This window comes from Fringilla coelebs (assembly GCF_963513975.1).
Source record: "Fringilla coelebs genome assembly, chromosome: 21".
NCBI classification, from domain to species: Eukaryota; Metazoa; Chordata; class Aves; order Passeriformes; family Fringillidae; genus Fringilla; species Fringilla coelebs.
Window position 1 is genome coordinate 5,717,599 of NC_140047.1, and position 72,089 is coordinate 5,789,687.

Sequence of the window (72,089 nt, forward strand, 5' to 3'; positions counted from 1 at the left end):
TCTTTGCATGAGAGCCCCTTAATTTCAAAATTATAACAGTTCAGAGAGAAGGGGGTCATATTTTCCATTCTAAGGGAGGCTCCTGCCTTCCTTAGCAGACATCTGTCATTCAAACCATGACAGCAGGCAAATCCAAGGGATGTGGAGAGGAATGGACACATAAACAAGGAATGATATGACATATGGGAGAGAAAATAGCAATATAGAGGTAGGAAAATGAAAAGGATCTGTGTATGGGAAAGAAAAATGTATCAGACAAGAATCAGACCTACAGCCCAATCAGCCTGATTGGAAAATGCTGATTTCATCACTGGACATGTGGTCTCAACATCTGAAAGCACATCTTTCATGTCTAAAATAGAGATAATTGTGTGTTTTATATTAGACATGAAGGGAAAACATTTGACAGTAAAGGACAGTTAAGGGCTGGAATGGATTGCTGTGAGATTGGAACCACCAGAGGTTTTTAAGAGCAGGTTAAAGCAACATCTGTCAGGAAAGGTTTAGAAGCAGCTGGTGGAGAATTGAGGCAGGGCTGGACTGGGTGACCTCCTGAGGTCACTTATTTTCAAGCTTGATTTTGGTTACTTTATGTAATTCCAGTCCCCTTGTAGTGCAGCTCATCTCCAGAGCATCAGAAATGGTCTCGGTGAGTCAAGGCCTTCATGTAGGATGAAATCTGAATTAATCACACATGCACAGAGTCATGATTCAGTCCAGGGAATTTCTTTTCATTTCCATTGGGAGAAAAAGGATTTAAAAGACATTTCAATTTTTCAGTGGGATAATTATGAAGTCCAGAATTTCCTTCTTCATACAATAATGCTTTTTCCTTATTGGCATTTTACCTGGGCACACAAGGCTACAGCTGCTTCCAGTCTGTAAGAGGCCCTGCTGTTTTTCTGGAAAGCTTGAACAATTAAATGGGTGGATAAATAGAGCTGCACTTAAAACTAAATGAAAGAACAGAAACACTTCCTATCTATCAAGTCCTAGGGATTAGGATCCTGATGTAACACACTTAATTTTATCTCTGGAGCCATCATATGGGGGTTTTTTTCCAGTGCTACAGTCAAATTCTTTTTCTTTTCATTTTTCTGCCTTTGAGCCTTCCAAGAGGTCATTGGTTGTCCTCAACAAGACTGCCAAGACTCACATACTTCCCTCTTCACACCCCCAGCATCTCTCACGCTCACAGGCTTGGGAAGAGAGCCCAGAACTGTGCTGTGTTCTAGACCATGCATTTTAGCAGGGCCACACATGAGATGAAGCCTTGGTGGAAAGCACAGGCTCTGCCTGGCAGCTCAGAGTGAGAATTTCTCCCCCATGTGTGAAAAGAGGGGTTGTAGGAAACCATTTCCACACTTGTGACACATCAGTGTTCCATCACACCAGAAATGCACACAGGAGAGATGTCCTTGGCATCAGCAGCCAGGGTGAATTGTGACTTCTCAGAGCAGCAGTTGAGGTTTTTTTTTCATTCCTAAAGTTTTGCAACCAGGATTTTTTAATATGGATCTTTCTCTTCTTGAAGAGCAAGTGAACCTCTTCCCTTTTTAAAGTGGGTTACTGCTTTCCTGGGCCCCTTCCTTACACAGAGTGTGCATGGCAGAGAGAATGCAGGAAGCAAAGGCAAATATTTCTCCTGAGAAACTCCTGGTGCTGCAAAGCCAGCTCAGGAGGGGACTGGGAAAGCTGTCAGCACAGCTGCACGAGGAAGATAAAGAGACAGGAGCCACTGCCTGAGCATATCTACAACACATCAAACATCACCAAGTCAATCAAAGCACCATTAATCCATTGGACTCTGACCCTTCCTCTCGGATGCTGCCAGATCCATCAGCTGGGGATCAGAGGGAGAAAAGCAGCAGCATGGCAGGTCCTGGTCACCAGGAGAACAAAACAAGAACCCCCTCCAGCTCCCTGCTCTGCCTGGGGATCTGGACAGCAAGCTCAGGGCGTGCAGGCCACCAAAAGCCTTGCCTAAATGGGATTTTAAGGAATGATGGCTTTGCCACTGGCACAAAAAGTGCTGTGTTGGTACAAAAGGCTGCAGCACTGCCTTCCCTTCTCCTGCCCTCTCCATCCCAGCCATGTTCCACGGTTAGGAATGTGATCTCTGGGGAAAAAAAAACACCAAGTGACCAACAAAACAAAAGAAAACAGACTCAATTACTTGAAATTGGAGAGAAGCAATCAAGACTCAGACATGCAAGTCCTAAAGAAACGAGGAAATATCTATGAGTTTTCTCTGCAGCCTCTCCCTTGGGATCACTTTCTTTAATAACTTCAGCTGAGAGCTGTGATCTGTGCACGCCAGGAGAAAGGCTGCCCGTGCCTCAGAGAGCTGGATTCCAGCCCTTGCTGAGGCAGTAAAAATGCCAATTTCCAAGAGAAGATGTGGGATGTGTCACATGCAGTGATGACTGGATCATCATCATCATCACCACTCAGTGCTTACATGGGGAAGGGATTTGTAAACAAAATGCTCTTCGACTGAAGGGAAAACATTCCAGCAAAGCCCAATGGATGCAAACTTCAAAGATGTGCTCAAACTCTGATGGAGATGTGACTCTAAATAGCAGCAGTAATTGATGCCTGCAACAGCTGAATGCTGTGAGCTCCCTGCCACTTAGAGCCCTGCAAAAGACACCCCTGCTTGATTTAAAGAGGTGTTACATGCAAATGGGAAGAAAGGGATTGATATAAATTAGTGGGTGAGAGACAAGGCCTTGGATTAAATGAGAAGTTCTAGACAGCAATACCTCCATCAATGGTGATGTGAAATCTGCTTCCAAAAGGCCACAGGAGCGTTTCCAGGACAGTGCAATTCCACCCCCTGCACATGGACAGGTTGCAACTCAGAGCCAGAACATACTACATCAAAATAGCCACTGATGGTGACAAGTAAAATAAGTTTAGAAATAGACAAATTTATTCATTAGCATCATTTTTGTCATCATCCTCATCTTCATTATCAACGTCCCTTCAGCCATTAAAATTTCTTAATCACCTTAACTGCAGTTTAGCCAATTAATTGCCTGGATATTATCCAGCCCAGTAATCTTGATCACTTGAAGACATGTCATAGAGACAGCTAAAAGGAAAAGGAGGGAAAAAGAAGAAAAAATATTCAAACCCACAAAAAGATTTAATCTAAAAAAGGAAACCTCCTGATTGTCTGAAGGATTTTATGATACTGGTGGAGGCTTATTCTGGGGACCAGGTCTGGGCAGGGGAAGACCCAAATCTCCTGTTCTATATTTTGATATAAGGGAAGAATTTTTCTTTTTGAAAAGAGGAAACAATCCTATCCATTTTCTGCCTTTTAAAAATGGTAGAAGCTGATGAAAACACATGTTCTACCCAGCCTATCTTTCGCTGGATTTTGCCACTCTTTTTCTTTCTTATATTTATGACAGAATTTCTTTTTAATACAGGGGCAAATTTCATTAAAAAGTCTTGTAGAGGAGAAGTTTTGACAACGATTAAAACATTATTTGGGTTGTTGTTGATGTTGCTGTTAATGCTGTTGTTGTTGTTGTGGCTGCTGCTGCTGTTGGGAACATATTTTAAATTGACCTTATCCATAAAAGTGACATTTACATGGCATGATTCTCTGCTAAGGAGAGATACCCTATCTTACTGAATACATGAGGCCACAGAGTTATTTGGCACATAACTCTGAGCTGATGTACCCTTTATTTAACTCACACAAGATTGGTGCTGATCTGTAGGAATAAGTTGCTCTCATTCATTGTCGCCCATGACAGCATTCAGACGGTTGGTGTGAGGTGATGATGCCCTCCAAGTTCAGCCCATCACTTCCTGCAGCAACTTTTGTCCCTCTAAACACATCTTTAAAACTGGTGGAGCCCCTCAGATGGAGAATAATTCCTGCAACAGCTCCCAGGCTCTGCCACAGCGTTGCCACATTTTCAGCCTTTGCCTCTGGACAGAATTCTTTTATCTTCTTCTGCAAACATTCCTCAATTTATAAACTGGGAATAATAATTCCTTATTTCTCTGTAAGAGCTCTGTGAGGCTTCATGCAGCCAATGTTAGTAAAGTACTTGGAGATCTCTGGATGAAAGCTGCTGCATAAATGCATAGTTTTATTGCTGGACTAGCAAATGTTATTACTCTTCTAAAAAAAAAGGCATGTAGGTAGAAAATAGCCAATCTCAATATTTATAAAATTTCTGCTTCCTCATAAATACTGGAGTTCCATAATCCTCACTGAAGCTGTTGCTTATTTATCTGCATTTGAATTTTAATGAATAAAAATGCCGTTTTTTTGGGTCCCAATTCTTTCAGACTGGCCTCTCTGCAAAATTCTGCTTTCCATTTCAAAGAGTTTATGTTTTGTTGACTTTTTAACACTTTGACCAGATTGACTGACAACCACATACCTGAAAATCCCACTGATTTTGCCCCACAAACTGAAGCAGCGAAACAGAGTGGTCCTTCCCACCCCACCACAGTGCTGGAAAGGGGCCACCAAGGATGGGTCCACAGCTCAGCCCAGCTGAGACCAAACAGAGCTGTGCCTTTGGGTGAGGATGGTAATTTCTGGTAGGATGGAATTCCTTAACTCCTGGCAGAATGTTGGGATTGCCAGGGTTCAGCTCCTGGTTCTCACAGGGACTGCCCTGTCCACTCTCCTGGCACTTCCAGCCCCATCCAGGTGTTCTGCTGCATGTCTTCCCTGTCCCCCCTGCAGTTCTGAGAGGGCAAAGCCCTGGGCAGGAGCTGCCTGTGCCCACCAGACACACGAGATCAGCTCCACCAAAGCCAGGCAGGGATTTTGGGGAAGGCTTTGCTGTGGGCAGGAGCTTCAGCTGCTGTGTGAGTGTGAGAGCAAAGCCCCCGATGTTCCTGTGCCATGTGTGCCCTCCCTGCTCATCCAACTGCAGCACACAACTCCAGGGACAACCCCTGCACTCAGCCATCTGTAAAGAGAAGGATTGACACTTTCTACAGCAGGAGATATTATCTATTACAGCCCTGGCAGGGCACTTCCCCATCACCAGGGGATGCGTGAGTAGCTCCACAGACAACACAAAGGGTAGTAAACACCCATAAAAAAAATAATTGTGGGTGTTACTGTCCCTGGCTTCCAGCTATTCTCTTCAGATGAAGATTTGGGATGCACATTCCTGACTTCTGGAATGTGCTCCTTTCTCTCATGTCACCACCCATGAGAGAAAGTGGGAGCAACAGGTATTTTTAGGCAGACATTTACAGCTAGGAGACAGGTATAAATAATACTCCCATATTATCTTTTCTCTGGGGTAAATAGCAACACTAGGGGAAACATGGCCAAAAATTAGCCCTGTGCAGGTTGATGTGCAACCTTAATCCTTGAAGTCTAATCTGTCACTGGAGTGGAGAGATAAAATGTCTTTGAAGTCAGAGGGCTCCAGCAAGGCTTAATGGCCACCACTCAAAAGTGAAATTCACTTTTGCTTCCATTATCTCTTCTCGTAATACTCTGGAGTTACAAAGAGCAACAATAATTCCAGCAGATGAAGCTGTGCAGTGTCCTGGTACATACAATGAGTATTGTCCTCAGCCTGCAGAGGACAGAAGCACAGGGAGATTAAATGACTTGCTGCAGAGTGCACGGGGAGTCATTGTTCAGGTTGGTTTAAACACTGTGTTCCCTGATAGCTCATTCTGTGTTTCAATAACCAAAGCACTCTCCTGGCTCTGCAGCATAAACTGTGTGACATGGGTGAGATTGGAAGTGATGTCCCTGAGATGTGGGCTCTGGAATTATCCATTCCTGGTGAGATCCAGCACTTGTGTTCTCCCCAAGCCCCGTGTGGTATTCACATGCCCTCTGAACACAGAGAAACATCATTCTCCCTCTCTCTCTCTCTCTCTCTCTCTCTCTCTCTCTCTCAGGTTTTTTCCTGGAGAAGCATAGAGGGAAAACAGTTTTTATCTCTGCTTTCTGCTCCTGGTGTGGAATGTGTTGGGAAGGTTGTTTGCCTGAAGGAATTTGGTAATTGGATTCTGCTGGAGATTGCTGATGTTAATTTTTCTATCAGGTCCAAGCTGTGTGGACTGCCAGTCTGCAGACAGTCACAAGTTTTTAGTTAGTAGTAAGTATTCTTTAGTATTCTTTGTAGTACAGTTATAGTACAGTATAATGTAATATAATATAGTTTTAATAAAGTGAGTGTTCAGCATTCCAAAACCTTGGAGTCAGATGCCAATCATTTCCTGCCTCGAGGCTCACCTGATTTTACTGTAGCCCAGTGCTGCAGAATGCACTTTTTTCAAACCCAGGGTCTGTTCCTGGTATTTCAGAAATCCTTTTCCCAAGGATTTCTGCTTCATTTTCCTTTTTAGAGTCTTTACATGCTCAGTGCTAAACTGCTCTTCCTTCTCTTGTTGCTCGTGCTCAAGGGAGGAGGAAGTTTCCCCAGCAAAGCTACAGGTGTGTTAGAAAATCAGGCATCAAACTGAGGGTGAAACTGAGAAAGAAAATTGCTGCTTTTGAGTTTTGCTGGTGATTGAAAGCAGTTTTAATGTGTGACAGTTCCACCTACACAGCAGGACAAAATTCTTGGCAATTCATTTCTTTTTCCAAATAGACAATCACCATCTAAAAGGGGAGAAAATATCGTGGTGATTTGTGTTACTGGTGTGGAAAGTCAATCAGATTTAACCCTTCAAGCTGTGGTGTCACTGAAAACTGATCTTCAGACCAGAGTAGAGGTACAAAGCACAGGTTGGTGCAACTTATTGCCTGTTCCTTCCTTCCATGCATGTGGAAGTGCTGCTGTTTGGAAATGCTCCATGGATTGTGAGTACAAACAGCTGTACGTGATGGTTACTGTCTGATGGCACCAGGTGTTGTACAAATCCAAAAACAACCCTCTGTCTGTAAGACAGGAGCTATTTGACCCTTTTTTTAGAAATAGCCATCCCACTCTCAGAATCCACAATAAGAAATGCACAGGGATTGCATTGGTTGGGGCCATAAAACACCACTTGAGGTCTTTTTCTGTCACCCTGCCTGTGTTCACAAAGCTCCCTGTCCCCATTTGCCAAGTGTGGTCACTTTGACCAACAGGATCCAAAGTTTGGAGGGGGGAGCAATTCAAATGCATGAAACTGGAAATCCTACTGAAAAATTAGAAAGGAAAAGATCAATCTAATTTTCATTCCGATTTGAATGAACTTGAATCCTTTTTTGTTTTGCGCCTGAGACAGAGTTTTTATTCGTCCAGCAAGTTTGCAACTCCATCCTAGCCACCAGTGGGGATGTATCTGAGCAGATTTGGACTCCAGTCACAGGTGCTGTGTGACCCAATGTGGGGAGGGTTGGAGAGTGGCTCTGAACACTGGGGTGCTCCTGAGCTGTGCCACTGACATGAGGCCCTACAGAAGGGATGTTCTTTTGTCTCTTCTTTGCCTGCATTTGGTGCATTTTCTTCTCTGTCCAGAAGCTAAAACAAGGCTCAGGCCAGGCTCCTAAGGGCTCTGACATCATTAACACAAACAGCAGAAAGTGACTTTGAGCATGAAGGACTTCCCGAGCTTTGCAGCAGCCTTTGCATCCAGACTTGCAGGAATCTGTGATGAATAGCAGATGATTGCTCTTTTGGAAGGGCTGGGCTTGCTTCAAGTTTAATCAGTAAACAGCTCCTGATGGTTTTTTTTTTCCTGTTCTGTAAATATCCCTCAGTGTTTTTGAGGTGACCGTGGCCTGGTGCCTCTGTCACACCCCGAATCTGGCCAAATGTGTGACACCTCCTCCACTTGTGCACGCCCCCTGAATTACTGGGAGAAATAAACGCAGCAAACACTGCCCTGCAATTCAGAGCTGTCATCCCAGGGTGACCAACGGCTCCCGGAGTTTGTTGGACAGAGAGGAGGGTTTTGTCCTTCAGAGACAGCGACCTTTCCTTCCCATGTAAATAATTTCCCATCAAGCTGCCACGTAGAGCTATTGCAAGCAGATGGACACATGCAGACAGATTTTACATGCCCTGAGAGTCTCCCTCACTCTCTCACAATAAAGAGGATTAAATTGAATTGTTATCTGGCTATTTGGGGTATTTTGACAAAGCAGCACAGAGTCAGATATTGCTTCATGCCGTCACAGTTCTGGATGTGACAATTTTTTCACACCCCAAAACAGGGCTGAATTTACATTATCCTGTTTGGGAAAAATTCTTGATAAATCTTTTTTTCTATGAGACAGTTTTTACATTCCAGCTGTTAGCACTCAGGCTGATATGGTCATGCATGTGTCTGGCTCCAAGAGTAACACACAGAATATAAAATCCCAAATGGGATTCAATAGAAGAGAAGGAACCCCACCAGGCAGTGGCCTGGGATAGGTATCCACCTCCCCCACCATGTGCTACTGGAAATTCAAGTGGTCATGCTGAGAGAATAAATATCTAATAAGAAGCCATAAAACACCAAAGTCTCAGTGTCTGAACCTCAGGGTCTTGTGCTGCATAAATGATGCCTGGGATTTTGCCCAAAAGGAAGCCTAAGGGCAGGTTCACTGTATAGTGAGGCTGTAGAATTTTTAAGTAATTTGAGATATATTCTGGCCCTATTTTCTCTGTCATTCATAGAGGAAGAATTCGAGTTCAGGATGTGGATTTCCTGGTAATCCACAGTGCCAGCTTTTCAAGATACCCCCTCTCAGCAACACCTTGGCAGGAATTTGAGCCATGGCTGAGTCCCCTCTGCCCAGCAGTGGCAGCAGCCTGCTGGAGGAGCCCTGCTTCTGCAGCCTGCTGGAGGCAGTTTGATTTAATGTCTGATTGCATTTAATTTGTGGCAGCAGCCCAGATGCTATGGCCATAGGTGCCTAGAAAATCATTAAGCAAATGCAGTAAGACACATGGAAACCTAAATCAGAGCCCAAGGACGCCTGCATCCTGAGATATTGTCTCATAGCTCCAGGACATTTGACCTTAGCCTTTATTCCATGGTCATGAGCTTTTAGCAAGTGGTTGGAGAGGGACCAAAACTTTGCAGGAGGAATGTTTTCTGCAGAAAATGGACTGACCTATTTTTTTATGCTAACAGTGAGCTTGTGCCTCGAGTCAGAGCTTGAGCTGTGGGTTTTCACAAAGCTGTGAGGTGACAGCCTTTACTCCTCAGGTAAAACCGAACAATGGCAGAATTGTATTTTTTGGCTCGTAGAGGTGGAATTGACCTAGAGGTGAAAGGCAAGGTCTTTACACACGTTGAGCAGCATTTTGCCCCACTGGATAATATTTTAGAAGGCCTGAAGGCAGAAAAGCACAGCTCAGTGTGAACAGACCAGGGCCTGAAAGAAAGAGCTGTTCTCACTGCTAAGATCTGGGAAATATGGTTGCAAAAGGCTCCACTGGAAAGAAGTGGACAAACTAAAATTAGTTTCAAGCAAGCAAATAGAAACAGTCCATCCTGAAAAGGTAAGAAAAGCTGCACATTTCAGGTGTGAAACATTTCTTTCATGCCAGTTTGTTTCAAACTCAGCCACAAAGCAGAGTAGCAAGACATTTTTAAAACTTGCTTTTATTGCCCATTTTTATTTTTTTTCCCCAAAAGTGCCACCTGGCTGGAGCTAGAATGCCTGTATCTCAGGAATGTGAGGCTAGATTTGAACACTGAAAATTCTGAAAAATTGACAGATATGCTTTATTTGAACAGTCTGGACCTTCATATCACCACCTGTGATGTGAAATTGTGCAGAACAATGCACAGAAGCGGGAAGAGAGTGTACAAATTCTGTTTTCTTAGATTAATCAGACAGCTGGGGTCTGCCACAGGGGTTTGGAGGTGCTCCTGAGGATTGTGCTAATTATTGTATCGATTCCTTTCTGCTTTTAATTTGTTTGCTGCAAATCAAAAACTCAAGTGAAGTTACCTCACATTCAGTTTTCAGCCTTCCTCAATACCAAATAAATTTTTTTTCCAATGGAAATTAAAACTGCCAGGGCTTCTTCCTTGTTCCAAACAGTTTTCCCATTTCCAGAAACAAAATCTTGGGTGGTTCTCAGTCAGAGGTGAGGAGTTCTTGAGGGAGAGCAGGTTTTGGGGTGTGTGCCTTCCATTCTGCACCTCAGCATCTCACCCAAGCAAAGAATTGTGGTGGCCTTGAAGGACTTGTGCCCTGAATCAGTTCTGGACAGAGCAAAATTCTTCTTAGGCTGGAGAAATGAGTATTCATGTGGATGAACAGGAGGGGGAACCTGTTTGAGGGGTGTTGTCACAGCATGTGGATGTTTCTGGCTCTCTTGGCAAAGCCCATTGAGGCACAAACCCAGGAGTGACCCAGGCACACTCTGAAGGTCAAACCCAACATCTAAAACTAAAAACATAATTCCAGTGCATGTAACTTGGGCTGTATTGGGGCACAGCTGAAGATGTAAGGGTATTTTTTGTGTATCTGGAAGAAGGGGATCAAGCTGAGCAGGGAGCTGCCCTTCTTTTCCAAGGCAGGAATCCCACCAGGAGCCCACAAGCAGATGAGACCTCCCAGGCAGACCAGAAGGAATCAGAGGCAAAGATGTGAAGCAGCTCTGAAAGGCTCCACATCACCTGTCAAGGCATCTTTCCTGAGGTCTCACCTGCAGAAATTTGGGATATTTCCAGGGACTGAGCAGAGCTGGCCCCAGCAGACACCAGGGGCATGGAAAGCTTTCTGCTGGGAGGTTGGATCCCTCGGGAAAGGATTCACCCCAGGGACAGCAAAACAGCTGCTGCAGCTGCTCCCCCTCCTCTTTAATGTAACCAGAGACTTAAACAGCACCGAGTTAATCTTTGAGGAAAACAGAAAATACTGTAACAATAGAGGCTGTAACATGGTTACAAATGAGAGCTACTGCTCCCCTCTGCATTTGGAATTCCTGGGATAATTCTGCGGAGCTTCATTACCGGAGTATAATTGTGTTACAGAACTCTAAATCACCCCGCTACACTTAACTGGCAATAACATTAAGATAGTGCAGATATTCATTTTAATTAAAACATAGCCTCAAACTATTTCCCTGCTCTAAGACGCAAAACTTTTTCCTCCTTTTTATTTTTTCCCCCCAACTCCAAAAACTTTCATTTGTTCCCAGTGTGTCTCTGTTCACCAGAGGGTCCAGAACAAAATTGCAATTAATGAACACCTTTCTGCCAACCATCTCTTCCCTGTGAGCACTTTCCTCTTCATGTGGATGACTCTACTGCAGGGAGGGGGATGGCTTTGGCTGGTTCTCAGTGTGACCTGCATCTGCCTCATTCCACCAGGGTACCGATGATCCAAACCCAGTGTTTCATCTGATTCAGGCTGTTCCATTCAGAGCAGACCACCTGGCCAGCCCCTGAAGCCCACAGAGACCAGCACAAGTGGAAAATTCCAGTTGAAGAGAAGGCAGGATATGTTGGAATTAATAAATTCTGTTCTCCATGTCAGTGCAGCCTATCAAGATGCAGTCCAAGGCCACCCAGTGACTCTTTAGACCAAACCAGCCCAGAGTGATCTGCACATCAGGAGCTAGAGATCTGTATTTTTGGAGGAGTCTTTTGGAAGAGTATACAGGCAGCCATGAGATGAATAAATAAGATGCAAGTGAGCTGAAATACCTGTTGATATCAGGTGTCAAGATCCCCAAAAAAAAAATCTGAAAAACATATGTGTAGTTGACATGTACCTGCCTTCCCAAACTGTCCAAATCCCTCTCAGATGTGCAGCAGTTCTCTTGCCAGTTCTCATTGCATATAAACCCCAGCACAGCTCCTCTGACTCTGGGAGTGGAAGAACTTGGTCATGAGGGAGTTCCTGCTGAAGGCTGTTTCAACCTAAACTCTTCCAGTCCAACATAACTGTCTTGGTTAGAAAAGACAGGTGTTTGCTAAGGAAGGCAGGAACCTTCCTTGAAATGGAAAATATGAACCTCCTCCCTCTAAATTATTATAATTTGGAAATTAAGGGGCTCTCAGGCAAAGATATGGGAGCAGGAATAACAGTTCTCTACTAGGAAAATTAAAAATACAAATTCAATAGTACAAAAAAAAAAAAAAAAAAAAAGAAAACAAACCACTGCCAGAGTCAGAGCAGTCCCTGTCCCCCTGTGTGTCAGGGTGGGGGCACAGCCCCATCCCAGGGGGGCTCAGCCCTCCTGCAGTGCCAGCTGTGGCTCTGCTGCAGCAGGATCCTGCACAAGGGGGGAGTTTTCCTCTGCAGCTCCAGGGCTGCTGGAGATGGGCCTGCTCTCCCTCTGGGAATGCAGGGCAGGAGAAAGCTGCTCCTCTGGGAATGCAGGGGGCAAAGGCTGCTGTGCTGTTCCAGGGCAGATTGTATCCAGGTAGGAATGCTTGGCTCCTGCCCTGGGTGCAGCATCTCCCCATGGGATGGTGGAATTTGATCAGCCCTGCAGGGACACTCATTGTCTGGAGACAGACAAAGGCACCTTTTCTATCAGTGGGGGAAAAAAAATCATATTGAATTCATGAAAAGGTCTCAAAATTTGGTTTGAAATGTACAGAAAACAACAGCTGACAAGTCTTGGGAGAACCAAGACTCTTTCTATTGCAGAATTAATGATATTAGAGATGAGAAACAACAATCTTGTGATGCCTCAAGGTTTCCATGCAGGGTTTTCAAACATTTTTAATTTCTTCAATTTAACTTAATTTTAATTTTACTTAGAGGTAATTGGGATGAATTAATATAGTTACAATTATACAGAAATCAATCCATTAATATCTGGGAAATCTTGTTAATATGGTAGCAATTTCATGGATACAAACAAAATTCTACCTACTAAAAATAATCTGCATAGTTCAATTTTAGATAATAACAATAAAAAACTTCTAAGTTTTTTTTTTTTTTAATTACCTAATAATTGTTCTGGCTGATTAACTTTGTTGTTGCAGCCATGGTGCCTAACAAACACCACTAATCATTTTAGCTCAGGGTCATCCCTTTCATGTTTTCTTGTATCACCTCAGACTGTGATGTTCAGGTGTTGGACTCCAAATTGTTCCTGCTGCACAGATAAATTAACCACAAAATCACTTAACATCCAGTGGGCTGCAGTGCTATTTAATAATATTGGTAAATATTATATCAGCGGTATATTATTACCATATTGCAATTAAATAATTTATTTTGAAGATTATTAGAATCAGTAAAGAGTAGAAATCATGGAATAAATGGAATAATTCTGTTAAAAAGAGCTTTCATTTAGCCTGAGATTCTCTCTTTGATGTGTCTTCCCACTCAAATTTCCATTCTTCCCAGGCAGCTTCTGGCAAGGTTTGTGGAGAAATAATCCATAGGGAGAAAGTTATTGTGCTGATTGGTGAGAAAACTGCAAAATGGAAAGAATATATAGGAAATTTACCTTATGGACTGGAAATGATTGGATATTGTCTGGTTATGAGGGACCCATTTTTATGGAGATAAAAATTCGGTTGATTGCTCAAGAGTAAAGACGCTGCAACGTGTTAAAAAATATTAATGAGACTCTCAGAGTGTATGTTGTGTCCAATTAGGTTAATAATGCATGGAATTTATCAGGAATTCAAGCCTTAACTAGAGGGCTTCCATGTAAAAAAATGTGGGTCCAAAGAAATTTATAAAAAGCTGCTCAAAACTGCACCTTGGTCTTCTTTGAAGTGCCCATCACCTGGGCTTGAGTGACAGGCAGTCAGGGTTTGTGAAATGCCAAATATCTCAGGCTAAATGATGCCTGGCATGTTTCAGACTTGATAAGAAATAATAGGCAAACCTGATAAGCTTCACGTTGGGTGACTGTCTAAAACTTTTCCAGACTATCTGAACACCTTGTGTTGGAAAGAGAGGGCGAGGACTGAACATCTTTTTAGTGCAGCATCTCTTGGGTGGTTGTGGTCAGAGCACAGGAAGGAGCTGGAGATGCCTGAGAGAGCCCAGAGGGATCAGAGGGATGGAGAAGCTCTGCTGGGAGAGCTGGGGTTGTTCACCTGGAGAGGAGAAGCTTTGGGGTGAGCTCAGTGTGGCAGGGCCTGAAGGAGCTGCAAGATGGAGAGAGAAAACTGACAAGAGATGGAGGGACAGGACACAGGGAATGGCTTCAAATAACCAGATTGGGTTTGGATTTGACATTAGGGAGAAATTCTTCCCTGTGAGGGTGGGCAGAGCAGCTGTGGCTGCCCCTGGATCCCTGGCAGTGCCCAAGGCCAGGCTGGACAGGGCTGGGAGCCCCTGGGACAGTGGGAGGTGTCCCTGCCATGGCAGGGGTGGCATGGGATGAGCTTTAATATCCCTTCCAACCCATTCTGGGATTCTGTAATTCCAAACCTCAGTTAAAGCTTCCAGAGCTGTTTAATATCAGCTGTCGAGACTGTTTCCCAAATCAACACACAAGAGAAGAATTTCATTAGAGAGCCTGAAAAATCCGAATTTCAGTTCCAGCAAAATTATTCCATTCTTTAAAACAAAACCCTGCACAGACAAAACCAATCTATTTAGTTTGCCACAATAAGCAGATTTTTTTCCCCACAGAAGCAAAAACACAAATAGATGGTATTTTATTTGTTTCAAAGCAATTGAGCTGAGGGAATAATCAGCTGAGGATGAAATACAAGAGTAATGATTCTGAGGCAATTGTAATGGAGGAACAATATTATAACTGTGCCATTTGTTGGGCCAGACTCCTCCTAGAGCTGAATTTTCAGGGAAATATTTTTTTTTTCCCCTTTTTTTTTTCAGACATGCTGGTTTCAGGAAGTAGATATTTATGTGGAAATAGCCACTATATTTTGGAAAACTTCTGATCAACTCAGCCCACAAATGAATGCTGGCTGGAAATGACCTCAGAGTGAAATGGAACCTAAACTGCACTTGGAATTTTTTTTTTTTTTTTTTTTGTATTCTGACAAATGGCACTTCTATGGAAGGAAGGAGATTACAAAATGAGTTATGGTTTTATGGTTTTAAACAAACAAATTTGCAGCACTGTGGTAAGCCAGTCAGTTCACAATGTTAACAAAATCCTTTCTGGTTAGCGTGACTCCAAGTACTGTTTCACTGTTCCCTTTTCTTTCTCCCCTGCATCATTTTCCTTTCTCTCAGCTGAGAGACTGAGGGATTCTGGAGGCTGGCTGGAACAAAAGTGCAGACACATCTCTTGACCTGTCTGGGTGACCATGGAAATCATCCTGGTGGGAGCAGACCAGCACACACGGGCTGCTTGTGCTCCTGTTCCCTCTGACAGCCCTCCTTTGGCCCCTAATAACACTTGATATGGCTGTTATTTCCTGGCTCTATTCACAGAGCAGGGGCCTTTCAGCCACTTTTAGGAGCCCTCTGTTCTTGTTTTAGCTGTGCCTCGCAGCCTGGGAGATGACAAACTCGCTGTGACTCACAGCAGGGCTTGTTCAGCTGGGTTTTGTAAAGGTTCTTCCAGAAGGAGCTGCTCTCTTCAGCTGGGAGAGGGCACAGCGAGATGAGATCAGCCCAGGTGTTTACAGTGATCAACAACTTTTTCCATGTGCAAGACCCCTGTGAAGATGAAATGAATAAAATGAGTGTTTCTGAGCATAGAAGTAAAGACATACATGACCTCAGGATCTCAAATGTTTTCCATATTTCAATAACCTCTTTCATGAAGAAATATGAACATTAGAATCCTTTTTTTAATCTTTTTTTTTTTTTAATGAACAATATGGCTGTCTGGAAGCAATATTAATCAATAACTAATTTCATAGTTGGACAACGGTTTTTAATGACTTTGTACTTTTGATGCATTGTTACGAAAGGCTTCAGATCATTCCCATAAGAACTTGTCAAGCAAAGGGCAAATTCATTTACTTGTCATCATGAGAGAGCCAAAAGGCTCATTAGGCTAATTAGGAAGAGAATCATTTGGGTTTTTGCTCACTCAAACACAGCAAAAGCCTCTTGTTCCCGAGGCAGTGGAAGGGATTTGCTGCACCTGTGGACACAAGGTGGGAGCAGGCACAGGACAGGTGAAAGCTGTCGCAGGTTGGGTTCTGCAGCAAGATGAAATCCCTCATTCCTCATGTCCCAGGTGACACCTGCCACCTGTCAGGCTTTGGCAAGGGTTACCTGGCCTGCTGCCAGGAGTTGATTTTGTACCAAATCTCCCAGCTTTGGAGCTGTAGGGTTTTTTGCCATCCCCTCTCTTTTCTCTCTCCATCCTTCCTGCACAGCTTTGTTTCTTTGTTGTATTTAAGTAGTGGTGGCAGCCCTGGCACTGCTTTTGTTCTGCTTTGCCAAAAATGTTTTCTTCAGCCCTCATCTCAACTCACCAGCCCTCAGTTTATTTTTTCCCTCTCCTTTGCCCAGCTGAGTAAGAGAAGGTGAGCAAATGGTTTTTGTGAGTTCCTGAGGTTTGGCCAGTGTCAAACCACAGGATCGAGGGAAGAGATGAAGGCAGTATTCCTTGTGAAAATATCTAATTCACCAAAATATGGAGTCTGGGGGAAGTGATTAGCAGAACTATTCAGTTACACACACAGCGTGTGAAGAATTTCATCTAGGACAAAAATACAAAGTTAAAATTAAGAAAGAAAAAGAGAGGTCAAAACATTTTCCCACATTTCTTTTTCCTAACAGAACGCTTCCACTTTTCCTTCTGAAATAACACTTCCTTTTTAAACTGACACTTCTCTTGCTTGGGGAAAAAAAACAACAACAACAACAACAACCCAAAAAAGATGACACAAATAAATGCCTTAAATAAAAAAAAGCAAACTTTCAGTTTTGGGTCAAAACCTCTTGTTGAATAACCTTGAAACAGTACTTTACTTCATGCCTTTCCTTCAGTTTGACCAGTGAACCAAGTGAGTCATTCCTTGCAGGGCTGGAGCTGCTGCTGAGTGCTGACACTGCTGACTGTGGCAGGGATGCGAGCGCGGCACCCCGGATCCATCAGATTCAAATAAAATGCACTCCGTGTATTTTTCATCCCCACCCCCTTCCCACTGCTTAAATGAATGAAATTAACTCCCTAGCTTTATTGTCTGAAGCCAGGAAAAGTTAATGGAACCGCAAGAAGCGAGACTGATGAATGTCCTTGGGATGCTCTGCGGGGAAATCCAGCAGCAGGGGCAGCTCCAGGGCAGGGCTGGGCTCAGCAGGAGCCCCTCAGCCCCTTGGGTGCCCCAACAGGGCCCTGGCTGGCTCTGCCTCAATCAGCAAACCCTCCTTTATCCCTGGATTTATTGCCGTGCCTGCCTGGTGAGGGTGGTTCCAGAGGTGAAGAAGCAAATTGGGTGGAGCTCAGATGATGGAAGAGGGGAGCACCACCCTCTCCAAAATTATATCCCCATTTCATTTATGTTCCTAGCCAAGGCCACGGCATACAATAATATTTGGCCATGGAAATGAAATTGTTTTCAGCCCAGAAGCCTCTGAGGAAAGTGGTGATTACTCTCATCACCTGTGTAGTGTGTAGAGAAACCCAGCCCTAAAGACTCCCAGCCAGTTCTTTCCTTTTCCTTTCCTTTTAACCTCAGCAAAACCCTCAGCCACTCCTTTTCATATGCAAATTTATCATCCTCACCCCGTTTTCCCTTTCTCTCCTGGTACTTTATTTCCCTAAAAAAACTTGAACATGGGCAAGTAAAAAAAACCCCAAAAACTAAAACCAAAAACCAGCAAGTAAACAACAAAAAAACCCCTTCTCTGAAGGCTTTAAAACAGGGTGATGAGAAATAAATTCCTGCTGCTAAAATTTAGGCCCAGCATATCTGTGTGGAAATAAAAGCAGCATTTACTCCTCATGTGCATCTGCACTCTCCAGTCACTTTCTCTCCCTTGCTTCCTTCTGCTCTTGTTTTACATAAACTTTTTATTGGTGATGGACTGAACAATAAAGCTGGTAACAAAGCAATCAATACCCATTACTCAGCATGAGTTAGACACAGTATTGGAGACTCCACAGCCAAGAAAGGCAGGGAATAATCTTGTCTCTTATCCTTTTAGTAGGGAAAAGGAAAAGCAGAACTGGATTTTACATCAATTCCCACCTTTCTCTTTGCTTGCTGCAGTGACTGTTTATACTCTGCCACCTCTCTGTGCAGGATCAGAGTGTGTTAGGGTGAGATGAGACCCATCAAAGGACTTTTCAACCCTCTATTAAAATATCTGTCATATTCAGAGTGGTTTTAGGTATCTGGGTAACTGTGCTGTGTTGGTTTTTAGGGGATTTTTAAAATAAAACTGGGTCATTGAAAGGAGTTGTGTTGTTTATTTGCATCAGCTGTGACAACTGTACTAAGAATATGAAATTTCCTCTTAGTTTAGGACTTCCTCAGATTAAAATAAAGGCTGAACATATATTGCTGTGCATGCCTTGGTTTTGATTAGCAACAATCAAATTCCAGCTTCCATTCAGAGGAAAGAAACACCGTCTCTAAATCCAGAAATTGTGAGGAATACCATGAAAATCTGGTGATGTCTGGAGCCTGCAGAGAGCACAGAGCAAGGGCTGGGAGGCAGCTGAGGTTTGTTACCCCTGGGACCGAGTCCTTGGAGTGTCCCAGCCAGCCTTGGGATGCAGACTGCCAGGAAATCCACAAGGGCTGCTCCTCTGCTGTTGGAGGGAGGAGAACTCTCCCTCTTGACATTTGCTCAGACACAGAAATCTGTTTTGGTGAGCTTGGAGCAGCTCTGGCTCCAAAAAGCACAGAACACAATGAGTTTCCTTCCCATCTTTTCCTGTCCTGGTCTTCTGTGCCACAGCCCTTTGGCACAGCAGCAGTCTCCAGCTGGGTATTTGTGCAGCATTTCACCCAGTGGGGTGTTTCAGGAGAAAATGTCCTGGAATGACCATTTCTTCTAAAGAGGAAAGGGCTTCAGTAACTCCCTGTTCTTTTGTCAGTGAGAGAAATTGATACCAGCAGGTGAAAGTGGGAAAAACAAAAAAAAAGAAGGAGGGAAGAGGAGGTGCCCACAATGCACAAAAAAGGATTGAAGAAGTGCTAGATATGAATTCCAAGAAACTTACCCTCCATCCACACACACCCACACGCACAGCAGAACAAAAAAAAATAAAATCTCAAAAAAATCCTGGGGAAATAAAATACACGGGGTGACCACATGGCCTGGAAAGCAAAATGATGACTGGTCCTTTTGTCTCTGGGATGGGGAGAGGAGTTCACAAAGCAGCCTGGAGCAGAACAGATGGGAAACTTGTTGAATTTCAGGTGTGGTTCTCCTCCTCACAGCAGCCAGAATTGGAGGATTTTAATGTCCTTCCTCGTGTTGGTTCAGCTCCTCCGAGCTCTCAGGTTTGGGGTGGCCCTGCTGACTCCTGGATGTGCTGAAAAGAAAAACAAGCCAAGCCAAGAACAGTTCAAGGGAACAAAAAAAACCAAAAAACAACTGAGAAGATTCCTGGTACAGCCTCCATGCTAGGGGAAGGGAAGGAATTAAAACTTCTTGCTTTGAGCTAGCAAAAAAAAAAACCAATCCAACAAAAGGACCAATGCAGCATCCCTGGTCTGCACTGTCCAGAGCCCACTGGAGAGGGAGATTGAACAGAGCCCATGCCTGGTGTTCCCAGACTCCAACCCTACCCCTGGTTCATCCTAAAGCTTCCACAGACATCTCTGGGCATAAAGCAGATGATTAGGGAATAAAGTATCATCATAAAATCAGCCCAAGACATGGGGAATGTAGGACTGAGGGAAAATTGAAGTCCCTCAGACTTCACTAATCAAGCTGGTGCAGACAGAGCCATTTGGACATGGCTGAATCCCAAGAAAAGGCAGATATTCCCAGAATATTCATTGCTCTGAGCAGGACTAGCAGGGGGAGTGTGTGTGTATGTGGGGAGGATGTTGCTGCCAATGTGAAATAACTGTGTCAACAGCATTTCCAAAGGATATTTTTAGCTTTCAGATTTGGTGTCTTTTGTGGGCTACAGTCAGACTGACACAATAGACTCTTAATGACTTCTTGGGGACTTCATTGTCTCTTTCTATACACAGCTTATTAATGTGCCCTCTGTGCTACTCAGGGATGCAAGAGCCAATAATGACTTCAAAGAGGTCATTGTGGTCCAGAGCATCTGTACATAGGAATAAAAAATAAGCTGAATAAATACTCACCCACTAATCCATGGCACAATAGATTGTAATCAGTCTATCAAGGTAAAGATTTTATTTTTTTTTTAACAGCATCTTTTCATCCAAGGCATTTTCAGAAGATCTTTTCATACTGGCACTCTGTAGACATTATAAATTGATCATCTTAAGTCCTTTGGCAGAGCAGAGAGGAGCAGAAGTGCCTTTAGTGGTTAGAAGCTGGGACTAGCTTGTGGCAAGCAGAAAAGCAGATAAAAGGTCTGATTTGTCTTTTCCCCAGGAGGTTCTGTAACAATCCCAGAAAAAGCAGTTTTCCCCAGGTGCTTGAGAGAGTGGACACATTCCTAAGAAAACCACTTGTAAGAGGGACAGTGCCCTGAGCAGCAGGCAGGGAACATCTCTGGCACCTTTCAGAGCAGCCCCTTGATCCACATGGGGCACAGGGATGAACCCAAATTACAGGCAGAAATTACATTTGCTGCAATTGCATCATTTTCTCCGTGACTTGGGGTTCCTGCAGACAGAGGAGTTTTGATCTGCTGGAATCCCCCTGTCTCCTTCTAATGCCTGATTATCACCCTGGTGACAAAAGTCAGTGGTCCCCAAAAGTGGTGCAAAAGTGTGGGTTTGACACCTCCCTTCCAAATTTATCTGCTCCTGCACAGGGTGGGCTGTATTTAATCTGGGAAGAAGGAATTTAAGGCTACAGAAGGAATTATTTGCTGCTGCTCAGCCATGTACATATCTTTTGGACTTTATGTTATAGGATTAATGAAATATTGGAATGACAAATCCTTCCTGAGTAAATGACCAGAAAAGGTTATTATTCAGTGAGTATATAAAAGATTAAGGTGGGGAGGAGTAGGCTCCCCTTAAGGTGGAGAAGGAAAGGGGACACAGAGAGTCTATCACTGCCTGCAACAGGAGAAAGGAAATTTGCAGGGGGCAGCTTAAAAAAAAATGACAGAAATAATTATAATATGTGAACAGAGCAGAAAGTCCAACAAAGGAACTGCAGAAATCTTCGATTCCTGAAGCTCCTGTGCCCACTGCTGTAGAAACAGGGCCAGACACTCCGAGCTCTGGATTTCCTGGGAAGGCAAAGCTTCCCAAATGCCAGGCCATGGCAAGAAAGGGTCACCACTATGAGCACTAGGAACACCCCTCCTGCTCCTGTGGGGCTGCAGCTTCTTCCACAGTGCCCCACTGGAGGGATCCTGCAGAACAACCAGCAAGTGTTGGGCAATAGGGAACCAGTCAGAACAAGGCACTTATTTGTTTTCCATTTTTATAAACTTTCCAGCCTAGCCTTGATCTCTGATGTGATTGGATGAAGCAGTTTTTATCCATCCATAACTTTGTGTCTAGGCTTGAGGTTCTGCAGGGATCTGTCTCACAGAGGGCATCCAATTCCCATTGGAGGTGTTGAAATTGGGCATCAAGCTCCTTGATTTTTAAGAAGGAAAAATTACTTAGGTCTAAATATACAATAGATGTTCCCTTAGGAAGTTATGTCGGAAAAGAGCAAGTTCTTAAGTGTTGCTGCAACCCTGTCCTTGTTGCACCCTGAGTTTGGATACACCAGTGCCACTCACTCCTTCCAGGAAAGGATTTCTCATGGCATGTAACATTGGGAAGTCACCACGTGTACCTCACCATGGGCACCTTTATGAACTCTGTAGGTGAATTTCTGGAAAGCTCCCAAGCACTGATTTCAGTTTGATTCTCCCTGAGAAGTTCCACTTGCTGCTGACAGAATTCTTTGCACAAAATGGTCAATTTGACTATTATCTTGATCGTTCTGACTATTGCTGTTCCTCCTGCAGCAGCAGCTGATCTGAATTCCTTCATATTGCAGCCCAGGGAAATGGCTCTGCTCTGAAATTCCTGGGATGGGATTCCAGCAAGCCCTGTGTGCTGCAAGGAGGGTTTGATTCCTTTGGCTGCCCAGCTTTGTTGCTGAAATTATCCTGGTCTGAATTTTTTTAAAAGCTGAAATACCCAACCTCTGCTGTATTTCTGCTCCACAGAGAGCAGGGCAGATTCAAACCCTACTGAAAAAAGGAGATTTGCTGTTGGCTTTGGGACTTTTATGTTCTCACTCCAATTTACAGTTTGTCCAACAGAGTGATTGCACAAAGGGCTCAAGTGTATTAGGAAAATCTTCCCATCTTCCTGGTCTAATCCTACCCCCTGATATTGCCTTGGCATTGTCCCTACCCACAATCAAGGATGTATTTATCCCTCCCATTGTGCCATTATCCACCAGGTAGATGAACCTCAGCAGATCCTCCAGCCTCACCTGACTCCTTTTAAAACTACCTTTCCTTGGGGAAAAAAACAAACAAAGAAACTACAACAAGAAAAAAAAATATTTAAAAAAACATGCTAAAATCTAATCCAAGGCAAAAGTGTAAGGAGGGAGCAGCATTCAAAAGCCTGGAGCATCCTGCCCTCCCTTCCTTCACCCATTGCCTGAACCACAGCTCAACTTGCAGGATTGAGCAGTGTCCAAACTACCTTTGTAAAAATAGAAGACAATTTCATAAAAATAGAGCAGACTTCACCCCTGCTGGGTGCATCAGAAGAGACCACATCACAAAAAAAAAGTCAATGTTTTTGCTTTAGCAATGGTTTTCTCCGGGCTACTGTGTTGCAGAAGAGCACAGCAGTATCCTCCAGCTCTTGTCTTAAATACCGTTGCAAATCAATTACTTTTCAGGCCATAAACTTCACTTAAAGAGACAGAGCACGAGGAGACAGCTCCTGGTAACACAATTATATTGATACCTGAGCATCTCAAGTCTCTCCTGTGTGAGTGTGTGGAGAGCCTTGTGATGGAGGGGGCCACAGGGGGAAGAAGGAAGTTGTCTAAACTGCATGGTTTATAAACAAAGCTAAAAAAAATATTGATAGCAAAGTAAATCTCCAGGGCACAGGCAGCCAGGAACTGTGGGAGAATAGTCTGAAGGGCTATTGCTGCTGCCTGGCAAGGAGAAATTCCACCACCAAGCCAGGAGTGAAACACCAGTTACCCCCAGGCACCACCCCTTGGAAACCAGACACTTTCAATTCATAAAAAACAAACACAAATCATTGAACTCATTCCCTCATGTGAGTTAATATTTAATGCCCAAATAATGAATCTTTCCATAAATATTTAATGCCCAGACATCAACACATATGACAGCAGAGACCAGGGCCTCTAATAATTTAAAGCAATTGAGTATGTACAGAGGTGGCTGGTCAGGAGACCTGAAAATGCAGATTGGGCTGTGGCAGGAAGGAAAGGACCTTGTCACAGTGGGGGATTTTGGAGGTTTGCAAGCTGTTTGCAGGGCAAGCAGGAGGGGTTTCTGTGGATAAAAAGCCTAACATAACTTTGAGCACCTTTGTGCTGTTTTGTCTTCTGCTGGAGAGCTGCTGATGCTGCTGCTGCTGCAGGGGGGTTGCTGGCCAGGAGCACATCTGTCATGTTCCAGCAGCAGGGCTGAGCAGGAACACCTCGGGAAGCATCTGTCCATGGACAGAGGCACTGGGAGGTTTAACCCTGCCCTCTCTGCATCCAGCTTCCCAAATCCTTAAAGAGGCTTTGCCCTGGATCAACCTCTGCATTCCCACTGCTGTGATTCCACATCCTCTCTGCAATCTCTCCAGTGCAAGCAAGTTCCTTTTCTTCTCATGAATAGAGCATCCAGATGTTCCAGCTGCTCCTCTGGAAACCAGGACTGTGCTCCACAAGTTTTCCTGGATGCTCCACGAACCTTGGGTGAGCTCCTCCAGCCCAGCAGTGCACTCTGATGGCTGGGTTGGATATGGGTGCTGACACAGCACAGCTACCTCAGGGCACCTGGAAAATGGGGAAATACAGGTGATTCTCCAGGTTTTAGTAAAGGAGATCAATTTTCACTCTGAACAGGCTATGCTGGAACTCCTGACTGGATTCCTTAAAATCACCACATAAGATATTTCTAAATTGCTCAATGTTTCTCGCTGAGGGGGATCTTGAGTGTGAAAATAGCCCTTGAAAATGTAATTTTTTGGAAGAAATTTCATCTTGGACAGAATGCAGCAAACTACCCTCTCCTCAGAGTTGAGTGAGGTATCACCTAAGGTGATGCCATCTGAAGAGAAACCCTCTTGCAGCCTCATTTGGAAAGTGATCTGTGTTAGAAGCAGCAGGCACCTGGAAGACAAAGAGCTGCCACCAAGCTTTGTTCACCTCCTTTCCCAAGGTGGATCTTCTAAGAGATCCACAGATTTAAAAGCTGCATGTGTCGGTGCTGTCAAACCTCCAGTCAAACACCAAATCCCCCTAATGAGCTGCTTTTGGCTCAGAACAACTGCTTTGGGGTCAGAACACCTGGTCTGGGGTCAGAACACCTGCTTTGAGGTCAGAACAACTGCTTTGGGGTCAGAACACCTGCTTTGGGGTCAGAACAAGCCCTCACATCTCAATGGCAGATCAAGACAGACACACAGACTTATCCAGCAATCCATGGTTGGCACTTCCTTGCAGCAATCTCAGTTTTCTGTGCACTTGAGGAAGTTTCAGTTCCTTGAACACAGCACCACACATCCTGAACAGTGGGGTGCAGCTGACACCTGCCCCCCTTTCTGTGAGAGTCCTCATTTTTCTGCTAATGCATCTCCACTCACTCCCTCCACCGCCTCCTTCCCCGTGGGGAATTTACTGGCTCTCCAGGCAAGGTGGTTTCCTCAGCATCTCATTGTGTAATGCTCCAGCTGGTGAAGAAACACCTTGTCCTGATGGAGTCCCCAGCTGCTGGAGTGGGAGTGTTGAATTCCCTGAGGGCTCTCTGGGACTCGCCAGGCAGATTTTGCTGGCAGGGCAGTTTGTGTTCCCCCAAGAACATTCCAGTCTCAGCAGAAAGACGAGCGAGGGGCCAGGCTATTTTTGGGGAGGCCCTGCTGGTGAGAGCAGAAAGGATAAATGCTGCATTGGGATGCTGGTTTAGATTTCTTCCCTGGTGCCCACAGTGTGCAATTAAACATGAAATTGTGCACCAGGCACCACGCATTACGAGCGATCGCTTTACAGCTGTGGCTCCACGCCTGATGTCACAGAGGCTCCTGCACTCTGGCAGATAGAAGGGGATTCAGCCCAGTTTATCCTCTAATACAGAGGCTGTGTGCATTTCCAGTGGGCTCTCAAGTCCCACAGAGAGCCAACGTGACAACTTAACAGCCACAACTTCACCCTCTAGCTGGGTCGCTCTGTCTTTCCACCTGGGGAAGAAACACAAATCGAAAAATAAAATCCAGAGTTGCCTGGGAAGCCAAAGGGCAAAGCTCACTGAGCAGCTGTGATGGATGATTGTGAGCTGGGCAGGGAAGTCCTGAAATGCTCAGTTCTGCCTTAACCCTCAGAAGAAACTCCTTGCCATGATCATCTGCACACCTGATGCTCTTTGACTCAAACTCTTCTGCAGACCAAAGGTCTCCATCCCTCACCCAGGAGAGTCAGATAGAAAAACAGAGAAAGAGCAAACTTCTGGGGCTGACTTTCCCCCGGTCCACATTGCAGGAAATTTGGGCATCCACGACCTCAGCACTGGAGCTGGCAGCACTGGGATATTGGGGAGCACCCATGGAACTGTCAGACATAACCAAAACTGGCAACAGTGGGGCTGGCTAAGATAAGGAAATAGGCTCATTGGGGAAAATCAACTTATGTCCTCTGTCTGAGGGGATGAACTGGAACAGGCTAAAAAAAAACTGAGTGGAATTTGCTGCCTGAATACCGGGAAGCTTTTTGCAGCCATTTGGAAATTAACTGCAGCAAGCCAGCTCATTGTAGAGCTTCAGGGAAGCAAGGAAAGCATGTGCAAGGCTCCTCCTTGACTAAGGGTCCAGTGGAGATCAATTAAACCAATTCCCTGCTTTCCAATGGGGGCCATTTATTCCCTATAGCAGACAAATGACGGCCTGGCAGCAGGTACCTGAGTGGATTTAGTGCATGCTCTCCCTCCTGATCCATTCACCAGCCCTGCACTATCCCTTCACTGTGGACAAACAGTTTCAATCTTCTGTACCATCAGCTCATCCCCCCTTTATTAGGCTGTATCAAACTGTTTCATATTTCCTTGTCCATTAGGAGAAGCAGGGATTTCAGTGCTCTCACGGAGCTGTGGTGCTCCCACTCCTTCCCTTTTAGCCAGGGCTGTTCTTCTGACCTTTCCAACTATGGAGAGCCTCTCCAGCTATGCCTTGGGAAGAGTCCTCAATACCCAGTCAAAGCACTAGGGAAGCAGGTATTTTCAGATGTAAATTGGTGTTAGAGTGGGGCTTTGGGGATGTCACTCAGACGTGGATCCGATGATGATGGATCCTGGCGTCACACCTTCAAACCCCTGCCCTCTGTCTATTCACTGGGGTTGGTTTCACCCCATGACATCAGCCCCAAGGTACAAATGTCAGCTTGGGATCCAGAACCAAGGAGAAGGGAGGTGATGCCTCCGTTCTGCACCTGCCCCATCTCCTCCAGCTCAGTCTGTCACAGAAACATGAAGCACAAACGGCTCTGTTTGCTGCCTTCCCAAAGTCATGCAAGAGCCTCGCTGGGAATTATCTTCAGTGGTGGAAGGGGACAATTACCCAGCTAATGAAGCACATTTTCCTTTTTCTTCTCCACCATAAAGCTGCATGGAACCTGACTCTCCATCCAGGCGCGCAGAGAAAGTGCTGAGCGCGTGCGGAATGAGCCCCCAATCAGTAGTGGCAAATGCACTTAACGTGCCTGCTGGAAAATGAAATGACTGATACCATGTAATTAGGCCTTAATTATTTATCATTTTTGTTTAATTATTGCCACTTGGAAGTTAACAGGTTATAAAACTCTCGGGCTGTGTTTATTAAATGTCGGTAGACTATTAGCGAGGAAGAGCCGTTTCTGAACGTTAATGAAATATCTGGGAAAAAACCCTTGGCCAGGGGCAGTCCAGCACAGCCTCTGCACAGGGCAGCTCCAGGAGCTCCAGGCTAATTGTGCCTTCCAGACAAGGCCATGGGCAGCAAGAGAAGGGCAGGAGTCAAAAGCATCATCACTGCTTTGCCCCCAGGTTTGTAGCTCCCTCATTTGCATTTGCACGAGATAATCTTGATTATTTTAGGGGCCTTCTCCAACCTTAGTGCTTCTGTGATTCCAGGATCTATTGCACAGGTTGGGAAAACTCCTGCTGCTGAATGTGTCCATACTTGATTCCAGCCTGAGCTTCTTTTCTGTAATTGCGTGGTGGGACAGGGCTGCGTCATTCCAAGCACTGGTGTGGGATCAGGTGTCCTGCACTTCTCTCTCTGTGTGCTCTGAGCAGCTTCAAAAAATGACAAGACAAAATAAACGTCCTCAAAATGTAACAGGAAATTTGGCAAGGGAGAGCTTGCGTGGGATGAAACCTGAACGCTGCTGACTGTTACCAGTTTTAAGATTTAGAAAATTGAACTCAAAACACAGTGCTAATGCTCCAAGAGCAATAAAACACCTGCTGTATTTCAAAATGGGCCTCTAAAAAAGGAAGTAATTATTTCTCTCTTTTTAAAGCACTAAAGCAAGGAGCAGTTTTTTCTCTTCTGTGGACACAAAGACGTAAAGCCCCATTCTGTGAAAGCTGGAGCTTACTTGAGCACAATCTACAATTATAGGTGTGTTTGCTGCTCTGAGCCCACAGTGCTGACCCAAGCCACAAAGCAAGCCTATGGTGGACCAAGGCTTCGACCTTATTTCCCCTTCCTTAGGCTCAAATCTAGACCAAGGACCCCACCTGCCTCTGCTGGACACAACCCTGAGCCCTTCTGCCTGCTTTGCAGTCAGGCATCCCTGTGAGCTGCACCAGAGCTGGTTTCCCAGTCATCCTTCACCCTTCCAGGCCTGGCAGGGGTGTCTCTGCACTGCTCCTGTCCTCAGATCTTCCAGCACTGTCCCCTCCTGTGGCCTGGGAGCAGAGTGGTGCCAAGGGATTTGCCTGCCAACGCCAGCACTACACCTGCCCCACTACTACCAGCTGCCAGTTCCTAAATTATACATGGAAGGATATTTCATCAGAGCATTAAAGGGTAGGAAGTGTCATTTTGTACTAACCAAAACTTTCAGAAAGGAGACAGGCTGTGAATTATTTAGGGGGAAAGTCACATTTTATTCTGCTGGAGAGTGTGATGGGGAAAAGAAGGTTCATTTTCTTCCCTCTCTCTCTCTGTGGAGGAAAACTGCAGGAGAGTAAGAGCTTCTTGTTTGCCTAAATGGCTCCAGCGGCCTCCCAGTTCTCCCCAGTGTTATGGTTGTTCACCAAGCAACTATCTGAGTGTAAAGAGAAATGGATATTTGGTCTTCCTTTCCTTTGCAAGGAAGGACACATGGAGCTGTAGAGAGATTTTCTTGCCACTACTGTGAGAACTTGAGGCTTTGGAACAAGGAAATCCTTCTAACTGCCTGACCTGGAGCACCTTTGCCAGGGAAGAGCTCAGCCTTACCTCCCTGGAGGGTCTTGGCCTTCTTCAGGCTGGTTCATTCCCTTTGAGCTTTGGTAGCCACAAATATTCTTCATTCTCAGAGATTCACCAAAATGTTCTTCAAGACATCTGCATAAGTCCAAACATCCCCCCTGGTTCTGAGCACTGTCCTTTCTGAGCAGCATTTCTGTTCTAATGGATTTCACCACCACTGACAAAATTCAACTTTCACTCCTTCCTCCCCTTAACCTTCTCTCCAAGTGAGGGGATAATCCCACTGTCCTTTTCTCCACCTTTTCTCTCCAGCCTGGGAATCACCTGCACAGCCCAGGAAGGTGTCAGCCTGGCAAACATGAAAACCCTGCTGTTTTCCCTCCACACCCCCCGAGGAGAGCTAAACACAGAGATTATTTTTAAACCCAACCAGCAGATTAGCATCTAATTCCACCATTTCCACTCTGCCTATGAAAGATGAGCCAGGGAGGAAAACATCACATTTTTTCCCATTTCAACCCTGCACCAGGCTAAATAAGAAGCCGAGGTTAAAAAGCTCATCATAAACTGAACAGGTTCCAACCCAATTTCATTAGGATGCCAGGGCTTCATTGATTTAGGCAGGATTAGCTATTGTGAGATGGAAATGATGCCATTAGACACATCTCCCCCTGCCTCCTGCTCCCCCCGCCTTCCCACACATCCACCCCGCTCTGAGCCCGGCTGGCGACGGAGCCGAGGCCTGGAGCTGGCTGAGTTTGTCAGGGAGAGTGTGAGCAGAGGAGCCAATCAGCCTTTATTCGTCTGTCTGCAGCTGGAGGCAGCTCATCAAACAAATTAACAGGATTTTCGTGGAGGGTTTTGGCCAACGCGCCCGCATCGCGCTCGAAGTTGTCTAAACAAACCTGGGCTGGGTTTCGTGGGAGCTGGGAGGGTGGGAAGGGAAGGGACAGGCAGGAGTGGGGACAGGGCACCTTTCTGGGCACAGGCTGGGGTGGTGCTGCTGTTCTTGGCCCCAGTGCTGGCAGGGAGGGAAGGGTTTGGGGCCAGGAACAAGGGGAAGGGGCCAGTTCCCCTCTGGAGCAATTGCAGCTGCTCAAGAGTTTGCTTGGATAAACGAGGATGATTTGACCACTGCACTGAGGCTCTCATTGCTGCTTTTTGTTCCTGCCCTGGCTCTGCACCCTTCTCCTGCCCTTTTATCCACTCCAGCCTTTCCTGTCTGCCCAGCTGTGTTTTAACCCTTCAGGGGATACAGCTGTGTCCCCCTGCAAACAAGGAGGCAGCTCCAGGAAGAGATGGGGCAGGTCCCATGGGAGAGACCCAGTGTGGAAGGATCAGGATCCACCACTCCTGTCCCTGTCTGGATGAGACAGAAGGCAGAGGAAAGGTGATTTGCTGAAATGGCAGAAAAATTTTTAGGGGGAAAGCAGAGAAGAAAGGGGCTGCAAATCACCTTTCCTTTGTGGGGCAAAAGAGAAGTCAACTTGCATGCAGAATTTCCCAAATCCATGAGGAAGTGAGTGTAAAGTATTCCTGGAAAGTGCAAATGAAGGCTTGGCCCAAGGGTTAGTCACACTTTCACAGAGAAGAAAGTTCAAGCCCAAAACTGCTCTCACAGATATAAATGTGTGTACACAGACTTTAGAAGGGAGCTTGTGCATTTATTGAATAAGGCAGAATGAAATTGGTTCATGTCCTGCCAGTTCAGCTTCAATTCCAAAGAAAAGGGGCAAAATACCACAACAACACAATCCTATTGAACTTTATTTTTACTGTTTGGCTGCTGACTCCAATCCAGCACACAAAATATGGACACTGAGGGATGCTCTACAACCCTGCAGCTGTGGCAGAGCAGCTGCAGCAGTGCCACCAAGATCTCTCAGACCTAATCAGATCTAACAAATCTATCTGTTCTAAAACTTCTGTCAATATTCTTTGGAAAAGTCAGAGTTCAAGCCCTCCAAAACCTGATTTATTACTCCTTTATTGTGCCTAAAATTGCCAGAGAAGTTGATAACTATAGTATCTAGGTCTATTACTTAAATATACTCCGAGGTTTGCACTCAGATAGTCCCCAGGAGGAACAAATGGCCACAGTTTCTTGTGTTAATTGGTTTCTGGGACAATAATAGAAAATTATTTTGGGGAGGGTGTCCATTTTTATCTAAATCCTGGAAAATCGATCCCTCCAGACCAGAAAGGACTTAAAGAAAGAGAACACTGGCAATTATGTCAATTATTCTCCACCAATTATCTCAGGAGACCCATTTCTCACAAGCCCTTTCAGATTAATCTTAGCAGATCCATTCTTTTTCCATCAGGCAGTGCAAGAACATGGACACAATTAGTGAAACCAAAAAGGCAGCTCAGGGAAAGGCACCCAGAATTTGGGTGACATCCACAGCTCAGTGCCTCAGGGTGCTTTTTGAGAGAAGTCCACCAGGCTCCCTTTTTCCCTAGGTTATTTATTTCCTCCTGGAGTGGAAGCATTGATTACCAGGTAAGCCAGAGAATGAGGTCTCAGCTCAGTCAGCCAGGCCTGAACAGCTTTTTTTGCCTCTTCTCCAAAGTAAGATATGTGCACCTGGCTCCATATCTAATGCAATATTTAAGGAGCAGGTACAGGTGAATGACTGTCTGACACGATTTCCCCAGACCATTGTATCCTCCTGCAGGATATCAGAATAAACGAGTTGATATAAATGGTCAATCTGGCAGGGCAGACCAAACCTTGGCTAAGTCAAAGACACAGAGGAGCTTTGATGAGGGACAATAATTTTTGTCTCCACATCAAAGCAGTGATGTGTCCTCCTGCAGAGCCTTCTGCCCTCCCTTGCAAAGACAGAGCAGTCTCCTTCTCCCATGTGTAAAACATGAGTCTTTAGAGGTTTTATTTCCAGAGCTCCAGGACTGCATTCCCTGTCGCTGTGCAGCTGTATGCTCCAATAGAACACTTTACAAGATATTTTCATGTGTCTCATTCTCTATTCTGAATGTCTCCAGGTGTTTTTCAGTTTATAAAAATAAAACAATAATATTGAGCTTGTTAGAGAATCTGAGCCTTGTGTTTCCTTTCCCAGCCAGGCTTCTAGAGCTCCTTGCTGCTTTTCTCTATCTATGAAGTTGTCTGAATACAGAATTTCAGTGTAATTTCTCAGCCTTCCCAGGATTCTTCTAGACAGAAATGCAAAGCATAAGGGGAAGGTGGTGTCAAATTAGCTGAATTTCTGTTCCTGGCTTTCACATTGATCTCTGCTTTGCAAGTGGATCTCTTTCCCCCCTCTCCTTGCTCAGCCTCCTGTTTAATTTATAGCTCAGACTCCATGGGTCAGGAATTTTATCTAACTAGGTGTTTTATACATGGCCTAGCCCAACAAGGCCTCAACCTTGGCTTTGGCCTCTAGACACCACCACACTACAGATACTAAATACTAAACACTTCCCTGCCTGCTGCTGGGTGTCGAGCAGGACATCTGTCTTGGCTCATTAAATGCAGCACTCCTCTGTTTTTCCAGGGGTAGTTTCACCTTGAGAGAGACCTCCCCACTCCCACAGTGAGGAAGAAAAACTTAGCCAAGGCTGAGCTTCAGACACGTCCCATGTAGAGGGAAAACTGTGCTGTGGCATCTCGGTGTGGTTTGTCCTTCCCCTCTCCAAACAGCCAGGTTTCTGAAGGGGAATTATCTCCTTCAAATCAGAGCAGAGGGTAACCTGACTATTTCTTGCAGAGAAGTAATAATTAAGGCACTAGAAGGATGCAATCTGCATACATTATTGCAAGTTATGCCAACAGAATGTCAACATTTGTGTCATCAGTAATCTCAAGCAGCAATTACTCTGCGCAGTGGCCTGGAATCCATGGGCAGAGACAGTGGGGCTGAGGCTGGGAGAGCTTCTCCTCCCCTGGGGGATGGACAGAGCATCTCCAAGCAGGGCTGAGGAGCTGAGGAGATCACCTGAACTCACCTCTGAGGATGTGTGGCTGAGGGAGATGATCACGAGGTGAAATAAGCCTCGCTCTCAGCAGGGCCCACTGGTGATGTTTTTCTTGCAGGATTCAAACCCGGAGGAAAAAATACCAGGAAAATGTCACTACAGTTACTAAGAGTCAAACCTGAGAGGTCCTGATTCCTCACCAGTAAAAGAAGAGACCTTCACAGAGGGGAAAACAACGAATTCTGCAGGATTTCCCCATCCTCCGGGGAAGGGTCACCATTAGACTCAGGATATTGCAGCAGCGCAGTCCAAGACTCCACTGGAAATGAAGCTGCAGTAAGAGTCAGATTTGAGGTTTATTTAATTTCAGTGCTTATTGGCACTAAGTTTTGGTACCACTCCCTCAAAACACTGCCTGGCAACGCTCTCCACAAAGTGCTATATTGGTATCAGTGAGAGCAAGATGCTCAGAGAATTCCTAACAAAACATTTCCCTCCATAATTCACGCTGCCACACTTCCTTCGGGAAAGGAAGGAGAGGGAAAAATCCTGTGACATTTACTGGGGGAAGTCTCATACCAACTTCATTTTAGAGGCATTGTTGTTAGCCTGGGAGGTGCAGGGCTCTGCAGTGGATAAGCTGTTTCTTTCCCAAGGAAAAGGAATTTTATTTTCAGCTCCACCAAGCATCCAGTCCATAACTTCACATGCTCACAGTCACAAGGAGCAAAGAACACAGGGCTTCCACAAAAATTTCCATAATGCCCTCTTTCATACCTAGAAATTTAAAGTTTGATCTTAAATTTTTCCTTAAAAGCAAATTTTTTTACAGAAAAAAAAAATTCCTGAAAAATTGGCATTAGGGAAGACCAGCTGGTGTGAAACAAAACAAGCCTTTATCATCTTCACCACCTCTAAGGGACAGCTGAAAAATGCAAGCTGGGGTGTTTGAAATGTAACTTTTGATAACTTTGGAGGCAATAACAGCCAATGTCTAGCAGTTTTGCAGGATTTTTTTAACTTCTTCTCTTACTGTGAGAAGAAAAAGCATAAGGAAGTTCTTTTCCTCATATTAATAACTTCCCAGACCCTAAAAAGTTATATGGAGAATGCCCAGGATTTTTATTTCCAGAAAGAACATTCGCTTATTTTGTACTTTCCACATTTTTGTTCCATATGCTCTTCCTTATTTTTAATCTATAGATGAGGGATATATAAATTGTGGCCAACATTTAGGTTAGAACCAATCTTTTATCTGCCCACTCTGGGATAACTTCAACCACTTCCTGAACTTGTCCTGCCTTGCAAACAACAGAAAATCATTTTTTGTCTCTTTTTACTCCAATTCTTGCAGATATGCAGAAAACTTTGAGTCATTCCCTCTGGTCTCCTTCACTTCCCTCGTCATTTCTGGAAGCTTTATATCCCAAACCTCTGTCTGTCTCTTGATAGTATTTGCCCACTGCCTCCCTCTGAGGATGCTGGCAAAATTTCTCCCATTTTCACCAAAATCCCACAGGTTTCTCCAGGAGGATCAGGCATCCTCTTGAGTTGCCACCCTCTGGGTGTGTCAGGGGGTCTCCACAGGCAGAACAGTCTCAGATCCCTGCACACTGAAGAGTGACAGTGAGATGGTCAAAAATTCAAATTTATTGTGAAGTACAACTGCTTATATACTTATTCTAGGAAGACTAGTAATGTTTTACTACAGTGATTGAGTTAATCATCACATAAACAAACTTACACATTTTAAACCTCTCTTGCTTGCAGAAGTCTGATGTAATTTTCTTTTTCTGGTAAGTCAGTCTGATTGAATCCTCCTGCAATCTTGATTTAATCCTCAAAGTTCTGTTTGCTCTCACCAAGGCATTTTGTCTATCAAATCTCTTATTCTAACCAGGTCCAAAGTCCATCATCTGTCTGGTGTACCCCAATAATTGAACTCCCTGTGGTTCTCACAGCCCTGCAAACAGGAGCTTCCTCACCAGGTACAGCACCAGCCCAAGACCCTCTCTCCTCCCAAAGGCCTGGAGCTCACAGAAGTTGCATTTTGTCTTAATACTCTATCATTAAGTGGAGTTAAAAATAAAGCCTGTCAGAGACTCACAGCCTGCAGGGAAAAGGATATTAATTACAGCAGGCAGAGAGTGGAGAGGAGCTGCCTTGAGTGAGAAGTCCCCCCGCTGAGCTGTCACCTTCCCATGTCACCAGCAGAGCTGTGCTGCAGCTCCCACACAGGGCACAGCTCTGCCCAGGTACCTGGGAAAGGGGAAGGCAGGAGGAGCCAGCACTGGGGTCTCACTCCTGGCCCTCCCTGCCTGCAAACCAACTGTCTTCATTTGGAAAGACAGGTGTCTGCTAAGGAAGGCAGGAGCCTCCCCTGAAATGGAAACTGTAAATCCCCTCTCTCTGAATTGCCATCAATTTTTAATTAAGGAGCTCTCAGGCAAAAATATGGGAGCAGGGATAACAGTTCTTTAATAGGGAAGAAAATAAAAAGATAAAATAAACAATGCAGTAAACTGAAATATCACTGACAGGGTCAGAACACAGCCTGGCACCCTGTGGGTCAGGGTGCTGGCGGCAGGGCCATTGGAATTGTGGCTGCAGCCCTCCTGGAGTGCCAGGGGTGGTTCTGCTGGAGCAGGGATCCTGGAGAAGGGTGCAGAATCCTCTGAAGATCCAGGGGCAGAGGCAGCTGCTGTTCCTCTGGGAATCCAGTGGAGAGGCTGTGTTGGTGTTCAAGAACCTCCAGATTCTATCCAGTTAGGAATGCTTGGCTCCTCCCCCTGGGCAGAGCTGGGCTGATGTGTCAGAATCTCCAGATTATATCTGGGTAGGAATGCTTGGCTCCTCCCCCTGGGCTCACATCTCCCAATGGGATGCTGCAGCTCTTATCAGCCATGCAGGAACATTCAATGGCCTGTTATCAGCAGGTGTCTCCCTGAGGGAGGAGTGGGTGTGGAAGAGATAAGGAAACTGCCCACTGAACAGAAGACAGCTGCCATGCAGATGGCAAACAGAACACAATTTGCTTGGCAATCCAGGACACCAACCTTGTGGCAGCAGCTCTCTGGTCACAGAGAGCAGGACAGAACTTTCCCAGGCATTGTCCTGGAAAAGGCTGTGAGAAGATCAGAGAAAAGAATGAGAAACAATTCTTATCTTAACCTGCTGCACCTGTTGTTGTGAATATTTGGAAGGTCTTATGGAGATTTGTTTACCAAAAGGGTGGCTTCTTAATTAGCTAATGGTGATGGTGTGTTAATTAAAGGGCCAATAAAGTCTACCTGTACTGAATTAGGGTATAAAAAGCATGGGTTTCTTAATAAAGAAAAGAATTAGCCTTCTGTGAATGATGGAGTCCATATGTCACCTTCTTTACTGGCCCCTATACCTGTTGGTGACAAAACCTCAGCGCAGGCACGGGCTGAGGGATGAGCCAAGGGCAGAGGGGGAGGCTACACAGGATGGGAGAAGGCAGGGATACAAATTCAGAGTCATTGTTAAAGCCTGCCATGCTTAGGATTTAAGTCATAGGGGAAAAGTGAGGCATTGAGGACCAATTGGACAATAGACTCAGCAAAAAGTGGCACCAAATTTTCCTCCAAGATGTATGAAGAGAAGATTGAGCTGCCAAGGGAAGAAGAAGTTCAAAATATTAATAGCATCTCTATCTCAGGGCTTTTTAGCAAAGGAGATATATAGTGTTACATTTCCTTATTCTCTAATCAATAAATAGACATGAAAATATCCCTTCAGAATTTAGGTTTAGCCCTGGCTGCTCAAGACTTTGAATAAAGTCTATTTAGCACAGATATATTTAGCATTGAAGTGTATATTTATATGTTTATATTAATGTCTATAGCATGATCAGAGGGAAAATGCCTTTTCTGGATACAACAGTGTTAGTGGGGTCATAGAAAGGATCAGCTGGATCTTGACTTGCTAATATGGTTTAGTAGGATGGAGGGTAGGGATGACAGGGAACAGCTCAGCCAGCCAGATCACCCCACGTTTCTGCAAACATGCTTTAAATAACCCCTAAACTCTGCCAAAGGGGACAACAGAGGGAGCAAAATAATAAAATTAAAGGAAAGCAACACCTGGAGCCAAGCACAGTGCGTTGCTGTTAGACTCTTCAGCTGGGTGCATCAATCACTGTGACAGCACAGCCCTGCCACGGCAAGGCTCCCAAGGCCAGCAGCTGAAGGGGAATGGCAGGGGGACGGTGCCATCCCCACTGCTGTGCCAGGATGTGCTGGCATCAGCTCCCTCTTTGTCAAAGCCTGACTTTGCCCAGCAAATCCATCTACAGAGAGCAGCTCTCTGAGCCAGTGTCTGAGAAACTTGGCAAGGGCTCTCCCTCTGCTAGAGAAAACTTGGGTTCACTTAGAGGGCACTACAGCATCCCATCCCCATCTGCAAAGGAGCCTTCCACTGCTCTTTTCAGAGCACAGAGGGAAATGAAAGAGAAGAAAAGAGTTAAGGCACACAGGCTGGTCCTTGAAACCAGCAGGAAAGAGGCAGTGAAAGAGCTTAATTAATGGCACATCAGAGTTCCCCAAGATGTGTGTCTAACGAGGCCTTTGCCTGGCACTTTAGCTTTGCTTGTGAAAAGTTAACACAGGCAAAATATAAGCAGAAGGCTGTGTGAAAACAGGAGCCAGCATGATCAGATACCTCCTGATTTAATTCCCTCCTCTGGATGACAGCCCTCTGTGCCTCCTCCCCACTACCCTTCTCAGGGACATGCTTATTAAAGCTATTTCAGAGAGAAGAAACAACTAGCCGAAAATATAGGGAGAGATCCACTTTCATCGTGAGCAGCAAATGAGTAAAGCAGGGTCAGAGTGTTGACTTAGAAAATTACAGTCTTCCTGTCTCCTGAATAAATCCAGACATCGTACCCTCTGCCACTCAGCTGTTACAGGATTTAATTTAGAACATTTGATTTATTTGCTGTGGACAGGTGGACTCTATAAAGAATTTTTAGGGCAGAATTTACGGTGTGAGCTTAATCGTGCAGTGAGCAAAAGAGCAACAGGAGCCTGACAGGCTTTCCCTGATTCCCAGGGCAGCCCCTCCAAAGCAAGCAGGACAAAATGAAGGCACTGGGGGGGAGCCAAGGGAGCCTTCAGCAGAGTTTGTAGGACCTGTGTGGGGTTACACAGAGCACAGGTCTCAAGACCAGGTGGGTGCATTTGCTCTGCTGTCCCTGCCCTGAGGGTCTGGTGTTCCTCTGCACAAACTCCCCATCCATAGGGTGTCTGGTTGGGTTTTGGTGTTAGGATGAGCAAGGGCTGGGGCAGTGGTTGTTAACTGGGTGAAATACATCCTTAGTAAGACCTTTCTTCAGGAAATCTCCCTTCCTTAAGCCCTGGGTTGTGACCTTCCATTTTGAGGGGATTTTCCCTGTCCTCTTGCTGCAGTTTGGATCAGGAGCTGCCTGCAGGCTGAAGCCACCCTGATATTAGACAGGAGGGAGCTTTGAGTGGAAGGTGCCCTTAGGACGTGGTGAGTTTGACAACAGCTGACCCCAAATTGTTAAGATATATCTGAGAGGCTTTTGGTTTCAGAGAGCTTAAGGTGCTTCAGCTTCTGTGTCCTCTCCAGGTTCAGCTAGGTCTGGCACTCAGCAGCAGGAGTGCTGTGCCTGTCTTTATTACTCTGGTGTGTCACAGCTCCTCTGGGAAGCAGGCAACAACCTCGGGACAAACAGCTTTGGGAATCCTCCCCAGCTGCAGGAGATAATTGGGACAATCAGTAGGGAACAGGACCCTGGTTTCTGGCTGTGGCTTTGGCAGTGTCTGGGTGTCGCAGGCACAGCAAGGCAATTGCTCTGTGAGCCAGAGAGAACCAGAACCAGCAGAGGTGAGGGCTGAATCCTGTGACCTGAGGCTGAGAACCTGCTTTTGCTGTGCCCTTTGAGGGGGCAGCCTGCTCCTCTGAGTCCTTTACTCTGCTGCATCAAATCAGGCTCCTCAAAGAACCAGGGCTAGAGGGGAACATTCCCCTCCTGCCCTGAATTTCTGAATCATCCACAGATCTCTGAGCACTTTGCCCAGTCACTGTTGCTTTGGTCTTGCTAAAGACACTGAGGCACAGAGAAGCTAATTAAGCTCCTAAATGATATTTAGCAGTTGGAGAAGGAGCAAAAATGAGATCCTGTAGATTCCAGACCTCTCATTTTCTATACCTTAGAGTATATCCAGAACTAAAAACCTGAAATGATAAAAGCTAGCTAGAGACACAAAATTAAATTGGCACTAATTCTAAGGTTTAACAAATAGGAAAACAAACAATCAAACAAACCAAACAAAAAAAAAAATGTCAAGAACTGAAGCATAAGGAGGCTCAGACAGTGCCTATCCTTCTTCAAGGCCTCCAAGGAGCTGAATGTGCTTCTGAGGGAACCTCTGTGCAGAGACTGATGGAGTGCAAAGCAAGGAGAAATGCAGCTGTGAAGCACTTCCTCTGGGGACATGATCAGGGACATCGTGTCCCCAGGGAAATATACTGATAATTCTGGTGATAAACCCAAATGGAGAGGTAATGACCAACCTGTTCCCACCCCAGTGAACCCTGAAACCTGAGCATGAGCTGTGAGCAAGGCTGGATGATGTGTCTCTTATTGCTGACCCTCAATGTGGGTCCCTGAACCCCCAGAGCTCCCACCCCACCACTGACACCCCTAAAAGAGCTCCCTGCTCCCCAGCACCTGATAATTTCAAGCATTACTGAAGATTCCAGGCCAGGTTTTGACCTTCTTTAGCCAGAGGGTTCTGGCCTCATTTAGTTTAGATCAGACTCAACCAGAACAGTAATTTTGGCTGCAAAAGGCTGGTGTTTGTGAGCTCAGCAGCTTGCAGGGAGAGTGAATGTGACACACAGAGCCCAGCCAGGGACAGGAGACACAAAGCATCTGTGTGAACCCTTCAGGAGAGCAGCAAATGGAAAACAAAGCACTAATGTGACCCAAGAGCAGACTACTCCTGGGTGTTTTTCAATTACAACAGACTATTATAAAGTGCCAATGTTCACTTATTAACAATAGATTTCATCAATTTATAAATCTTTCCCTTATTTAAGAAAAACACACGCTACAACACAAGCTCCATCTGGCTCTATTTAGATTCCAGGTTTTATGTTTGTACAGCCAGAAGCCATCAATTATCGTGTCAAGCCCAAGGATTTCAAGGCCCTGGACACAGGAAATGAAAAGGATTCAGGGGAGGGAAAGGGCACAAATGGGAGCCTTGAAAAATTTATAATTAGTTGTGTGGTAAATGATCAACCTGGGGGGTAATTTAGCATCCAGGCTTTGGTGATGCTTTGGTGGCTCTTTTGCAAAGCTAAAGCCATGAGAGGGGACACCTGTACAGAAAAAGGATACAAAAAGGTTTTCCTGCTTTGTTTTGGGAGATTTCATCAAAACCAGACACATCCTTCTCCAAAGGACAATGCTAAAGCCTCATTTACCTGGCACATGTCTCTGATTCGGGGACCAAAACCTCCCCCAGGCAGCCCCTTCCTGCTGCCACCCCACCAGTGCAGGTGAGGAGGGGCAGATGATCCTGGAACAGCAGGTGCCCTCCAGCTCCAGCTCCTACACCTGTCTGGGGGGAGCAGCTGCAGCCCTTCTCCAGGCAGAAGGCAGAGCCTGAGTGAGATTTGGCACAAGAACCTGCACAGGAGGGTTTGAGGACACCAGGACAATGCTTTGAGCAGAGGACCCAGGAGGAAAATGTGGATGCTAACAGTTTAGTCAGAGGGAGAAACAGAAAACTTTCCAGGCATCTTCCTGGGGAAGTTGTGAAAGAACTCAAAGAACTAAAGCAATTCTTATCTTAATCTCGACACCTAGTGTGTGTGAACATGTGGAATGTCTGTGTGTGATCTTATGGAAAGATATTTACAAAAAGGTGCTGTTCCTAATTACCCAGTGCTGTGAGGGGTGTTGTTGGAAGACCAATCTGGTGAACAATACTGCCTATGAATATGTGGAGTTCCTAATAAACCTCACTTTATACCTTCTGAGCATTAGAGTCAACATCACCTTCTCCCTCAACGGTGACAGCAAGAGTATGCAAGAGTCACTGAGATGTCCCCTCCCTTCCTCACCAAAGAGAGCCTTACAGGACCCAAAATTCTGTTCCACCCTTTCCTCACATGGTCAATGCATGAAGAGACACAAGACCACTACAGATAAGACCAGATATAAAACCAATTCAAACCTAATTCTTGTGCTGGAGGTCTGGGCTCTAAAGGTCTCACATTAAACAGAGCCACCAAGAAATGTAAAAATCTGACACAACAACAGGCAGCAAAACCAGCTGGGGGACAGATCCTGGTTATCCCTGACTGGAGGAGGAGGAGGAGAAGGATGGGGACTCATCCCTGTCCCCCAGACCCTGAGGTGAGGCAGGGCTGCTCCAAATCTGCACTCCTGAACTTGCCCAGCTGCACAATGCCTGTGCCTGCTCTCTCAGGTGCACATTAAAGGCAGCTGGGCTTTGAAGGGAGTGTTATTAGCATGGTCAGCCATGCAGCTCTCTCATTTTAATAACAATCTGGTGACTCATCCATGCCATTAGTTTAACATTAAAAAAAGTGTGGGTTAGATCCTCTTAATTTACCTAAGTTAAATTAAAAAAAAAAAAAAAAGAGAGAGAGAAAAAAAAAGAAAATAAGCAGAAAGAGTATTTTGCTTTTTTTTTGCCTTTAACCTGAAAAATCCTCCTATCATACAAAAAATGCATTTTCACTGGCGGTAATCATTTGCCAGTTTGTAATATCATGATAATTGCATTCCCTGTTCAAAGCTGGGACACTTACAAGATGAAATTGAACACTAAAGACCTTCTTCCCACCGCTGATCTGTGTTCCAGCAGCACGGAGGGACCACCAGTCCTGGAGCAGGACCTCGTTGTGCTGGGAATGTCTGAGCATGGAACAAAACCTCAGTGCCAGGAGCTGCAGGCTCCACATTCCAGCCCTGCACTGAGATCACCATGATCCAGATAACTACAGGCATTGCCCACATAATAAGCTCATTCCCATCCACTGAACTCTTCTGAATGCATATTTTTTCAGAAGCAAAGAGCATAAAAGCTCTATTACAAGTGGTGTCATTTTGCAACGTTTCTCTCTTCCCTTAGAACTTGATTCCTGAGTTATTTGCTCACAGAGAAAGCTGCAGCACTGGGAATACTTGCAGGTGTGTTTTTGAATGAGAATATTTGGGTAAAACCTTGTGAACTGCAGGCCTAGAAGATGTGAAGCCCCAGGGGTTGGGGCAATCCAAGCTGTGGTTTCATCCTTTGGTCAAATGTGCAGGGTGGTTTTGCTACAGACCCCCCCCCAAGTATTCCAGTCCTGGAATTGGTGCTAAGGAATGTTAAATATATGGATTATATTTGATATAGAGGTAGTGGAGTGTCTGCTTTGAGCTGCCAGTGCCCCTGGGGAGATTTCCTGTCACTGCCACAGTGGCAAGTCCCTTCCTTGGTTTCTCCAGGCAGGAAAAAGGAGAAGGAGAAGGAGAAGGAGAAGGAGAAGGAGAAGGAGAAGGAGAAGGAGAAGGAGAAGGAGAAGGAGAAGGAGAAGGAGAAGGAGAAGGAGAAGGAGAAGGAAAAGGAAAAGGAAAAGGAAAAGGAAAAGGAAAAGGAAAAGGAAAAGGAAAAGGAGAAGGAGAAGGAGAAGGAGAAGGAGAAGGAGAAGGAGAAGGAGAAGGAGAAGGAGAAGGAGAAGGAGAAGGAGAAGGAGAAGGAGAAGGAGAAGGAGAAGGAGAAGGAGAAGGAAAAGGAAAAGGAAAAGGAAAAGGAAAAGGAAAAGAAAGGAAAAGCTCTGGGGTGTCCCCCTTCCCACTGTTCCTTCCCCTCCCCTGGGGACATCTCTGCAGAACATCCTCCCTCCAGCCCAGAGCCTTTCCTTTTGAGCAATAACTCAACCTGAAATGTTGAGTAGCTTCTAAGAGCCAAGCACAGAGTCTGGTGAAAAACTGAGAAAACAGTGCTTTTTTTAGGACCAAATGTGGCCAAGGCTTCATGCAAACCCTTCCTCCCTCTGGCTCTGACAGCCCAACACCACAAATCAAAGAGGGGCAGGTGAGAGCAGGAGTTTCACTCACAAAAGCAAACCCATGAGCTGATCCATGCCAGGAAGGGCTGAACCCCCTGACCAGCCTCTGCACCACAAAGATCCCTGTGATCACCCAAGCTCAGACTCTCTTTCATGTGGTTTGGTGCGGAATTGGGGTCTGCAGGGCTGTGCCCATGGAAGAACCACAGCTCAAAACCTGCCTAGAGAAGCATGTTGGGTAAACATCTCCTGCAAAGCAGAGGTGTTTAAGCATTTCCCATCCTTGTGTTGTCTTTCTCTTCTATTAACTGAGTAAGAGCTTTTGTGGATTGTGTCCAGTGTGAGCAAATTAAAAAAAAACAAACACCCAAATAATGCACCAGCCACATTAGGTCAGGTATTTGGGATAATTGCAGAAAATACCAGAGAGGGAAGAGAAATCTCAGGTGAGAGAAACCCCTTTAGATGTCCAGCTGCACACAGCCCTCTCCCTGGCAGACCCAGGCTGGCTCTTGTGGCCAAGTCTCCTTGTTTAATTGGCCCACATGGAAAAAAAAAGGAGTACAGAAGTACTCAGGGGAGTCACTGGGATCTGTCTCCAGCCCTCTTCAATGAAAGGGAGGGTTCTTGCAGGAACAAAAAGCAACTTGACTGTTTAAATGTATTTTCTGCTATAGGGTTTCATTTTCTTTCAAAACAGATATTCAGGAATATGGTTGGTATGGACTTTTCCTCACTGTGCCTGCTTGCAATCAGGGAGAACGGGGCAGGGCTCTTGCTGAGCTTGGTCTCTTTTCATTTTTACCTTCCTGTAAGGCAGAATGGACTAATGGTAAGAGAAAAACACCTATTAGATGCCTTTGGTTTAAGCCTTATTTCTGCCTCAGGTGAACTCTGTTCCCTTCTTAGCATGCATGATTTAACTTTTTAATGCCTCTGTCTCTCCACTCCAGAGAAGGAAGGAAATAACTCTTGCAGAGCACAGTGGAGTTTTCAAACAGAAAATGCAAAGCCACCTTTGTGTGGGTAAGAAGAGCAATTTTTTGTGGGAAAAGAACATTTCCCACAGTGCTACTGGAAGCCAGCAGGCAGCTCTGGGACCCTGCCCCAGCATTGTTGTGCCTCTTTGTGCTGGTGTGCCGTGGCAGCTCGGTTTGTGTTTCGGTAGTGCATGACTCAGTCAGTGCTCAGAGTGAACAATGCAAAGTGAAAAAGCCAGCTCCTCTTCTGTGAGCTCAAGAGACTCAGCCTGGGACTCTGACAGCGAGCAAGACAGTGGTGGGGCCTTGAGAGATGCAGGGAAAAACCAGGAGATAAAGCCAGTGGTCAAGCATGGCATGGACAGGTCCACGAGTGCCATCCACCCCCATGGCATCCTCTGACCTGCTGGAGGAAGGACAGTCCCAGAGCAGCCCCAGGCTCTGCCTCTGTCCTGGATTTTGTGAGCTGAACCACTGGCCCCTGACCTCACAAAAATTCCTGGTGCCAGTCAGCTTGCACCGAGTCCAAAGTGGATGTGGAAAATGCAGGCATGGAGGAAATGCTGGGGATGGGATGGAGCAGAATGAACTGGAGAAAACTGGAAGCTGTGGAGCAATGCTACAGGCAATTCCAGGGAGAGCAGGGCTGGATGGCACCTTCCTAGGGGAGGTTTTGATATTCAGGTTTACAGGACCAGGGGGTTCTCTAAATGAGACAAAATTGACTGTTGAAATGTATTTTCTGCTTTAGGGTTTAATATTTTTTCAAAACAGATATGGGACTTTTGGGGGGGGATGTTTTGATATTCAGGTTTACAGGACCAGGGGGTTCTCTAAATGAGACCCTTTTGGAGAGGTTTTGTTTTAAGCTAGATTCCTGAGAAGTGAAATTTCCCTGCCAGCTCTCTTTGAGGCACATTCTGTTCATGGCTGTGCCTGCTAAATTCCTTAAATTCAGTACATTTAGCTGAGAGTTGTTTGAATGTAACAAAGGGCACATTTTGGCCTGTTGACTAACACAGAGAGTGCTTGGTGAGAGGTAAAACCCACCTGCCAAGTCACTGCTATAAATGCTGATTTAGAGCCTGCTTGGCTATGTAGCACTTGGATCCTGCCTCATTTGCTTCCCACTTGTAAATGAGATTTCACATATTGTCCTTTCATTTTTACCTCTGGAGCGTTTTCTTTGATTACTCACACTTCTGGGCATTCTCACTGAGCATGAGAAAGTCAACTCAGAGAGAACGTGGAGCTCCTCTGCTTCAGTGTTTAAAATCCCCTGAGTGCCCCCCCAGCCACCACTTCCCTCTCCTTTTCTTCTGTGCCCAGGCTTTTGAGCTATAGAAGTGATCAATTGCTTAAATTATTGTAATGGCTGGCAGAGGGAAGGGGGAGGGGGCAGGAGGGGATGGAATTAAAAAGTGTCCCTCCAAGCTGGGAACTTGGTATTAAAAAATCTCAGTCAAATCCATTCTGGAAGCACTGAGCTAATAAATCTCCCAGCCCCAGCCTTGCAGTGGGAAGGGTAACTCAGTTGTAAGTGTGTAGTGCAGGTATTACTGCAACATGACTAATAGGGAGTGAATGCTGCAGAAAGATGTCTGTGTATATTCATTTGAAGTCCTGAACAAATTTGCTTTGAATCTCCTGGTCTGCTTCTATGGCTGCTTTCCACAAATATTCCAGCAAATGAGCTTTACTAGTGTGAATACTCATCAAAAGTCAATTTGGAACTCAAATAGCTTAATATTTTCCAAAAGCATATTCCAAATTACACACATGAACATGCAGCTCAAAATGGATGCTGGTTCTGATGTGATTAGTTACACAACTTGCCCAGCCAGGGATCAGAAATAACACAATGCAGCTCATGTAACCGTCCACAGAGCCTGGATTTCAGATTTGGAATGTTGGATATTTTCAATGAACTGTTTGTGAGAAGCTCAGCATTCTCTGAAGACATTCATAAATAGACATTTTAGCAATGAAGAGCAGTTGGGAATTTTGCAATTAGCGAGTGGCCCGCTTGCAGGAGGAGAGGGGGACTGGATTTTTGTGATGAATCATTGGGTATCTGTCAGGAAGTTCAATACCCCAGCTCTATAGACAGAAAACCAGTAGTCAGTCACATTTTTCCACCGAACTCAGCTGAAAATTCGTGTTCCTTGTGTGCTGTGGATTGGCAGATGCAGAGATTTACCCGTCTCCAGTGGAGGACTCACCCTGCAACCTTTCCTGGAGAGGAACAGCCCCCTGTGAATCACTGAACTAAGCAGACAACCTTCCCCATGTGGCAGCTGTGCCTTCACCCTAAATCTGCTGCCCTGGGCTATGTGGGCACACAGGAGCTGGGAAATGCTTTCCAGTGCTGGCACTTCTCACTCTTCAGATCTCCTTCCCATCCCTCGTTCTGCAGATGCTGGTGTGTGCTCTCACACCTAGAGAAATCAGGATAGTGAAATTATCAATGCTGTAATACAAATCTAATGGGTGGAAATGAAATATCAATGAGCAACAGATCCTCCTGACAACCTTTCCAGCTGCGCAGGAAGGTTCCAGGATCTGTGAGTTGAGAGAAGCAGCTCAGGGAAGGTTGGGCTCCTCCACATTCCACAATGGCAGGGTGCAGGGAGAGCTTTTAACCATTTCTGCTGCTGCTATCCATGAGGATCGATCCCAGCCCTCAGTGCCACCCCTGTGGATTTGCTGTGCCATGAGGAAAACCCTTGACAGGGCTGCTGGCTGCCTCCCACCATCCATGAGTTCTCCTGGCTCAGAACAGCCCTGAAGCTCTGCAACTCCCTGAGGATGGGAGGTGTGGAAGGCAGGAGAGAGAAAGAGAAGTGACAATAAACTCTGACAGCCACAGCCCTTAGTGGATCAAACTCGTGGAGAAATGATGTCATCAGCAGCCCCGACAGTTTTCCAAGAGGAAACTTCCATCGTTTACCCTGAGCTGCAGCTCCAGCAGCACTAAACACTGTTTTCCAGCTAATAAAATGAGGCACAATTTTTTACATGCTGTTTGTGGTGACAGTGTAATCAGTCTTGCTGGGAGCCAGGCTCACACGGGCCAGGAGCTGCAGAGAGCACTGTGTGAGGCACCCAGCCTCCAAGGTTTTAGCTTTATTTCTCTGGGATTGTAATTTTTTTCCCCCAGTAGAAGTCTCTCTGATTCTCCTCCTTTTATCTATTCATTTATTTATTTACTCGTTGAATGTAGATTTATTTTGATGCCCAGCAATTTCAGGTAAACAAAAGGAGACTCTACACTTCTGGGAAAAGGCTGTTAATGGCCTCGCTGGGGGAGAAGCAAATGGAACTTTCCTAAACAAAGCTGCAGGGAGCATCGCTCACACCCAGCAGGGCCTCTGGGGCAAACTGGGTTTGTTAGCAAAAGAGCACGAACAGCATTTGGGAGGTTGGGTTTGTTGGTTTTTCTCCTCATTTTTCTGCTTTTTCATTCCAAGAAATTCTTGCAGAAAACAACTCCACGGGAATGTGGAAACAAACCCGAAGTTCTGCTTGTGCTGAGTTTGAACTGAAAGGGGAGGGAACGAATCTGCACTCACTGCTGGATGGTGCAGCTCCACTGCAAAACAAAACCAAGCGAGGTGGCTGCTGCTTTTCTTTTCTAAGTTTTTTTTCCCTTGCCTATCACTCTCCTTATGCCACTGCTTTTTAAAATTCCCTTCCCCACCTTCTGGATTTACACCCTTTCTCCATGCCAGCTCTGGCATATTCTAAGAAATGAGAAATTAAAACCTGTGGTGTGTTTTACTGCCCTTCCACAGTCTCGGAACAAAGGAACAAGAGCTGAGGTTCCCAGTAGAAGTCTGGGAAGCAGCTGTACCTTACAGCTGGACTAAGCTTGCTGCATTTGCAGGCATCAGGTGAATTCTGATCCCAAGATCCCTGATGCCAGCAGAAAGATTCCCATTGACTTACAAGGACTGTGGATGGGGCTCTGGATTAGAGTTGTGATAACATCCAGTCATCTTATCTGGCAAAGAAAACATCAGTCAAACCCAGGGCAGTCAAAGTTTGTCATTATCACCTCCAGTCTCCCACCTGTGTTGCCTCTTGCTCTCTCCCAGATGTGGTGACAGGCTGAGGAAAATGCAGATATTCCCTCTCTCCAAGATCCTTGTGCTAGGATCCATGAGACATGATTTTCTCGTCTTGAAATTCAATTTCTGAGCCCCTTTCTGTCTCAAATGACCAGATGGAAAAGACAGTAATTGCTGAGAAACTTATTGACTTTTCCTTTTTAATTAATCCTAAGTGGAAGAAAACCTGCAGTTCCCTGTCCAGACAGCGTATGAGAGAGAGGAGGAGGGAAAAGGGAGAGAGAGGAGAGAATCATAATTAAAATAACTCAAATTAATCTTGGTGAGTGCTCCTGCCACTTCAGTGCTCTGAATGTAGGGGGGAAGTGTTGTTCCAGTCAAGTCTCTTTTGTTTCAAGTCAGCTCAAATGAGGACCACCAGACAAGAGCCTGTCCCATCAGACAATGTCGCTGCAGCTCTGCATCCTCCCAGCCACTGCCCGAGCTCAAAAAGCCTCTCTGTGAGGCCTGAATGTGCTCCATCCTCAGCAGGATGAAGCAAACCCTGCTCTGCAGGGAGGATGATGGAGTGGTTTTGTGTCAGGAAAGAGAGATGCACTGGATTTTTTTTGGTCCTCAGGTTCTTGTTTATTGTTATTTTATCTGAAGTTTTGCACACTGTCCACACCAGGCTCAGCACGCTGGAAAAGCACCACAAAAATGGCCAACAATCTCTTGTTCCAGAGTCTTTTAAAGCTAAACTATCCAATTAAGAGCTGACACCTGGATTATTTCCCCTTTTAACCCAATAACTGATCCCAAAGAGCTGCGACGGGGACTTTTCCACCCGATTACAAAACGCCACCCAAACCCATGGAGAAGGAGGAAGAAGAAGCGTGAAGGAGGAACTTGGGACAGCACCCTGTGCCCTCCATCTTGCTTCTATCCACAGCACACCAAAAATCCCAAAACCTCAATTTCTCACCCAAGTGACATGGTACACTACTCTCTATAATCCATTTCACACTTTTGTGGACTCCAGTCTATCTTGAAGTCCAGGAAACTTTCTCCATGAGTGTGGGTCAGAGTCAGTGCTGCCCTGGGGGTCAGGGCACCCCAGAGCAAACACAAAAATATTTTCTGTGCCCTGGGTTCCCACAGGCCAGCAGCAGTGTGGCCATGCAGGGCTGGCACCCCAAAGCCAACCCCAGGCTCAGCACGAGCCACAGCATTGCTGGACCAAGGGTCTGCAGCACCAGCTGTGCCACATCTGCAGAGAGCCCCTCCAGAGCAGCCTCCCCAGCCCTGCCCAGCACAGGCAGCTCAGCTCTCACCATGCCACTTTGTTTTATTTCAGTTTTCTTCCTTCTTGCTGAGAAGTTGCTGCTGGGATTAAAAAGGCATCGGGCAAATCATCAGTATGAAAGAGACACGCTGAGAAGAGAGCAGATTAACCCACACTGCAGAGAAAACTCCTCATTTCTGGAGTGTTTGTTTTGAAAATGTCACTTCAACGGGTCACAGAATTCATGAATAAAATCCCATCCTTATTTCCATTCAAAAAGGAATAAAGATTTATTACCCAGCCTCGACAGGAAAGCAGTATTGACCCACCAATGAGTCAAGGTCTATGGTATTGCATGCAGAAATATTTATTGCTTTTAATTACCATAAAATAGCAAGGAACTTTTTTTAATAATTTTTATTACTATTGTTTTATTATACTGTGGGAAAAAACCCATGGAATTGCCAGCAAAGCCTCCTGAGAATACAAAGTGATGGAATGAAAGACAGCTTGATGCTGATGGGTTAAATAAAAGGTCACTGCCACTCAAGAGATCTTGGCAGCACATTGGTAAACCTGCTTTGAGGCATCATTAACCCCATTTTACTGACAAAAAGAAACCCCAAACAGGGAGTACCCCTAAAGATCTCCAAATAAACTACCTGGGATTCCCAGGAGGGGGGGGGAAATTGGGTACCTAAGTATCAGAAAAGTATGGCTGAAGCCGTTTCAAACTGGAAGTGGTGGATTCAGATGGTGAGGGTTAGGGGGCAGCTGGCTGATGCCACCCTCTGAGGCCACCCACAGGGTCTGCAGGACCCAGGTGTCACCCACCAGGCGTCCCTTGCCCAGAGGAAGGATAAGAATCCCCCTCCTCTTCATTTCCCAGCTGCAGGGGTTAGAACACCTGCAGGGCACCAGGGCAGCCAGCCCAGCCTGCTGCTGCTCCTCACCTTCCCAGCACTGACAGGAGCCCCTCCGTGGGGGAAACACAAGGCAGGCTTGGTGCTGCAGCAGGTGATTGACAGGCAGGCTGTGATAATGAAGTCCATTTTTATTTTTTATCTCTTGTCAAGGTACAAGGACTCGGCCAGTGTCCCAGGTAATGAGCGTTCCCCTGCCCTCTCCCTCACTTGGATTTGAAAGTGTGTGTAGCCATGTGTGGCTGTGTTAACACTACATTACTAAAGCCAATCCCGGGAGCCTGTTCCTGCTGCACACCTCAGTGGCTCCAGCGCTTCCTCACGTTGATTTGCATTCATGCAGTCTGTGTAAACAACGCTGTTCAGGGAATATAAATAACTGCAGCCAGGAGTGCTGCTCAGCAGCATCCCTCAGCTCCTGCTGCAGGGCTGGGGCACAGCCCAGATCCTTCCCTGAAATGGAGGATGCTCCTGCATCCCAACCTTCCCTGCCTCAGCCCTCAGCTCAGGAAGCCAAGGATGGAGCACTGGAGGCTGCTTTTCAATGAGCCTTTTCATCCTGACCTGAAAAACCATGAAGAAGCCTTTTAAAAGAGCTCAATTTTCCTGATGCTGGGCCTTTTGGGGAGGTGCTGAGGTTTGGGTTGTAGCTGTTGGAGTTGGCAGAGAAAGGCAAACAGAGAACCCCAGAATGGTTTGGGATGGGAGAAACCTTAAAAATCACCTTATTCCACCCCTGCCATGGCAGGGACACCTTCCACTGTCCCAGGCTGCCCCAAGCCCTGTCCAACCTGGCCTTGGACATTTCCAGGGATCCTGGGGCAGCCCCAGCTGCTCTGGGCACCCTGTGCCAGGGCCTCAGCTCCCTCACAGGGAAGGATTTCTTCCTAACACCTAACCTAAATGTCTCTCTTTCAGAAAATGATTCAAATTGCCAGTGGTCTGATTTACCTGTGAGAGGCAGGACAGGTGGGGTGAGGTGTGATCACCCCATCAGGGCAGAGGAGCTCCCACCTAACATCTCTCAAGCTCACACCTCTCTCCTCCAGGCTCAGTACATGCAAAGTTTCACCCAAATTGAGTTAAACAGGATCTGCAGTGCAGACCCTGCTCAGAAACACCACAAACTAAAAATGGGGTTAGGCATGAGAGGAAATGTTTTCAATCAGCTCAGACCTGGGCTCAGAGCTGTTTGAAGTGGAGCTGCTGCTGGTCCCCGTGCCCAGGGACAGCACTGCCAGCCTGGCCATCACCATCTCCTCAGGATTGTGGTATTCCCATACCCTTGAACATAATTCTCTCCCAGGTTTTTTTCTTGGAGAAGCACAGAGAGAAGAAGAGAAAACAATTCTTATCTCTGCTTGCTGGTCCCGTTGTTTTTGCACATGTGGAATGTGTTAGGAAGATTGTTCACCTGAAGGGATTTAATAAATAGATTCTGGTGGTGGTTGTTTATATTAGTTGACCAGTCACTCAAAGCTGTGTCCTGGCTGTCTGGAGGCAGTCATGGGTTTTGCTTCAGTATCTTTTTAGTATCTCTTTAGTTATAACATAGCATTAATGTAAAAGAGTACAGTTTAATAAAGCAATGGTTCATCATTCTGAATCAGTGGAGTCAGATGTCAATCATTCCTCATGCTGGGCACCCTATTTTTTCTTTACAGGATGGGTTTGCCTCATCTCTCCTCGACTCCTGCAGGCAGGGACAGCATCCTCAGAGGCACCACCTGGGAGCTCCGTGTTCATTAGGCACAAGCCAGCATAAAACTCTCAGGTGGAGGCAACCAAACCAGATCAAGTATTTTTGATTTCACTCCAAGTAAGAATAAAAACAGCTAAGAGCACTAAATATTAAAGGGATTAAAATTGAAGTTTTTAAAGGATCTTTTAAGGATTCACATAAAGCCTGGTCTGGAGTTGCAATCTTGCATCCAGATTTGGATCCATAGCTGGCTCCTAAACTTAGCTTGGAAGATGACATTTTTACAAATTTTTCCACTTGAAATTTAAAATTCCAGGAGAATGGTGGCAGAATCTTTGCAGATTTCTGAAGTCTGCCTCTTTGCTTTATGATCTCAATCCTTTTAATTTTTTTTCTTTTAGCTGCGCTGAAGTAACTCAGATTAACAACACACAGTCTATTTAATTGGCTTCATATGGTTCTATTTTAACATTTGGATTAGAATAATATTTCAGAAAATGACTGCTATTATTTTTTTAACAGATGGTGAAAGATCCACCAACATAGGAAGTGAGTCACAAGTTGTACTGTAAATAATAAATAATAATAATAAAAATAATAATGGTAATAATAGTTCTGCTGACAAGGTAACAAGGGCTCCGATTTGCTATTACACAGGAAAACTAATAAACCAAAGTGCAAAGCACCTCAGAAATCTTTTCTTTTAATTAGCAATGAACAAACTCATTCTGCCAAATGCTGAACTCACTGGAACACTGGTGGCTTCTCATTTTGCTTAGGAGACACTTTGAAACAGTGAGGAGGAGATGGAGGGGACAGCCAAACTCTAATGAGGAAATACAGTATATGCATCTCCAGCTGGGCTTCCTTCAGGGCCATTTCTCAAGTGGAGAAGGAAAAATAATTCCAGAGAAAATAGTAGTGGATGTAATTTGAGTTCTTGCATGTCTCTGGTGTGATGGCCTTTGCTTAGGGCCAGCCTCTCAGTGTGGCTCATTTTCCTTTAAAATGCCACGTGGAGGTGTCCTTATCATACTTGCTCTCCATCCTGCCACCCCTGCAGTGGATTTGCAGATCTCTGTGCTGCCACAAACCCCCCCACACTCCTGAGGAGGACCAGGGTGGCAAGAAGAAGAAGGACAGCCATGGAAAAACTCACAGCTGGATTCTCCTGAGGTCACCCATGTGAGGGTGGGGATATCACACTGGGTCCAAGCCTCAATTCCTGCCAGCTGGAAGATGTTCTTTAATGGACAAAGTCTGGCCTGGCTCTCGTGTATCTCAGGGCAGGTACAACAGGACTGGGGTACAGAAGACTCTGTGTCCTGCCTGAGGAACAGCTGCACATCACAGCTGGCTCCAGATGTGCTCAGTAACACCACTGAAGAGGCAAGATGAGAGCTCTGAGTGCCCTGCACTTGTTTCTTCCATGTCTCTTTGATTGTCCTTGTGGTGAATGAAATGTTCACAACCAGGGGCAGGCAGAGCACCAAACACAGAGCACTGCCCACTCTTGCTGGTAGCTCACACTCACACTGTGGCTTTCAGACTGGGCTTAAAAAATAAATACTCTGGTTTTTGAAAAAGCTGGGGTTTCTTTCTTGGCTCCCTAGCAGAGCAAGGAAATGCAGCCCCAGATTTTAATAGCCCTGCTATTGAGTTTTCTTGGCAAAGGAAAGGTCTAAGCTTCAATCCATAGGGATTTTTTGACAATGTGACCCTCCTCTCCTCGAGTTCTTGCAACTTCAGAAACTACTTTGGGGGTGATGTCAGCATCAAAAGGGTTTCATCACTTTAGATCTCTCCAGAATTGCTTAGCTGCCACTGGTAGGAGTCTCCAGCAGCTTCTAACCCACTGTCCTTTGCTTGTCAGAGCTCACTCCATCCTTTATCATGCTGAGAAACTGGGAGAGAATGGAGACTCAGCAGACATCTCCCTGTCCATGAGGAGCTGTAGAGCTGAATTATTGCAAGCAGCCAAGGAAATGTGACCAAAATGTCACAAACACCTGCAGCTTCCCTTTCCCTCCCCAGCCCCAGAGCACAGTGCAGAGCCACCAAGGAGCTTTTCCCTCATGAGAAAAGACTGATGTCCCTCACATTCAGAGACCAGCTGAGCTGATGTTTAGTTTCTTACAGCCTTCTGGAGACAAACATGAGTGATTTGTTCTCTCTCTTTGCTGTGCCTGGACACATCTGGAGCCGTTCCACCCTTTGCCCCTGTCCATCTGCCTTACCCTGCTGACAGTGACACCTGTGTGGAGCTGGCAGCAGAGCAGGAGTCCCAGCACACCTGGGAGATGAAGGGAGGAGGAGCAGAGGGAGCCTGGTGAGCTGCTTGCAGAACGATGCTGAGCTGCTGAGGCCTCTCTGTGATTTGGTCTCAGCTCAACACCTGAACTCTCTCTAAATTCTCTGCAATTTACCCTGCAAATTTGGGTTTGATGGGACATCAAGGTCTCTGTCCCACAATGAGCTTGTTAGGTCCTTCAGGGATTGAGCTGTCAGGTCCTTCAGGGATTGAATGCTTCAGATTTCCCCTGTGGGCACCCACTGTGACTTGATAGGTGTCATTCTCTGCATCCAGGCTAATCAGGGCTCCCTTCCTCATCAAGGGAGAGAAATAACACCCCCAGGGCAGGGCTCCTCTGCCTTGCTGCCTGTTATTACTGCAGGGGGCAGTTAAAGGTGATACAGAGACTCCATCAGCAGAAGGCATGAAAAGACACTTTATTATTAGAAATCTACAGTTTTTATAGAAACAGTGGTGGACCTAAGACCTGGTTGGCCTTTAGGAATCTTCTCTCACACTCTTGGTGAACAATGAATAACACACTCTGGAGAACCAGGTCTGTAAACAATGGTTGCAGAACGAGAGATAATTATTGCTTGAATTCTTTTCCTCTAAGATTCCCACCTCTTCCCAGGATTTTCCTGGGGGAACCATGTCTCCCTCTGTTCAGAGAATATGTCATTACTATGAGGTGTGGCCCTCATTCACAATTGGGGTGCAAGAAATCCCCTGTCCTGTAGAGCTGCTGAGATGAAGAGGAACGTAAGCTTTGAAAGATTCACATCAGGTTAAGCCTGTGCCAGATTTTGACACTTACCCTACCCTTGCCCCTGAGTCTATCTCAGAAGGTATCTGAATTTCTGAATTCCTCTCATAATTAATTCATAGTTAATCTTGAATAGGTGTGATTTTAATAATCATTCAGCACATCTAATACTGCAGAATTGCCGCACCATTGAACTCGAAATTACACGAAATGAGACAGCTATTTAAATAATGGCCTCTTCTGAGCTGCCCTGCTTGGGCTTGCTGCTGCAGACATGTCCAGGAGCACTGGGGCACTGTCAGGATGTTGCACCATTTCTGCAGCCCTGTACAGATATATTAATATATGCATTAATATATTTTACTGACTTATGGTCTACCTGGGAAACTGCTTGCCTATTTATCTGTAGTTTCACAAATGATCATGAGAAAGCTTCTATTCATTGCCTGCTGCTTCCAGGATTAAAAATGTTTTAGAGGCTGCTCTTTGTATTTATTCATCAGTGATAATGAAGTAAAATACTGAGTTTTAAATTACTTTGTACATTAGTGGTCATCTCACTTAGCTGTAGTTCCCCCAGAAATCTTTTTTAATGGACCTTTGTTCTTCTGGACATGCAAACAACATTAACTCAGACATTTAACATATCATGTAAAATACTTTTGGTGTAGATTTACTCATTTAACTGAATACAAACCTGGAACAAACATTCTGCTCTTCTCAATTTTTTTTTAACTTCTCACTCTTGAAATGATTGATGGATTGAAATGAGTAAATAAGTGGAGATTTAATACAATCTAGGATTGAGGAAAGATCTTTAAAGTGACTTAATGACTGAGAAAATGACTAATCATGACTAATAACCAAGAAGTACATCTGGGAAAACAGAGATATTCGGGTCTTTTGTCTAATGTTGCAGCCATACCTGAGCTCCCCTGGAAATAAGAAAACTCTGATTTTTATTTTCAGGGGTTTTTTTGCCCATACAAGTCATATAAATGTTCACAGGAACTGGAGGATGAGCAAAGACACAAAATTTAGGAGTGTCCTTAGGATGATTTTGCCTCGGTTGCCTATAGGATTTCAGTGCCATTTATCAATGGAGATGGATGGCCCAATCAATTTTAATTTAGAAGCCTCCTATATTGCATGTTTCAGACATCTTATTTGCTACAATGCCAGGCAGAAGAACCCTTTTTCTTATGGCACTGGTGATTTATTCCAGCACGCTTTCCCACAGGATTTATACATTGGTATTTTCATCCACATCATTAAATTCACCCTCTTGCCTTTTTATTTCCTGTCTCACTTTTCTGCCATCAAGTCCATCCATTGCCCTGTGACTCCTTGCAGGTTTTGTGTTCCTCTCCAGAAGCTTTGGTGGGAAAGGGTGCAAAGCAGCAGAAAACACCAACTCTACAACCAGAAATGTGTGTGCAGGGGGAAGGATTGAGAGGATTACCCAGATGGAGCAGGTAATTTCCAACCCACAGGACGAGTCTAGAAGTGCAGAGAGTTCCCAGCTCTGTCAGACAAGGTTATAGGATCAAGCATCAATGGGAAGAGGCTCTAATTAAGGAGGGATCCCCCCGGTCCTATATCTTTACAAACATTTGCAGGTGGACACAAGAAGGGTCAGTCCAGACTGCTCTGAAGGGGAACTGACAAAAAATACTGGATGGGGAAGATGCTGGGTGTGGGCTAGGAAAATTCACTGAAGAAGTAGACAGCTCTGTGTGGCTGCAGTGGGGTGAGGAATGAGTGTCTAGCAGGGCAAACATTTAACAGCCTGGCCTGTATTTGGGTATGGTTTGAATGCAGTTTGGATGGGGGACACTGATTCTCATCACCACCCATTCCTTGGGCAGTTGATTGCTAGATCATTTACGACATTTTCTGGGAGGATCTGCCATCCTCAGGACACTTAAAAGTGATGGCATGAGGACCAGGGAGAGGAATTTTGGTGTTATTTAGGAAAACAGCACGGCTCAGTCATATGTGGGATTTGCACACCCCACAATCAAAAAGTTGCTTTATTTTCTATTGAATTCAGACAGCAGGTAAGTTAGAAATCGTTAGCATCTCTGTGGCAGAATCAGGATTTGTTGCACAGAAAGCTGTGGCTTGAAGAGGCAGAGTTTCTCACCTTGCTCCACATGCACCCTGTGCTTGACAGCAGCAATAACCCTGTCCCTAGAGTTCACCTGTCAGGATAATCACTTTGCAGGGGCTCTGCAGGGCCCAGGGCAAACAAAAGGATCCATGATTCACTTCAGGACTTTTGTTCTACTCATGCCCAACACTGCTTCTGGTCGGTTTCCTTCCCAGGTCTGCTTTATCCTTAAGGCCAGCAAACCCCCAAAGATGGCATTTTTCAGATCTGCATCAGGGTGTGACTCAAAGGAAACACTCACAGGATCTCTGCCCCCACCAGGTTTCTGGCAGTCACCTATGCCCTGGGCCCTTGGGTGCTTTTGGCTGGGTGATGTCTCCCTGTGGGAAAGACTCTGCTATTGAATGTGGGATTGTGCTTGAGAAGGAGAAACAGCACAGGAGAGAGCCCTGATTTACAATTTCACCTCCCATGGCACCGCTCCTGACCCCTTGTGTGAGGAGCCAAGGGGCTTTTCTGATTCCAGTCCTGATTTGAGAAGCAGAGGGAAGCATTGCGGTTTATAGTCCTGTTGAACATAAACATTGATTTTTAAGGCCTAATCGTCTGCTGCAGCTGAACGGCATCCAAGATTTTTTTATTATTATTTTTGTAGCTGGAATTGATCAGCTGGGGAAGGGAGGAATAAAGAGGAAGCAGAGAAACAGCTGTGACTTAGTTTTTTTGTCTTGCCCAGGCAAGGATGCTGCGGCTCTGTCACTCACACAGCCCCCACTCTCTGGGATGCTGCTGGCAGCCAAGGATGTGCTGCTGAATGAGCCCTTGTCAGCTGCCATCCCCTGCCATCCTCACTGGCTGGCTCCCTCACAGCCCCTATTTAGCTTCCTTGCTGGCTTCCTCATAAATATTCACACCACACAGCCAGCGGAAGACTTTGTTTTTTCCTTAATTTCCATATTCAGCATGACATCAAAAATGTTTCAGAGATGGGTTCAGCAGGGGCTGTGCATCCAGGGAAGAGGACAAGAGGGAGCAAGGTGTCTGTGCTGGGTGGAGGTGGGGGAGAGAAGACAAGAGCAGGCAGCAGTGAGGGAGACAGGGAGCAAGGTGAGGAGCACGACAGGTAAAGAGGAGAGCTGGGGATTAACTTGGTGGAACAATCACAGCAAAATGAAGCTGTTCCCATTCATAACCCAGGCAATCCATGTCCTCATCAGGAGGTTTTCATAAGTGATTAATGGTTAATTTGTTAAAATTCAATGAAATCTTGTTTCCTCTCTTTAAATTAGAATTCAGAGAGAGAGGGAGAGAGAGACGGTCCCAGCCATCCCCTGCTGCTTCTCGACAGAATATAATTCATCTGCCAGAAATGGCTATTGCTTTCAAAGGATTACAAATAAAATAGAAACACAGCCTGGGGCAACAGCCACAGAGCTCTGGAAGGCTCAGCCCAGTCAAAGGGGCACAGGGAAGACCTGGAACCCCTGAGTGCCTTGGCAGGCAGTCATTGGAATAAAGCCAGAATCGGCACATTTGAGTCAGGGGCAGTTCAGTCCTACTCTGAATTCCAATCTCCTGCCATGGGACAGGATTTCTTCTGCTCACATTACAATAAGGAAAGGCCAGGATGAGGCACTAGCACTGAAAATCCCTGGGTGTGATTTCCATGCTCTGCTTGGGATGGACGGGAGATGGGGCAGCTCCAGGGAGCAGAAGGGAACAAACATTTCATGGCAGGGACACATACTTTGGAGACTGGGCTATTTTTTGTTCTTTCCTGCTTTATTTCATTAGTGTGGCACTTTACTGATGGTATGCAAGCATTGCTTATACAGAGAAGAATATATGTAATTGGTTGTGAGCCATTATGGCGACAGCCCCACGCCAGCTGTCAGACTAATTTGCTTCTGTATAAAATCATTATCCTCATGAGATAGCTCAGTGTATCTCAAGCCACTGGATCTGACATCAGATGTTATGTTCCAAACCACAGACTCTGCCCTTATTTGCCTGAGACAGGAAATGTCAAAGATTCATGGCTCCCATTGATAGGAAGGGATTGAGTAAAGATTACTCCAGTGATAGGTATTGAAACACACGACTCAGTGCTGCTGGAGTGGCTCTGAGACAGACACCCAGGCTGGAGAGAAATAGCAAATTCTCCAAATCCCATGGTAGATGTTCTAGTAATTAATGAATACTTAAAAAAAAAAAAAATCCACTTAATTCATTTCTGTGTCAGTTACCAACTGTGTGAAGTTTCCCCTGCTAGACTGAAAAAGACTCTAACTGATTTTTCTGAGTGCAAATGGAAGGTCTTTTGCCTTATTTTGAAGATATCTTTGTTCTAATTTTAAAAGACATGTGTAGGGTTTTTTTCAGGTTTTGTTCTGTGATTCTATTAAGTATACAGAGAATTTAATTGCTTCTATTTGATTTTTAAGCTGAAACATAGCAATGGAAACTCCTAGTGATCTTTTAAGATTCACCCTTTTCTCCAGGGAAGAAGTTCAGCTACTAATTTATATCAACTTCTTTTCCCTGAACTGAAACCTATTTATCTGAAAACTCTCAACACACTCCACCAGAAGTTCTTTCTCATATTTATCCTCCTAAGGGAAAAATCATGGGAAAAAAAACTTTAAACCATTACTCCTTTTCACATGGCACCTCCAGTTTGAGTTTCCTGGCTGCTTCTCCCCACCATGTAACTGGTAAAAAATTGAATTGCTTCCAACCAAAAGTATGAATGTTATACACCTCTACTTTGTGAAAAATACAAAAGAAATAATTAGTTAATTTGGTGAGCAGCACATAAAATTATTGCAGTGAATCCAAGGCCTATTTATGTGCCCTAGGTACCTTATAGAGAACATCAGTATTGCACTTTAAGTTTTTCTGCCATGGAGAACACTGCTGTTCATTATGGGGGAAGAGGCATTCTCATTCTATTCCCTAATTATAAAAGATTAAAACATTTTCTATGAAAATACCCTTACGAATAAAATTTTTCAAGATTCTTCTCAGAAAATGATGAGACTTTCTTTTTGAATTTTTTTTGTAGGGGAAGAAACCCCTGTCTTAATAATATGTGGGTATTTAGCCACTTTGAGGTTAGCTCTGTTGAAATGAAAAACTGAATTTATTGAAACCCTTTTGTGATATTTTGTGGGGGTTTTTACTGGTAGCTGTGAACACTGCTTGATTTTCATACACTTAATGCCTTAAGATACACTTGTCTTTTCTTTAATGCAGTACCATTGCTGTATGAAGGCCCAATACTTTGATTTAGCACAATTTTTTGGACAGTGATGCACTTCCACAACAAGGAAAGGTAAAAAAAAGAGGTTCCAAATTTGCTGACTGCAGAAATACAGCCTGAAAGTGTTGCTCCCCCATCCCACAGATGCCCTGCTGCCTTGCATCAGGATTCCCTGTGCTGTTGTACCCTCTCATCACATTCCCCAGTTTTTCCTGCCTGTATTTTGCTGCTTCTGCTGTGATCTCTGGCAAGAGGTTCCAATCAAGATCGAGACCCCACTGTGCCAGACACAACACAAAACCTTGTGAGACCCATTCTTTGTCCCCAAAAGCAGACAGAGTCAGAAGGCAACCCAGAGCTTGCAGAGACAGTGTGACTTTTTATTTTTTTTATTTTTTATTATTTTTGGCAGGACACAAGCAAACCATTAAACTCTGTAACTTCTACATCTCTCTGATGCTGTAGTACTCTGAATTCCCCCTGTGAATTCCACTGAATTCCATGTGTGTGACAACTAGAAAAGGACAATGTGGGTGCCCAACACCCAAATTATTTGAGTCACAATGTATTTGGTCTCTGGACTTGGATTCAGAGACTGAAAACTTCCAAGCTTGGAAATGTACACCCTTCATCTTGTGAAACATTCTGGCTTTTTTCTGTTCACAGTATCCACCTCAGCTCCTCACTTAAATAAATGTTTGTGCTTACTCATTGCTCCTTATCTCTTCCTTACAGTGTTAATAAGAAATTGAACATCCTTCTGCTGTTCTGCAGGATCCATGGCACCTGGGCATCAACTTTCAAGAAATGACATTTCCTGACTGTGATTCATTAGGAGTCCCAGGCTTTTTTGGTACCTGTAAACCTCATGAGCCCTGGATTAAAGGTAGGTACCTGAACAAGAGGAGTGTGGAGGGATTCTCCAGAAAGGAGCTCAGCAAGGAGGTATCAGAGCAATGGATGGCACACAAGAATTTTCCTCCCTTTAAGACAATTCCTTTATCCCCACTGAGAAGTGATACACTCTGTCTAACACTCAGCTCACTCAAGCTGTCACAGAGCCAGTGAATTTGTTTGAGTTACGTTGATTCACACCAACACAGTAGCCAGTCCATCATACTTACTCAAATTTAAATATTTTTCCCCTTCTTTGACTTAATCAGAGTTGTTTTCCCCCTGGAGCATCAATAATGAAATATTTGATGTATTTATTTATTGCAAATTCTCACTTTAATCAAGTGATTCTTCAGTGGACCTCGTTTAGCCTCGAAGTAATTGTTTTACTGATGCTTCAGCATAAAGAGATTGGACATTTCCTGATTAATAAGTTTCAAAACATATTGTCTGGAACATGCAAGCAGAGCATCACTCTTAAAAATATGGTCACATGGATGACACAATCCCTAGGCTGTGGAGCTGATGTAAGCTTTCCAGTGGAGCCAGAATTAAAATCTCCCTCATTTTTCTCCTGTTTGTAGCAGGAGCCACCTGGTTTTACAGCAGAAGTGGATTGTCAGTGAGAATGCTCCTAATGAGTTTTCCACTCATTAATATTTGCATTATTCAACTCAATGACAACAAGGTTAGAGGCTTCCCACTGGCTGTTGCAACACTTGGGATTGATTGATGAGTTTTGGAGAACACCAAAGGGAGAAGGAGATAAGAGAATGAGTGTCCAACCCTTGGAAATAACAGCTGGGGGAGAAGAGGGCAGAGATCATCTTCAGTGTGAGACAAGGAATTTTGGAAGGGGTGAATGGAGGAAGGCTGGAATTAGAGGCTGTGACTTTATTCACAATGTGACTGTGATTCATCCTGGCCAGGGTTAGGAAATTTAAATTAATCAGGAGCCATAAAAGAGGACCCAGGCACTCTGGTGCCACAGAACTGCATTGTGTGTCCCATCAAGGAGGGTTTCCTGGGGCTCCAGGGAATTCTGTGTGCACAAAAGACAAGGAGCCTTCCCAAAGTCCTTCTCTGCCATCACAGCGCCAAGCTGGGGAGGTATTTACACTTTTGCCCAACACTGTGTTTTTTACAAACTCCTGCAAGGGTGCAGGTGTCCTTCAAAGGCATCTCCATCCTTTGAGATGGGAGGGAAGAGGAGCAGAATATTGCATTCCTGTGATCTTCCCTTTTAGATTTTTGGGACTGCTCAAAATGACTGTGTAGAGGAGAACATCAAAGGAAAGCCAAGTTTTGCCTTTGCGGTTGATTTTTTTGGGAGATTTTCTTTGGCAGTTTGATGATCTCCAAGAAAAACTCATTAGAAGTTTTCTCTTGGGTCTGTTTCTGCTGAAAGTCCTGACCTTTTCTCATTTGCTATAAATTTAGCTTTGCAACAGGATCTGTAAAACAGTGAGTCATGGCCAAATGGCTACGCCACCAAATCCACCCAACATTGGGGGAAGAACGTGTAGCTCTCACAGGAAGGGTTTTAGCAGGGAATTGGCCATTTTAGCAATTTTGGTAATGTCTGGACAAAGCCAGATCACCTGGCAGTGTCCAATGACTCTGATTTCCTTTAGGTGAGTAGGGACATAAGGAAAGTGTCAGCCTCATCTTCCCTCAGCTGAATCACTGTCTTATCACAGCTCTTAGAGCAGCCTGATAAGGCAAAACTGATGTGTCATGTGGCCAAACTTTGCATTGCAGCAGCAGTCCCGTTCCCTGCTCCCAGCTCTTCTCCCACTCAAGCAGAACAGAGCCCCTGCTTCATTAATTTATGTTGCTTGTCATTCTTCTCTGCCCCAAGGCACTTCAGACAGCAGCAGGGGCAAACACTAAAACTAAAATCCCACAGAGGCACTGCCCTGCAGAGAGGGAGGGGAGTGTGCTTGCCTCATTCAGGCTGGGTATTTTCCTGATGGGAGTTCCCTTCTCCTCTGTTTGCTTTCCCACCCATCAGGATGCACCTTTAGCTACTTCAGACTCCTGATTTTGAAGGAACTCTTCCCGGCTGCTTCACTGCCTTGTGCTGCCTGCAGAAATTAGTAAGGAATAATGAAACACTGCTAAAATCCTCACTTTGTCTAGCCTCACCTCCACTGTCCCACTGCTTCCTGGCTTCCTGGAAGGGATGGATTTGAAAGTGTTGGAAATGTTACAAGTTGGGGAACTGAGGAACACAAGCCTGTTGCTGTCAGCATTCTTATCTGAACACAGAGGGCTCAGGCTGACAGACACACCACGACCAGCCCTCAGATCTCCAAGAGCAAAGCACAGAGTCCATCACTTCCTGCCAGTCTCTTAAGCAGCAGGGGAATAGAAAGGACACGGAGAGGTCAATCTTTGCTCAACTCAAGGAATAATACGTGTAAGGATGAAGGAGCTCATTTCTGCCTTCAAACCACAAGGACATGACTGATGCCACCTGAGAAGAGAGCAGCAAAGGCCCAGCAATGCCAAGATAACTCTCTGGCTGAGACAGAAGAGCCTTTGAGCGTGTTTGTTCTGCAAGTCTGGCCAAAGCTCCGGGAAAGAAGATAAGAGCCCCATCAGCTCAGATGTGACCAGTCTGCAGCCACAGCCAGCCCACAACAGCACTTCACTGAGGGGAAGAGAGGTGGATAAAGGCCATAGAGATTTCAGACCATTATCTCTGCTACACGGGAGCTGTTCCTAAGCAGAGCAGAGCTTTCTGCCAGGACGTGAGCTGTTAAAAGCAGGAAAATGTGCTGCACCAGGAGTTGTGCCTTGCAGTCATATCTTGGCACTGTTATCCCAGCGGGTCCCAAATCACTGCTAAGTTTTGGTGGTCAGGAAAAGAGACCAGGGGATGTCCCAGGCCTGTGCAGTTGATAAACTGGTGTCTGGGCCGGCTGTTGTCTGTCTCTGCCCAGACAAGGGTGAGATGGGCTCGCTCCCCGGGCTCTAAAGGACAAGGCTGGACTCTCAGGTTTGGTCTTCAAGGTTGTTTATTATTTCTTATCTACAAAGATTTTCTTTTTGCTTAGCTGGGGTCTGACTAGCAAGGCAGCTAAATGCACTCTGATTTTCCACAGGGCGGTCGCATCTTTTTATAACAAAGACTATGTAAACTATATTTATCTTTTGTCCCCAATACTTATCATTTTTATTACCAAGTGTACTTTTACTAAGAACTTATCAAAAATACTTACGTCACACAGAAAATGGAAGACATGAAGAAGGAGGAAGAACTATGTGGCAGGCTCTAACTCTCTCCATCTTGTTTTTCTAATCTCTTTGTACTAAAATTTTAAAATCTGTGCTTTGACTAGTAATTGTGCTATTTCTATATCTTTTAAACACCAGTGATTCTTATATCTCTACATACAGGTGGTACATCTCTTGTAGGGTCAAAGTCGAGCTACTAGGTACTTTTGGCAACATCTTAAGGCTCTTGAGCTCTTTAAGGGTTCTCTCGGTAGCTCTGGACATCAGGAGAGGTGCGCTGAGTTCTCACAAACTGGGGACATGAGCTGCAGACTGTCTTGGTTCCTGGCACCATCAGAGCCAGGGATTCATGGAATATCCATGGTTGGAAGGGGCCCCAATTCCTGACTCACTGGGTGCCTGCACTGCGAGTTAGGAGCAGCACATGGGAGCTTTCATGACCTCTCTCGATTCCATTTTGCTGAAACTCTTTGATTCAATCCAGAAGCACCTGTTCCTGGGATTGCAGGTCTCTGCCAACACGGCTCACCCTGAGAGCTCTCAGTTTACTTCATCTCAGCCTGGCTCTGCTGCACAGAGGGAGCCAAAAGGAGAACCTGCCTTTCCATCACAGGATGTGACTCAAGGCTGTTGAGCTGCATTCCTTCACTTATTCTCAGCTCATGAAGGGTATGGGGGTGACCAGGATCCCATTGCTGGTGTCACAGGCACAGCACCCTGAGAGGGAATTCATGCTGTTCGTGTCTCCCCAGCTGCTGCTGCAGCACAGGCTGGAGGAAGTCATCCCCACATGGGTCCAAGCTAATGTGGGTTATCATCCAGCAAAGAGAGAGACCTTTTAAGTACACTGCAAAATTCACTGCGTGCCAGCAGATATAATAGATGAGAAAAGCGTGGGGAGGGGCGGGGGGAAATAAGTGAGAGCATACAAATTAAAGAGCAGCATTTGAAATCTAATCAAATATTCCCTCAATTTACTCACCACCCCTGCAGAGCTGTGCTGCTTTATTAGGTTTCTATTCCGTATTCTCTTTTAAAGTGACATTTACATTAATTTACAGTACTAACATGAAACCCTATTGAAAAGCTGAGAGTTTTCGTAACTTTTTATTTTTCAGCAGCTGTCGCTGGGTTTTCAACCAATTAATAAGGAGTCTTTAGTTTCATTTCATGTCTGCAGGAGTGTATCTGGAGTACCTTCAAGGTGAGCTCCTGCTGGTTTTGTTAAATGTGTAAGGGAGACCATCTTGGTGAGTTCAGGTGGTAATTGGCTGCAGAGCAGAAATGTTCCATCCCTGAGCCCCTCCATCCTCCAAAGTGCCTTCAGTGCCTGTGATTGGCTCTAGAATCTATTCCAGCTTCAAAACCAGCAACAAGCTGCATTTTGGGGGCTGCATTGTAATCAAAATATTCCTGTAGAGAGGCCTCATATTGCTTTGGCATAGTGGGATTTAACTTTGGGTCAGCAGAGAGGGACCTGGCTGAAAAACTGGCTGAGGATACACACCTAGAACCAGTGTTTGAAAATTAATTTCCCTTCATTTTCTTGTCTTTTTTTTTAGTGTGTGTGTGTGTGTTGGGTTTTTGTCCCCAAGAAAACATAAACAAGGTATCACCAGTGCCCACAGCATTATCCTGGATCAGGAAAGGCGCTGGTGGTGCCTTCTTGCCTTGGCCAGAAGTGAGAGCTGGGGCTCTCTTGTGCAGTCTGGGCCAGGCCAGATGTGCAGCTCACAGACACAGATTCTGTCTGGTGATCCAATTTGTCTCCTTTTCCTACAATTTCTTTCCTTTTTTTTTTTTTTTTTTTTTTTTGTAATTCCCCAATTATCCCAGGTAATGAATTGCATATGGCCATGGCATTTACTTCTCTGTGTGAAATCTGTAGCAGCTGCATTGTTTATCAGTTCAATATGTTGACTACAGATGCCATTTCTCTATCTCAATTAAGTAGTTTAAAATCTCCTTTTCCCACCAACTCTGTCCCTCCCAGCCTTCCCATCTTCTTTCCAACAGGAATTGTTGCAGCCTGGTTCCTTTTCCAGGCTGATGGCACGCTCCAGCTAAAAGATCAAACCTGCCAGAGGTCAGAACCTTGTGGCCATTTCAGCTGACAGAAAGCTCTGGAATATTCACTGTATTTTCTCTTCCACAAAGCACAAGTTGAACTGACCACCAAGGGTGCAAAGGATGGAAAATGAGATCCAGAGCTTTTTGAGTGAGACTAACAAAAATTGATTTACCTCCTTTCATTTAACCATGAGTGGATCCTCCACATCTTTGGAGAAATATTGGGCTCTTCAGACCTTTTCAAGTATAATGACATCTGAAATGCACATGCTTTACCAGAGCTATTGAACTGGGCTGTGAAATAATCTTTGAAACACGTCAATATGGCAAAACACACAGAGGGGGCATGATTTGCTGAGGCCATAATTAAACATTGAATTTGCCTCTCCTCTGAGCTCTGCTGTGTTCCCATCAGCCTCCTCTACAGCAAATTGTTGTAACCTAATGTCCTGTGTGTTTGGATTTTGTTAATTTATTTCCTGCACCTCATTTTCCTGGAATGAGAGTGGTTATTTATGGCACAGCAGCAAACACTTTACATTTATGGGGGGTTATGAATTTCAGTAATGGGTTCTGTGGTAATTTAATCTGTCCCAACTATGAGGCATTTTACAATGACAATTAAAATATTATTAAAAAAATAAACCTCAAATGACATTCTTATCACTTATCAACATATCAAAAGTTTCACTATGCGGCATTTTTGGGCAAGGTTATAAATATCCCCCTGTGCTTTTTAGAGAATCCTTGCCATAAACTCAGAGTGAACTTAATTAACTTTCACAGATTATTTGAAAGGGAAATTTTTTACACCTTTCATTGTTAGTGAATGAAACTTTTTTTTTTTTTAAAGTCACAGATTTACAGAATGGTTTAGGTTGGAAAAGTCCTCTAAGATTGTCAAGTCCATCCATTAAGCAGCACTGCCAAGTCCCCCACTAAAACATCACTTTATCATATGCAAAAGCAAATGCCAATGCTTAATATTTAAAGACTTACACTTGATGAACTACTTTGACTCCTGAAGAGAAAAGCACCCCATGGTGTGGGAATGGTAAATTTGTGAATTTTCTTGTCCTGATCTCATGGGAGAAAAAGCTTTTGTTTCCATCGGTCAGCACTGTCTATGAAAAATGATCAAAAAAGTGTCAAGTATGTTAATTTACACTCCATTAAATTAATTTTAATGCTGGCCTGCTGAGTAGCTAATTTTCAAAGCTAAATATCTTGGCTCTTTCAAAACATAATTTTTTTTTCCCTCCTCCAAAACACCCAGAATGCTCTACTTCTTTTGGGGGAGCTGGGGACTTACATCTTCCTCAAGATTTAATATAGATGTGCAGCTCTGTGTGGGAGAGAGAGAGAGAGAACGGAAATCCCCCTCTCCATCTCCTCTCCAGAGAGCAGCAAACAAAAAACTTTCATTAGAAGAGACTCCTCAAAGTTATTTTCAAATCTCTGCCTGAAAAAATGACCCCTAATGCGCTGATTATGGTAATGCCCAGAGGCTCAGTCAGATTGGGACTACATTTTGCTAAGTGCTATATAAAATATCAGATGGTACCTCTTCAATAGAGCCTGCTGCCTCAGAAGGCAAAGCAGACAAAAAGCTGGGTAAAAAAGAGTGGAATTACACCTCTTTGCAGATAAAGCCAGCTATTCTAATCATCAGGGTGCTATCAGAAGCCCTGTGATCAATTCCTTGTTCAGCTGCTGACACCTCCAGTGCCCCTGAATCCACAGTTAGGATTTTAGACCAGGCAAGCAGGGTCCCCATGTCTCCATTCCCCACTGGGAAGCAGTGGCACTGCTCATTCCGTGGAGCAGATTTGAGGAGGAAATTCAGAGCTGGGGGAAGGAAGACACACAGGTCACATTGAGAGCCTGCCCTCAGCTGAGCACATTCCTGGTGGAAAGAGCCCACTGCCCTTCAGCTCTCTCTGTGATCCATGCTGGGCACTCTCACAGCCCTGGAATGGGGAAACCTCGGCTGTGGAACCTCAGTGAGGTCACAGGAGTGAGTGACCCCTTGTTCTCCCTGAGGAAGCACTCTGCACAATTGCCTTGCTGCCTTTAAGTACTCCTCATCAGCTAAAAACAGCTGTATTCTCTGCTTGTGGAATGTATGGAAGCTATGTGCAGCAGCTTGGATCCAAATTTTCCCCCAAAATAGTTGAGGGGCAGAAAAGAGCTTTTGGTCCTTTTTCCTTTGTCTCTTCTGTTCCACTAGAAGATGCGAGATCCCAAATTCAAACCACATGGGAGCATCCTCACTGTTGCAAAGGAACAGAACATTTAGCCCAAAATTCCCACAGCAGCATGTGTCCAGAGACCCTGGCTTGTTCAGACAGCTGAGCTCAGTAAGGTGCTGAGTCAGAACCTCATCTTCTGAGCCTCTTTTAGCAACCAGTATTAAATCATCTGCTTGCACAGGCTGAGTGAGCTGGGGCTGTTCAGCCTGGAGAAGGTTGTGTGGAGACCTCACAGGAGTGGCTTCAGACTGACAGAGGGAATATTTAGGTTGGATATTGAGAAGGAATTCTCCCCTGGGAGGGTGTGAGGCCCTGGCACAGGGTGCCCAGAGCAGCTGGGGCTGCCCCTGGATCCCTGGAAGTGCCCAAGGCCAGGCTGGATGGGGCTGGGAGCAGCCTGGGACAGTGGGAGGTGTCCCTGCCAGGGCAGGGATTTGGAACAAGATGATCTTTAAGGTCTCTTCCAACCCAAACCATTCTGGGATTCTGTGCTTCTAACAGGGAATATAAAAACTCAGCTTCCATTCACAAAGAGTCAAAATCACTTTTGCTGTCAACCACAGTTTGCTGCTACCTGGGACAGGTTCAGAGTCTGATGGAGATATTGAAAATCTTGGAATGATTTTCAGCCCCACCTTGATAATGCCTTTCTCCCCTGGGATTTGTAACAGAGTCTTCAACAATTTGTCTTAAAGCAGAAAAACATTACCTGTAAAGAGAAAAACCACCTGTAAGGAAAAGAGATTCCCTGGGATAAGGAAATCACCCACCCTGATAAATCAAACTGCATTCCTTAACAGCTGAAAGTCAGCTTTGTAACTCATAAATCTACTGAAGACACACTGCAGGTGTCCTAAAGAAGCACCCCAGCACCTGCCCAGGTCATGAGGATTTGCCTGCTTAATTAAGAAAGTTACTCTGTTTTCCCCTCCTCAATTCCAAATGGTGAATAATTGGGGAATTGGCTCACAGAGACCAAAAGGACTTGATTGCCAGTGAGGAGCCCCAGGTTAAATCTGGCCATGGAAGCCTTCCATTGATGGCAGGAAAAGAAATGTTTACTGGAAACTGCAACCCCTAGGATTCGAGCTTATGGCTCTTTCCCACTGTGCTTTGAATTTAGCTACATGTGCTGCATTTAAAAAGTTGAAAAAAAAATTGTAACTAAGATCTAAGGATGTCAAAGCAAAACTTTACAAATGCTTTGTTTCCAAACAAAAATGCAGAGCCACCTTCATGGGCTTTGTTCTATTTTCACTTAAGTTTTTTTATTTTGCCTTCAGAGAAAAACAAAAAAATAGTAGGAGAGGGCTTCCTCCCTGCCTCAGGCTGCTCAGGGAATGGACCTTGTTTTCAAGACAGCCCCATGCAGTTCACCAGCAACAACTTCAATGCTCCTAAAATTTCAGTGGCACTGCATGAGTCTGGCAACTTGGGATGGAAGTAAAACAAATCCCTGTGAAATAAGGTCTGGAGCAATGCCCTTTTTTCCCTCCCTGAACAGGGAAAGAGGAGCTTGTGTTTTGTATAGGATTTTCCTCTCTTGAAGAATTATTATTATTATTATTATTATTATTATTATTATTATTATTCCAGATAGATTTCTAAAGTGAATTAACTCTTCTTCCAGTGTGGCTCTTGGGGCAAGGCACACTTGTTCTTTGGAGGATTTGGGAAGGGATGTGTTACTTTTATAAAGACTTGACAAGTTTTGAAGAACAGCCAGCAGAGCACAGACATTCACACCTGAGCACATCTTCATTACAAGCAGAAAGCAACAGCCTCTGCACAGAGATTCCCTTCCTCAAAAATAAAGGTGAAGGAGGGAAAAATCCTCTGAATTCCCACAATGAAATGCTGAAAAATGACTCCAGTGTGGGCTGAACTTGTTCTCCCTGAAATCCATCTGCACCAGGAGAGTTGGAGCTGTGAGTGATACATTATCTTTGGGTCAGCTGTGGATGGAGCTGAACTTGCAAGGAGATATCTTAAGTCATAAATAGGTGATTTCAGGCAGCCATACAGGCTCCCCTCCAGTCATCACTGCACTTAATTGGTCTGGAGATGAGATAATTGCCTGTAAACCTGATAAGAAATCAACTGTGGACATAAAAAGGGCTTTTTTTTGGTTTTTTTTCCTTAAAGAAACATCACAGAATAAGGTTTAAATGAACTTAAAACTTGGCCACTCAGAGCAAGTTGTAGCACATGGATTTGGTGACAGCAGCTGCTGTAATTCTGCCTGTCCCCAGGATCACTATTGCTACAGTTAACATGCAACGTGTTTCACCTCAGTAATCTGAATTTATGTGAATTGCTAAAGGTAGCTTCCAGGCTCGTTTTATTATTAACATAAAGATGGATAGACATCTCTAAAGTGTTGCTCATCCTGTTTTATAAACCTCTCCCAGGGAAGCTGCCTCCCCTCCCTTGAATATTGAGGAAGTTGAGGAAACTGGGCAAGGTGAAACTGCAAATTTTTACATCAGTAAAGCAAGGGGGGATGGATCCCATGTTCAAACAGTGACATGTCTGGTTCTGTTTTGAGTCTATTCTATGTTCATGTGTCTCATGGCTCTACAAGGGCAAGCACTCACTTGTCATGGGTCATACAACGTGTTGACGTGGTATTTCTTGGTTTAAAACATCCCTTTACATTTGCCTCCTGAAAAATAACATTTTTCCTTGTATTCTTCATATTCTTGAGTGTTTGTAAACCTCTGAGCTCTAACCCCTCTACTTTGCCCCCTTCATCCTGCAATTATAGATCACTGGAAGACTTTCCTCCACCTTGTGCAAGTGAAGGCAGATACCTTCTCCATTAGCTCAATAAAAATTTGCAGAAAACATGAATTCCAGTGGAGCTGCCCTAGATTTCCATGATTAAATATCTGAGTCCACAGATACTGGCATTTTTTTCCTCCATCCACATTCAGAGCAAAGTGTGATGAAGGAGAAGGAGACCTGGATGGGAAGCAGAGCTCCCTTGCAAAAAGCCTCCATTCACTTTTGGCATCTAAGTAAAATCTGGGCTGCTTTAGGAGCTCAGGGTCCCACAGAGAGCACTGAGGTTCTCATAACCACATATTTGCAAAGATTCAGGACATAAAACATCCTCAGTGCCCCAGGTTCTTGCAGAGGTGTCTAAATAGGACCTGAGCTCTTTTGAAAACACTGCCTGCATTTCATAAAGCAAAGCCTTCACAGCAGTTTAATATCAGGAATTTATTAAGACCTGTTACACCTTTGTAGAATGGGGTCATATTTTTACTCTTCTAATTTTACATATAGATAAAATGAGATACAGAGAGGTGAAGCTGATGTGCTCAGGATCACAAAAGAACTATAAATTAATGCTGGGTTTGGATGGGAAAGGTCAGACATCACAACTCCCACTACCTTCTTTAAACACTGGACCCCTAAAGTCCTGAAAAAATTCTACAAAGTGATTAGAAATCAGATTTTATTCAATTTCCCCTCTGTGAATCATCTCCCAGGCTGCATGACCTGAGAGCTTCATTCAGGTTTTGGAAAAGACAGAATGAAAGATTTATTAATAAATAAAAAGAGTTTGGAATATTTAGCAGGACCAAAGTTTAAAGATTATAAAGATCTGAGTCTCTTTAATAAATATTAAATATACATTTTTCACCTCATTTTTGGCCAGACATGAAGTGCAGCGCAGAACTGCAGGGACAACGAATTCCAAAGCCAAGAGAC